General features: G+C 37.1%; 4 protein-coding genes and 1 non-coding gene across 6 annotated transcripts; 1 reads left to right on the forward strand and 4 right to left on the reverse strand.

Annotated features, from left to right (window-relative positions):
• Window positions 1-6,561: 6,561 nt before the first annotated feature.
• On the reverse strand, window positions 6,562-6,668 carry LOC137942261 (small nucleolar RNA R71). Its single transcript, XR_011110506.1, has one exon. It is a non-coding gene; the product is annotated as a small nucleolar RNA R71 (small nucleolar RNA).
• Window positions 6,669-19,120: 12,452 nt separating this feature from the next.
• LOC137941559 (mitogen-activated protein kinase kinase kinase 1-like) lies at window positions 19,121-31,168 on the forward strand. The gene is made up of 8 exons (XM_068787018.1): window positions 19,121-20,488; window positions 22,072-22,156; window positions 22,562-22,624; window positions 22,713-22,870; window positions 26,195-26,270; window positions 26,370-26,429; window positions 26,881-26,988; window positions 30,566-31,168. The coding sequence occupies exons 1-8, from the start codon at window positions 19,566-19,568 to the stop codon at window positions 30,770-30,772; spliced, it is 1,680 nt and encodes a 559-aa protein (XP_068643119.1). The 5' UTR covers window positions 19,121-19,565; the 3' UTR covers window positions 30,773-31,168.
• A 1,591-nt stretch (window positions 31,169-32,759) lies between these two features.
• Window positions 32,760-43,496, reverse strand: LOC137940451 (uncharacterized). Its single transcript, XM_068785526.1, has 18 exons — window positions 43,409-43,496; window positions 43,227-43,301; window positions 42,348-42,471; window positions 42,040-42,225; window positions 41,717-41,893; window positions 41,127-41,523; window positions 40,863-40,981; window positions 40,655-40,732; window positions 40,384-40,524; window positions 40,192-40,236; window positions 35,093-35,259; window positions 34,913-34,991; window positions 34,749-34,828; window positions 34,536-34,665; window positions 34,294-34,426; window positions 33,962-34,128; window positions 33,665-33,851; window positions 32,760-33,368 (listed from the first exon to the last, which is right to left on the reverse strand). The coding sequence occupies exons 3-18, from the start codon at window positions 42,465-42,467 to the stop codon at window positions 33,163-33,165; spliced, it is 2,412 nt and encodes an 803-aa protein (XP_068641627.1). The 5' UTR covers window positions 42,468-42,471; window positions 43,227-43,301; window positions 43,409-43,496; the 3' UTR covers window positions 32,760-33,162.
• Window positions 43,497-52,938: 9,442 nt separating this feature from the next.
• Window positions 52,939-59,095, reverse strand: LOC137941868 (uncharacterized). 2 transcript variants are annotated; one of them, XM_068787475.1, is made up of 4 exons: window positions 58,929-59,095; window positions 58,103-58,355; window positions 56,785-56,837; window positions 52,939-54,343 (listed from the first exon to the last, which is right to left on the reverse strand). In XM_068787475.1, the coding sequence occupies exon 4, from the start codon at window positions 54,327-54,329 to the stop codon at window positions 53,244-53,246; it is 1,086 nt and encodes a 361-aa protein (XP_068643576.1). In that variant the 5' UTR covers window positions 54,330-54,343; window positions 56,785-56,837; window positions 58,103-58,355; window positions 58,929-59,095; the 3' UTR covers window positions 52,939-53,243. The 2 variants fall into 2 exon arrangements, with proteins under 2 accessions (XP_068643576.1, XP_068643575.1); XM_068787474.1 differs by lacking the exon at window positions 58,103-58,355.
• Window positions 59,096-66,178: 7,083 nt separating this feature from the next.
• LOC137941985 (thioredoxin-like protein AAED1, chloroplastic) lies at window positions 66,179-68,968 on the reverse strand. Its single transcript, XM_068787639.1, has 7 exons — window positions 68,624-68,968; window positions 68,370-68,416; window positions 68,125-68,239; window positions 67,000-67,044; window positions 66,805-66,864; window positions 66,602-66,697; window positions 66,179-66,460 (listed from the first exon to the last, which is right to left on the reverse strand). Exons 1-7 carry the CDS (start codon window positions 68,909-68,911, stop codon window positions 66,341-66,343), a joined length of 771 nt encoding a protein of 256 aa, XP_068643740.1. The 5' UTR covers window positions 68,912-68,968; the 3' UTR covers window positions 66,179-66,340.
• Window positions 68,969-71,571: the final 2,603 nt, after the last annotated feature.

Genomic DNA, 71,571 nt, shown 5'->3' on the forward strand with positions numbered 1-71,571 from the left:
GAAATCTTCTGTGAGGACGTGACCATAAGATAAAGATGTCAGCTCGTGGTTATCTTTGTGAGTCCTTCTTGATCTTCCAACCAGCTAGTGGTTATCTTTAGGAGTCATTTTTTATCTTCCAACTTATGTGATAAGGATGCCAGCTCGTGGTAATCATGGTGGGTCCTACTTCTTATGTGCTTGGGCCCATCTTATGGGTCTTCTTTGGTCGTGTGACCCATCTTATAATACTCTTAGATATGTGGGTCTTCCTTGGTTGTGTGGGCTTGGGCTTATCTTCCAACAATAATTGTACATGTAATCTCTTTAGGAGGCCTTCCTCTTGTAAGGGAAGATAAATTGGTTGTACCCCAAATTCTTTTGGTAGGTTGTATAAAAGTAGGTAGAAGATGTTACGCACCTAGCCAATACTACCCAAAAGATCGGTCTGTTAGGAGCGGAAGACATAGGTACATACCCCAGGACCATAACATCACACCCACACTCGCGAGTGCTGACGTCCACGGTGGCCTACTTGCGACGGCCTACTCTAGCGACGACCCATGGTGTGGGAACACACTCAGGTCACCCCTTCCGCATATAGCGGTGGCCCATTGGTGCGGGAAGCACACTCTGGTTGGCCCTTCCGCTAGGTCGCCCCCTCCAGGATTCGTACTCGCGACGTAGCGCTAGCTCTGATACCAAATGTTATGCACCTAGCCAATACTACCCAAAAGACAGGCTTGTTAGGAGTGGAAGACATCAGTACATAACCCAGGACCATAACAGAAGAATCAAGAGACCGAGGTTGATGTAATGGTCATCAACAAATAGGCTCAAAGGAGCGATGATCTTGTGCTGCTTGTATAAAAAAATTACATTGTTACAGTAGATGTCATTTCATAAATATATTGATGTAGGGTGGGATATAACAATGCACAAAGCATGGTTAAGTTCATGGTTGATCACCCCCTAGAACAAATAATTAGTGACCCTGAAGGGAAAATTATAACTAGAAAAGTAACTCATGAAACTATGGAAAAGAGTGTTGCGTTTCTCAAATGGGGCCCAAATGCTATGCCAATGCTGAAAAAGATGACTTTTGGATCATGGCAATGCAAGATGAATTAAACCAATTCAATAAAAACATGTTGACCATTGGTTGATTCCCACATTGATTTCAATAGTAACAAAACTTAATTGAGCTATTAAGTTGAAAATCTAGTATTTCAATTACTTAACCTTCAAGAGTGTCTCAAAGTCTAATGCTTCTAAGCCCAAATGAAGACCTCAAGCAAAATTGAAGAACAACTCTTGAAGAAGCACCCACAAGGAAGAAGACAACGAGAAGACTTGAGTCCAAGAAGCAACACACACATTTAAACTCAATCAATTTATGTAAGAGAGTATTTTTAACTCCTAGTCCTTAAGTACTCGTGATATCAGAGCTTTAGGATTTAATTTGCATATAGACATGTTTAGAATCATCATGCATATCAATTGGAAACATGTTAAAGCACTTTGAGAAAAATTCTCATGCTTTATATAGACATATTTTTATCTGGCATTGGAATGATCGACTAGTCACTGACTATGATCAATCATCCAAAATTGTGCAGGCCAAAAATATAAAGCATGATCGATCATCTAGAACATGGCCATTTCATGCTATAATGCATGATCGATTATCCATCAAAGATTGATCGATCATAGTTGTACAGGCAAGCTGAATTAACAGGAATGATCGATCATCCCTCCAAATTGATCGATCAGTCAAAACCTTGCCAATGAGAGACTTCAAGCATGATCTATCAAATAAAAATACATCGATTGATCATACTTGTTATACACAGCCAGAGAGAATCTCGATTGATCAATCAACTTAACTTTTTTAGACCAATGGTGACATATTGATCAATTAGTCCATCGACCAATAAGTCACTAACGTAAGAAAAGTAGTCGTTATGATCAATCAATCAATGGTTTGATTTTTACCAAGAGGCAAATAATGGCTAGTTTGACTTGGGGAAGCTATAAATACCCCCACCAAACCATTAGTAAAGGAGTGAATGGGTATTGATTAGCATATTGTCGAGCTACAAGTTTTACCTTGCAAATTCCCACCAAAAGTGTTTTAGAGAGAAAGAGAGAGACCAAACCTTAGAAAAATCTTTTATCTCTTTCAATCGTCTTTGCATGCATCATAGTACAAGCTCCTTGTTCATTCCACATCGTGCTACAAAGGAGGAGACAACTTGAATCTCTCAAGGAGAATCATATCTCCAAGTAAGGGTGTAAAATTTTCCATTTCTTTTACTAAAACCTATTAATCTAGATAGAAAGGCCTAGCAAGAGCTAGAATCTAGTAGCAATCTCATGGGGAGATTGGTTGGTGTAAAAATCATGTATTGACCTACATGCGCCCCAAGAGAGTCAAAATCATTGTATTTTTCTAGGTATTAGAGTGTTATAGCGGAAATTTTCCTAAGCAAGGGTTCTTGGGTGGTGACTACCACTAGGGGAACATCGAAAAAAAAAATTTATTTGTCCTTTGGTGTGTGCATGTCTATGATTATATTGAATTGCTTTGTGCATGATATTTTGATTACATGCACAACCCGAGGCTAACAAAATAAAGTTTGGACTCTTGTACATAGACCCAAAAATCACCAAGTCATAGGAATTAAATGGGTCTTTAGAAAAAAGCCAAGGAGGAAAATCAGGTAGTGAGAAATAAAACTTGGTTAGTTTCTAAGGGATACAAAGACCAAAGCACTCATTACAAGACTAGATGCAATTAGAATCGTATTAGCCTATGTTTGTCACATGAAGTTCAAACTATACCAAATGGATATCCAGATCATATTCCTAAATGGGTACATTCAAGAGGAAGTATAATTTAAACAACCCAAAGATTTGGAAGACATGAGAGCGTTTGACCATGTATACAAATTACATAAAGCATTATATGGGTTAAAATAAGGTTCTAGAGCCTGGTATGAAAGATTAACCGAATTATAAGAGAAAACGGTTATAAGAGAAGCAACGTCAATAAGATTCTATTTATTAAGAACCATGATCGAAATTTGATTATCATTCAAATTTATGTGGATGATATCATATTTGGTTCTACAAACACCTCTAAATGTCAAGAATTTGCTTGTGTAATGAAGAATGAGTTTGAGATGAGTTTAATGGGTGAACTCATATTCTTCTTTGGACTTCAAGTAATGCAAATAAAAAATAAAACATTCATAAATCATTCCAAATACACTAAAGGATTGCTTAAGAGATTCAACATTGAAAATCTTAAGTCAATTAGGACGCCCATGAGTTCGTCCTTGAAACTTGACTCGGACTACTCAGGTAGGGCCATAGATAAAAAACTTTGTAAAAGTATGATAGAGTCCCTACTTCAACCATAGGCCAGTAGACTAGACATAATGTTTTTGGTATACCTATGTGATTGATTTCAATCCGACCCTAGAGAATCTCACTTAGTGGCTGTGAAAAAAAAAAATTTATCTACTTGGAACACCCAACTTAGGTCTTTGTTACTCAAACTCATTAGACATTGATCTAGTAGGTTACTCCGGTGTCAATTCTGTTGGATGCAAAGTTGACTGGAAGAGTACAAGTGGAAGCTACCAACTTCTTGGAAATATACTTGTCTCTTGGTTCTCAAAGAAACAACACTCAATTGATTTATCTACCTCTGAGGTTGAATACATAGATTGTAGAAGTTGTTGTGCTAAACTTCTTTCGATGAAAAATTGACTAGATGATTATGGCTTATGAACAAAGTGAAATTCCAATCTATTATCACAATATGTGTGTCATAAGTCTCAGTATGAACCCGGTTCACCACTCTCGATTAACGCATATAGAAATAATGCATCACTTTATCAAAGTGATTAGAATTGAATTCATTCTCACTAAAAATTAACTAGAAGACATTTTCACAAAGCCATTAGGATTTGATCAATTCTCTAAACTTCGAGGAGAACTATGCATGAGCAACCCACCTTCATCCACCTAGGCTAATAAAAGTACTTATCCCACAAATTTAGTGCCATAAGAGTGAAATGAAAACGAAAAGATTACATTTGAATCACTCTGCAAAGGGCATTAATCGATCAATGCATACTAGTTGATTGATCAACTTTGAGTGATTGATAATGTGTTATATTTTACACAGGTTTTCAAATTGAGCAGGGTTTCAAATGATTTTCAGACATTTTACGATACTAAGTGTTAGTCATATGCTAATGAGGAGTAAATTTTCTTCAGTTTTCTTTTTATTTTGTTGATTTAGATGAATTTTGTGGGTAAATTCCATGCAAACCCTCACGAGACACAACTCATCCACTACCATAAAGTAGGGGTTTAATGGCTTGTTCCATACGCTAAATGCAATCGTGTTCCCTACGAAAGTGGCATTTTATTTTCCAAGGCTTAATTTTGGTTCTGTTGTTGTTTTGCTAGGGACTAGCAAAGATTTAGGTTTGGGGTGTGATAGATGCCAGATTCTGACATGAGAACTAGGTTAATTATAATAGAATAGCCCTTATAATTGTGTTATAGGTGGTTATTTATCGATTTTCAAATGAAACGTGCATTTATTGAATTTGGCATTAATCACTGCTTATATTGCATATTTTTCTCTCCTGAATTATATTTCATTGCTTTTAGGGTTTATTTCTTCCTGCAATGATTTTAATGGATTCAATTATGGAATTTCAGAAGAATTTTGTGTAGAGAAGGAGATATTTACAAAAATGTCATTAGTGAAAGGGAGAGGTGTTTTTAGGGAAAAATCCTTTTGAGACAGGGGGGAAGAGAGCTCGGGAGAGTGAGAAAGTAGCCACCGACCGAAAGAAGAGAGACTTGAGAGGGTTCCCTCCAGTCGTCATTCACCGTGCGCCACCGTTGTCCACTGCCGTTCGGCAAACAAGAACATACCCGAGGAGAGCTCGAGAGAGTCTATGTCGTGGCGAGTTTGACACTGCCTTTTTTTGCTCGCCAGGCCGAGAGTGACCCGAGAGGGCTCCTCCAGCGCCGATTCCACATTCCAGTCATCCTCCGGCGTCGATTATGCATTTTCGACCACTTCCCGAGCCTAGTCCGACTCCAATCGAGACTCGAGAGAGCCGGTCAGAGGATTTCGCTTCCATCCCATCTTCCGCCGCACAACCTCCTCCTGCATTGATTTCGATTCCTCTTCGCCGGCGTCGCCTCCACTTCTGGCTGGCCACTCGCTCCTACAACCCGAAGCCCTTAATTTCTGGAAATTGCAACAACCGTGAGAGCGGAATTGCTGCCTAAGCGAGAGGAAGAAGAAGGGGAGTAATCCGTCATTTTGTAATTTAATTATTTTCCTATAGTTTGAACTTAGGTTTGAATGTTTATTAAATTTGGTTTGAATTGATGTTTATCGAATATTTATTTTTCGAATTTTCTGAGTAATTAGCTAGTTAGGGCAGGATTATAATTTAGGTTGGATTCTGGTATTATAATCTGATCTTTGTCCTTAACTCTAGGCACCCGAGAGGGGCTAGATGCAAGGATTGAGAATCCGCATTCGTGGTTATGTGGCACTCGAGTGAGGCACAAATCACGATAAAATCCAGAGTTGACGTTTCCTGTTATGCAAGTAGTTAATTAGATCATTGCTCGATAATTTAGGATATAATCAGTGTTTAGTTCAGATTAATTCATCATATTTGGTTAGGCTAGTTGAATGAAGAATACACAAAATTCAGTCCTCCCTGTGGATATGACCCTCGCTTCCCGCTAGATTACATGAATGATTCGTACGCTTACGAGATATAAAAGTCGATGTAATTAAATTTCACATCGAGTTTTTGGCGTCGTTGCCAGGGAGGCACGTATTAAGTGTATTTCTTTGTTCTCCATGGTCTTAGGTTAGATTTATTTTTCTGCTTTCATAATTTTATGTTTTTGCTTTATCTTGATGATTTTGTATGGAGTTGTTTTTATTTCTTCTAGTTAGTTCATATTTTCAGTAGTTAGTTTGTTAGCATAATTTGATAGTTAGTTTTGTTTCTTTTTGTGTTTTTATGCACGGACGTTGCTGCTTAGGTGAACCATTAGCTCCCTGTTGAAGAGGTAGAACATATTTGTAGGAAAACACCAGAAGTCAAGTTAGGAGCTACCATGGCCAATCAGGGTGAACCATTATAGTTAACTGCCGCAGGTGACCATAGAGCTCTGAGGGATTATTCTATCCCATCCAACTTCACATCACCTTCTTGTTTTATATTGCCACCCACTACTGCTGCCAGTTATGAGTTGAAACCGGGTGTGATCCAACTCCTCCCTACATACTATGGGTTGGAGAAGGAGGACCCTTATTACTACATCAAGGAATTCTTAGATATCTGTGCGACTTTCAAATTCCAGAATTTCTCAGATGACTCTATCCGGTTAAGACTTTTTCCATTTTCACTTAAGGATAAGGCCAAGTCTTGGCTTAATTCCTTAGAGGTGGGCAGAATTACTTCATGGGACGCATTAGTCACGAAATTTTTGTCTAAGTACTTTCCCATTCAGAGAACTATAGCCCTCGTGAGAGAAATCTCCAACTTTATGCAGTAGGAGGGTGAACACTTTAATAAGGCTTGGGAGAAATGGAAGGATTTGATCCGTAGGTGTCTGCATCACGGGTTTGAGAAATGGCATTTAGTGCAATACTTTTATCAAGGTCTTACACCCCAAGTTAGAACCATGGTAGATGCAAGGAGTGGTGGGAGTTTGATGGGTAAGAGTGCTAGTGAGGCATGGGACTTCTTTGAAATGTTGAGTGATCAATCTCAGCAATGGGGTTCGTCATTTAATGTTGATAGGAGATCCCACGAAGCCAAAAGAGGGGGTCTCTATGAGGTTAGTGAAACACCCATGCTCATGGCCAAGATTGAGGGGTTGACTAGAAAAATTGATGCCCTTATGGTCCCCAAGAATTCACCTGCTCCTAACCTATCTACTGTCTGTGCCATATGCTCTAGTTCATCTCATCTCACACAAATGTGTCCATCTAGTTCATCCTACCCAGAGCTCATTGAGGACTTGAATGCAGTCCAGATTTTTCATAGACCAAACCGGAACAATCCTTTTTCAAAACATATAATTCGGGTTGGGCTAGGCACCCAAATTTCTCATGGTCCAAGGGCCCAGAGGTTGGGGGTCCTCCAGGGTTTACTCAACCCCAAGCTCTGTGCCCGCACTTCACTCAACAGCCATTGATTCCACAAAAACCTTCACTTGAAGATACACTTCAATTATTCATGCAGAATACATAGTCCTCCAGTGCTAAATTTGAAATACAAGTGAGTCACTTGGCCAGCCACATGAGTGAACAGGCACAAAGTAGACTCCCAAGTCAAACCATTCCTAACCCCAAAAGCACACATGAGAGTGGGTTGAATTCCAATCCCCACACGAGCAAGCCAAAGCCATAACCACCCTTAGGAGTGGTCGTGAGTTGAACAATGGGGTAGGGACAACTAAGTCTAAGGAGTCAAAGGATGACAATGGGGACACATCATTGAGTGAAGAACCTCCAATTTCTCCACCAACAGCCAGGCAGATCCCTAACCAAGTCCCACCAACTTCTTATCCGCAGAAGTTATCGAGCCCACCTAAGAAAGGAGATAGCGTGCATGAAACGTTGGAACTGTTTAGTAAGGTTCACATTAACATTCAACTTCTTGATGCTATTAGGCAAGTCTCTGCTTATGCCCGATTTTTGAAAGACCTTTGTACATAGAAGAGAAAACAACATGTTAACAAAAAGGTCTTTCTTATTGAGAATGTAAGCTCAATTTTGAAGCACAACACTCCTCATAAAGTTAAAGATCCTGGATGCCCCACAATTTCATGTGTCATTGGTGAACATACCATCCAGAGAGTTCTTCTTGACTTAGAGGCAAGTATGAATTTGCTTCCTTTCTTTGTGTACCAGTAATTAGGTTTGGGGGAATTGAAGCCTACCCCCATCACACTTCAACTACCTGACTGTTATGTCAAGATACCACGAGGAATAGTTGAAGATGTTTTGATAAAAGTGGGCAAATTTATGTTCCTGGTTGATTTCATTGTTCTTGATATAAAACCAGTAGTCAATGTGACCAACCAAATTTTTGTCATCCTAGGACGTCCCTTTCTTAGCCACATCTAATGTTGTCATTCATTGTAAAAGTGGTGAGTTGGAGTTGTCTTTTGGAAATTTTAAGGTCTAGTTGAATGTGTTTAATGTCGGGCACCATCCACTTGAGTCTGATGATCTGAGTCCTGCATTTAAGATAGAGATTGTTATGCTTGATGACGAATCCACTCTTGAATCTTTTGAGTCTTACATAACATCTTTAGACATAGACTATTTTGATGAGGAAACATATTTTCGAGAGGTTGACTCTTTACTCAGTTTTGTACCTTTGTTGGAGGAAGCTTATGAGGTTGTCACAACTGATCATCCACAGGATCTTCATCTTGACTTGGACAAACCTCTTGAAACTTCCAAGCTAGATCTTAAGCCACTTCCTCCCACATTGAAGTATGTGTTCTTGGGGCCCATGAACTCATTGCCAGTCATTATTGCCTCTGATTTGAGTACTGAGCAGGAGGAACAATTGACTGAAGTTTTACAAACACACAGAGATGCATTGGGGTGGACTCTTGATGCCTTAAAAGGGCTTAGCCCTTCTATATGCATGAATCGTATTCATTTGGAGGAGGGGACTAAAGCCTCACGTGAGATACAACGTAGGTTAAATCCCCATATGCAGGAGGTTGTGAGAGACGAAGTCATCAGGTTGCTTGTGTCAGGCATCATTTACCCTATTTCTGATAGCACCTGGGTGAGTCCAATTCAAATTGTCCCTAAGAAAGGGTGGATAACGATAATGAAAAATGAGACTGGTGAATTGATTCCCACAAGAACTACCACCAAGTGGCGTGTCTACATTGACTATAGAAAACTTAATTCCGCTATTAGGAAGGATCACTTCCCACTACCTTTCATTGATAAGATGCTAGAGCGATTGGACGGCCATAATTTTTATTGCTTCTTAGATGGATACTCCGTCAACAATCAAATTCCCATTGCTCCAGAAGACTAGGAAAAGACCATATTCACGTGTATGTTTGGCACCTTTGCTTACAGACGCATGCCTTTTGGTTTATGCAATGCGCCCACCACTTTCCAACGGTGCATGATGAGTATCGTCTCTGACATGATTGGTGACTTTTTAGAGGTCTTTATGGATGACTTTTCTGTGTTTGGCTCTAGCTTTGAGACATGTGTGTACAATCTTTCACTCATATTATCTCGTTGCATTAAGTCCAATTTAGTCTTGAATTGGGAGAAATGTCACTTCATGGTAAAAGAAAGAATTGTTTTAGGACATGTAGGGTCTGAGAGGGTATAAAAGTGGACAAAGCCAAGGTTGACCTAATTGCCAATCTGCCACCACCTACTTCTGTGAAGGGGGTGCGTTCTTTCCTTGGCCATGTTGGGTTCTATAGGCGCTTCATTAAGGACTTAAGCAAAATTTCTCGTACTTTGACGAATTTGCTTGCTCACGATGTTGCTTTTGAGACACTGAAGAAATGTTTGTCCACTGCACCCATTGTCCAACCCCTTACTTGGTCTTTGCCTTTTGAGTTGATGTGTGATGCCTCTGATTATGCATTGGGGGCTATTTTGGGGCAAAAGGCGGATGAAATTCTCTGTGTCATTCAGTATGATAGCCGCACTCTTCATGATGCTCAATTGAATTACACTACAATTGAGAAGGAGTTGCTAGTTGTTGTGTTTGCCTTGAACAAACTCAGATCATATCTGTTAGGGTCAAAGGTTATAGTGTTCATTGATTATTCTACTTTGAAGTACTTATTATCCATCAAGGACACTAAACCTCGCTTGATTAGATGGATCTTGCAATTGCAAGAATTTGACCTTGAGATTCGAGATAAGAAGGGTTGTGAGAATGTTGTTGTTGATCATCTATCTAGGATCTGTGTAGCACCTTAGGAAGGATCCCTTCCTTTAAATGATTCCTTCCCTAATGAACAACTTCTCCAAGTATCCTAGTTGTCTTGGTTTGCTGACATAGTCAACTATCTTGTAACTCGTAAGATTCCTGATTATTGGAGTAAACAAGATCGGTTGAAATTCTTTTCCCAAGTCAAACATTTTTTTTGGGATGACCCTTATTTGTTCAAGGTGTGTCCAGACTAAGTCATTAGGCGTTGTGTACTTGAGCAAGACTTTGCCAACATTCTTGAATTTTGTCATTCCCACACATGTCGTGGACATTTTGGTGCTAAAAAGACTACTACTAAAGTCTTACAATGTGGTTTCTATTGGCCTTCATTATTTAGAGATGCCAATGAGTTTTGTCGTGTGTGTGATAGATGTCAACGGACTAGTTGTTTGTCTAGGAAGAACATGATGCCTCTTAACCCCATTCTTATTGTTGAATTGTTTGATGTGTGGGGTATTGACTTCATGGGTCATTTTCCTGTCTCGTTCGGCTATCAATACATCCTTGTTGCTGTTGAATATGTCTCTAGATGAATTGAAGCTATTGCATGTAAGACAAATGATCACAAAGTGGTGGTAAAGTTTTTAAAAGAAAATATCTTTAATCAGTTTGGTACCCTGAGAGCGATCATCAGTGATGGGGGATCTCATTTTTGTAACAGAGCATTTGAGACCTTGTTGAAGAAATACTCCATCACTCATCGGGTGTCCACATCGTACCACCCGCAAACTTGTGGTCAAGTGAAAATCTCTAATAGGGAGATCAAATAGATTTTGGAGAAGTTGGTTCGCATTGATAGGAAAGATTGGTCCACTCGATTGGACGATGCTGTATGGACCTATCAAACTGCTTAGAAGACTCTTATTGGGATGTCTCCATTTCGCCTTGTGTTTGGCAAAGTATGTCATCTACCTGTTGGGCTTGAGCATAAAGCTTACTGGGCCATTAAGGCTTTGAATTTTGATTTGGCTCAAGCGGGTGAGGAAAGGAAACTGCAATTGAATGAGTTGGAGGAGATACGTCATGATGCTTATGAGAATGCCAAACTATAAAAGGAGCGAACAAAGATTTTACATGATAAATCTATTTTTCGCAAGTCTTTTACTATTGGGCAGAATGTTTTACTTTATAACTCACGATTGCATTTGTTTCCAAGGAAACTGAGATCCAGGTGGTCGGGTCCATTTGAGGTTACACAGGTGTTTCCTCATGGCGCTGTTGATATCCGCAATCACGGAGACGGGTCGGTCTTCAAAGTTAACAGTCAAAGGCTCAAACCGTATCTTGAGAATGTCCCCACATCGGAGGAGGTGATGGTGATTTTCTTGGAGGAACATGTCCATTCATCTTGACTGCGTCAGAGTCTTGCTTACGACTATAAACTTAGCACATTGTGGGCAATCCCCACATTTCTATCCCTTTGTACATTACAAATTTTATTTTTGGTTTATTCATTCTTATTGGGATAACCTTTGGTGTACTCTGGTCTTGATTGATTGGAGGTCCCTCGGCGATGCCGGCCCCGTCATGAACTTGGGGTACTCTCTTGTCGGCTGAGAGCGTAAATGGTTCCGATAGTCGATGACCAGACTTTTGGTCCCTAGTATGAGAGGTCTATACTCAAACAACCGTTCTGGGATTGACCAGTTCAAACATGAAGTATTGAATGAAAACCTTATGGTAAGTAACTCAAGGACTTGTGTTCAACACGTGATTCCTGCTGCCTTCAGTGGCCAGTCACACAGAGATTTCTTTAAAGTGTGATGTGGGATAGCGGTTTCATCTACAGATGATTACCTACGGATACGACTGATACGAGTAAACCTTCTTCGAGGGAGACTATGTATCATTCCTAAGGGTCTTTATTGACTCTTCGGTATTATTGTTGATGACCAAACACATATGGTCCCACCTATGGATTTAGGAGCCTGAGGGAGCTTAACCCTTACTCTACTGGAGTATAACCAGCTAAGTTGTGAGTCAACTCGAGTATAATCAGATATTTTAGTGATTGTTAGTTGGTTTGTTTGGTGTTTTAACTTTTCCCCATTGAGGACAATGTCAGGTTTAGGTTCGGGCAGGGAGGGGGGGTAAGACAATGATTTTCTTTTGATTTTTGTTTGTGGTTTTCAAATTACTCCTCTTAGTATGTGGTTAACTTTAGCAGAGTTAAAATAAGTTGCCCAAATGTGGTTCTTAGTATGTGGAAAACTGAGTAGAATATGCATATTAGAAATCTGATATCATTTGTTGTGATCCATGAGAATTTAGTGGGATAACTTACTATTGCATTAGACTTGGAACTTAGTTGCAAAAGAGAACATGTAAATCTAGTGTTGATGTATGTTAGTCTAAATAGTCTTGTATGCCTATTTGATCTTATTCGTTTTTATATTTCAGTGAAATTCTTTGTTGTAATGTATGAATGCAAACGGAAATGCTCTTTCTTGCAAAAGACAGATAACCTCATAAACAGCCTGGGCAAACCCAGGGACATGCATCGGAACAGTTGATTACTTAAAAAATAAGTGCACGTGCAGTGAGGACGAATACAAAATGGTGGTAATACCAAAAGTATTCAGTAAAAAAAAATTATTATGCTGATAATAGCGAAAAATGGGTTTAAATATGGAAGCAATGAGTTTCCTTAACTTTGATGATGAATTGTAAGTTGAAAGAAGTTGCAGGTCAAGATAAAATATGTATAGTTCTTTTGTGAGATTGTTAGACAACAGGTTTACTCTACTATTTTCTCTTAATTGTGATATGACCAGGATTTTATTGTTATTTGTTGCTTCTTTGTTCTGTTGAAGTAATTGTTTATGGGTCACACTGGTTCAGGTGGAGTACCCGTGAGTGTATTTGGATTGATAATGTGTTATTTTTTACACAGGTTTTCAAATTGAGCAGGGTTTTAAATGATTTTCAGACATTTTACGATACTAAGTGTTAGTCATATGCTAATGAGGAGTAGATTTTCTTCAGTTTTCCTTTTATATTGTTGATTTAGATGAATTTTGTGGGTAAATTCCATGCAAACCCTCACGAGACACAACTCGTCCACTACCATAAAGTAGGGGTTTAACAGCTTTTTGCATAGCTAAATTCAATCGTGTTCCCTACGAAAGTGGCATTTTGTTTTCCTAGGCTTAATTTTGGTTCTATTATTGTTTTGCTAGGGACTAGCAAAGATTTAGGTTTGGGGGTGTGATAGATGCTAGATTCTGACATGAGAACTAGGTTAATTATAATAGAATAGCCCTTATAATTGTGTTATAGGTGGTTATTTATCGGTTTTCAAATGAAACGTGCATTTATTAAATTTGGCATTAATCACTGTTTATATTGCATATTTTTCTCTCCTAAATTATATTTAATTGGTTTTAGGGTTTATTTCTTCCTAAAATGATTTTTATGGATTCAATTATGGAATTTCAGGAGAATTTTGTGTGGAGAAGGAGATATTTGCAGAAATGTCATTAGTGAAAGGGAGAGGTATTTTTAGGGCAAAATCGATTTGAGAAAGGGGGGAAGAGAGCTCGGGAGAGTGAGAAAGTAGTCATCGACCGAAAGAAGAAAAGACCCAAGAGGGCTCCTTCCAGTCGTCGTTCGCCGCATGCCACCATCGTCCACCGCCGTCCGACAACCAAGAACAGACCCGAGGAGAGCTCGAGAGAGTCTTCATCGAGGCGAGTTCGACACTACCATTTTCTGCTCGCCAGGCCGAGAGGTGACCTGAGAGAGCTCCTCCAGCGTCGATTCCGCATTCTGACCATCCTCCGACGTCGATTACGCATTTTCAACCACTTCCCGAGCCTAGTCCGACTCCGACCGAGACTCGAGAGAGTCGGTCAGAGGACTTCGCTTCCATCCTGTCTTCTGCCGCACCACCTCCTCTAGCGCCGATTTCGATTCCTCTTCGTCGGCGTCGCCTCCACTTCCGACCACTCGCTCCTGCAACCCGAAGCTCTTAATTTGTAGAAATTGCAACAACCGTGAGAACGGAATTGCTGCCTGAGCGAGAGGAAGAAAAAGAGGAGTAATCTGTCATTTTTTAATTTAATTAGTTTCTTATAGTTTGAACTTAGGTTTGAATGTTTATTAAATTTGATTCGAATTGATGTTTATCAAATATTTATTTTCTGAATTGTTTTGAGTAATTAGTTAGTTAGGGTAGGATTATAATTTAGGTTGGATTATGGTATTATAATCCGATCTTTGTCCTTAACTCTAGCCGCCCGAGAGGGGTTAGACGCAAGGATTGAGAATCTGGATTCGTGGTTACGTGGCACTCGAGAGAGGCACGAATCACGATAAAATCTAGAGTTGACGTTTCCTGTTGTGCAAGTAGTTAATTAGATCATTGTTTGATAATTTAGGATATAATCAGTATTTAGTTCAGATTAATTCATCATATTTGGTTAAGCTAGTTGACTGAAGAATACAAAAAATTTAGTCCTCCTTGTGGATATGACCCTCGCTTCCTGCTAGATTTCATGAACTATTCGTACGCTTGCTAGGTATAAAAGCCAATGTAATTAAATTTCACATCAACCATCTTTGACTTAGATTATAAATGGCTGAAAGAAGACAACAAATTCCTCGATCATATGACATTTGAACCTTCGATGATGACAACAAAATGCTCGATCTCTTGGTTGAGCAAGTCAATATGGGGAATAGGATGCCCAATAGGGTTTGGAAGCATGAAGTGTATTTTGACTGTATCAATAGGTTCAATGAAGACTCAACTCATAAAAAAATTGTTGAACGGCTCAAGAATCGAATAGAGCTGTACAATTTCGAGATGCCATAGCGACTAGCATGTGGAGTGATTATTAGTGGTTGTATTTTATTGTTTTTGAACATGTATGTTGTTGTTCGTATGTACTAAACTAGTAAGTTGATGATGTTAAATGCACGAACTCGTTGTTAAAAATAATTTACGTTAATTATATTTGTTTTTGTTATATTATACCTTTTTTCACATGCAAATAATTTATTCTAGTCACACGTTATTAATATATTAATTTATAATAAACTGTAATCATTATGTGGTTTAATTATCCAATTCCTATAATTAATTAAACAAATGGTTTTACATTTTGTGTTAATATTTTATTAATTATTAATAAAAAATAATTAATTGGTTTAATTATCCCATTAATTAAACCATTATTTTTTCATTTTGTGTGAATATATTATTAATTAATAATATGTAAAATATATATTATGTTATCGATAAATTAATATATTTATTTATTTATTACGTATTTTTTATTTTGTATTAAAACAGTGAGTTTTAATTTTCAACTATATCTTATGTTATTACAAACAATTTATTTATTTATTATACTCACTTATGTTATTTTTAAATTTTTTATTTATTTTAAATAATTTATTCTTGTCACACGTAATTAGTATATTAATTTATAATAAATTGTAATCATTAATTGGTTTAATTATCCAATTACTATAATTAATTAAACCATTAGGTTTATTTATTATATTCTCTTATGTTATTTTTTAATTTTTTTATTAATTTTGTATAATTTATTCTAGTCACACGTAATTATTGTTTTAATTGATAATAAATTATAATCATTAAGTAATATAATATAGTTTTTCATTAATTAGGATATTAATATATTTTAATACTACACGTTAAATCACTTATAAATGTAGTAACTACGTTTATTTGGGTTAATTATATATTTAGGTATATGTTCTATTTAAGTATATTATAAAAGGTTACTTATTCTCTTCTTTATATCATATTTTTCATTTGGGGTCACTAACACTGGAATCTGTCCCCTAAGTCACATTCTGACAGAAATGTAGTCGTTACAGACGATTCATTGATAAACTACTTTACATTGATTGATCAATGTAAAATCAACTTTGTGCAAATGGGAAAAAATGGCTAGTTTGACTTGGGAAACTTATAAATACCCTGTCAAACCTCCCATTGAAAGGTTAATAAGCTTTTATTGGCATACCTACTTCAATTTATTTTCAATCATTTGAAAATCCTTCCTAAGTTCTATTTTGAGAAAGAGAGATTTGAAGCTCCTATCTACTCCGTTGTGCATCAATGGCTCGAAACTTAAAACTCTCCAGGAAAAGGGTATCTCGCCAAAATTAAAGGGTGTAAGTTTTACCTTTCATTGTAATTTTTATTTTCTAATAGGTTCATCTAAAACCTTGATAAATCTAGTTAGAAAGCTCATGCTAGAGCTAGAATCTATAGGAGATTAATCTCTTGGGGAGATTAAGTTGTAATTATATATTTGAGCATATATGTGGCTTGTTGGAGAGTTGAAATCTCTTGCTTGTAATAGTGATTATTAGTAGAATTTCTCAAAGCATGGGTTATTGGGTGATGAATACCAATAGGGGAACATCAACAACAAAATATTTGTTGTTCAATTATGGTGTGCATTTTTTTGTCTATTTATTTGTATTTTCTTACTTCATCTAATCCTTACACATTTCAAGTCTTACACCACTTCCCCCCTCCCCCCGCAACGTGGTTCACCTGGGCCAACAATCTCATCCACAAACACCTTGACATGCCACCTCTTGTCTTTAGCTATATCATTTGATGTAAACAATTGTTAAAGTCATGATTTGAGGGAAAATAGCGTAAAACCTTATGTAGAAAGAACTTTAGTTTGTTGCTTGATCGTTCATACCTGAGCTCATGACATTGTGGACACTTGTCATCTTTTTCATATTCATTCTAGAATAAGATAAATCATTTTAGCAAACATGTATCTTTTCGTAATGGAATCCTAACTTGCATAATAAAGTTTTAGCCATATAGTAATTTTTGAAGCAATGACTCGCTAAGAGAAAATGCTTCTTTCTATAAAGAAAGTATATTATCCAATGTTAGTACTCATGTTGTAAGTTGTTTTGATATGCAACAAACAAAGAAGAGACTTTAGCTTAGAAAAAGTTTGACAACTAATAAAAAATGACCTATTTGCGTCCATGAGCAAGTGAGTTAATTTGTCAAATCCACTTAGTCCAAGTCCAGAGACTTCAACATGACAACTAAACCTTGGTTGACTATCGTTGAGAAAGATTTGTTCAGGTTGTACATCATGGATGAGGTCATAGATACCACCATGTATAATACCACCTTCACTTCCCGTTTGATGATCCATTCGAGTAGTAGAATTTTGCCTTAGAAAAGTTTCCTCATATGTATCAAGTTGTTCCCTATGAAATGTCCAAGAGATATAACTTGGTTACATCCCCCCCATTAACAGATGAGTGGTCATTTATTTGGCGCACGAAAACGTTATAAGCACATATTTTGCATGGACAACACATCTTATTACAGAGCTTACCATGAATTTGGTGTACACCATATGAATAAAAAGCTCTATCTCTTTGTTGTATTCTTCTATATGGCACCTTAGTTTTATGCTATGATAATTTAAATTCATATTATGCTCATATTTTCACTTTATATATTTTTTTGTCTCTATTATGCTCATCTTTTATTCACGTTTTGCTCATATTAGGTGCCAATAAATTTTGTATTATTTTTACAATTAAGCTCGGTCAAACTTGTGGTCTATTACTTATTTATGTATTTATTTGGGTTTTGTATTTATGTCACTTAGACCATGTCTAAGTCAAAATCCTTTGATGTAAGTCAATCAATCAAGACAATGTTTTGACTAAATAGAGTCAAATTTTGAGGGTCCTACCATAATTGATAATGTCCTTTCCTTGTCCCCTAAAAAATTATAAATACTATCATAAAATTACCATAATGTGAGATCAAAATTAAAAACTATAATAAATATTAAAAAATAATAATATTTATATTAAAAATTAAAAATTAAAAATTTTACAAGCAGTAAACTGATTTATAGTATTATAAGTTAATATAAATAAAAATCAATGTGTGTGAGGTAAAATTATAAAAAAAAAAAAAAACTTACATAAGGTTGATCATTATATTTAAATATAATTAATCACATTATAAAATAAAATATGTGTACAGATATAATTTTTTAAAAATATATGAGATTAACTATGTACTATATAAAAATATAAAAATATATAATATATTATACAATAATTTTTATATCATGCAATTCAAATTTGATGTTGAACTTGAAAATTATGTACTTTCAAAAGGCTAACGATTTTATTTGATTACTCATTCAATCGCTTTAATCGTACCATTATCATAAGGTATCATAGGGTATAAAGTAAAAAATGATTTGAACAAAATAAAACCATATACTATCTGATTACTTGTATACTTTTTATGATTCTATTGCAAATAAGATAGTTTTATTTATTGCTTCATTTGATGATTGTTAATGACTGAATTTCGGAAGAGAACACAAAAAGTGGGGAGAAAAGAAAAGAGTTTTTTTTATAGTTTGGATGCCCACCAAAAATGAGATAAAAAGCTGAACACAAAAAGTTGACAAAACATAGATCAGAGACCAACCTTTATTTATAAGTCAAACTCGCATCAAACTTATCGCCTTGTAGTTAACAAAATATAGTTTCAGGCTTAGAAGATAAGTTCCCATCACTAATAATTTTTGGTAACTATTTTCTTTTTTGTTTAATCTGTTTCCTAACGCCACCTTTAAGTGGTTCTGAGTGTTGTCCCATCAACGCTCTTTTGATAAATCATTTCTTGCTCGCCCGTCTTCCTGTCCTCATTCATACAATTTTGATTTTCTCTTTTTATTAACACCATATTTTTTCTATTTTCTCTTTTTGTTAACTCCAATTTTATAAATTTTTAGTAGATTAAAAGATAGTTTACTCAAATTTTAGTAAGATTCGTATGTTCCTGAACTACTCTTGTTGATGTGAAAAATCTGACTCCGTTGCAGGGAAATCTGTGAGTATAACTGTAGATTCCTTCGAGTAATCTCTTTCCTCCTTGAAGACCAACAGTTTAATCGTCGGAAACTCCCGTGAGGATTTGTCCAACCCACCTTTCTTGACGTTTGACGACATTTCGATGAAAGACGCGGGAGGCAGACTGCCGCCAGAGAGATATGCCTTCTGTGAACCACTGTTCGCAAGCGACTAATGAATCTAGCCATCGTCGCTCTTCTCAGTCGACTCTTGTGAAACGTGTAAACAGTGCCAGACAATGCGCCAAATGTCTAGCTCAGCCGGCGCCTTTCGCTACCCACAACACGACAACACCCAGAAGAGAAAAAAAAAAAAAAAACCTCTGACGTCTTCTCTTCTTCTTCTTCTTCTTCCAAAAAAACCCACACACAAGGACAACGAACCCCTGAAAACAATCTCTCTCTTATTCGCCGACTCGCCTTGGATTTCCAATTATCCCCTCACAAACAAACGGAGCTAGCCAAGCCAAAGCGTCACTGTGGTCCTGGGTCTCTCTCTTTACGCCTTTTTTGGTTATATGTATTATTCCTTAACCATAGATAGGGCTTTCTCGTTAGTTGCGAGATTTGGTCATGCATCTTCCCAGGGTTTTGAAGAGTGATTAGGTCCTGTACGATGGACTCCAAGCACAAGCGCCGGAAGCCGAGACTGGAGAGGCGGAACGCGGTGAAGAATATTGATTATGACGCTAGGTCCTTCTCTCCCTCGCCCGATGATTCTTCCCCTGTCTTAGCGGCGAGGACTCGGTCGCTTGACCTGCCGCCCTACTCCAGTCAGACGAGCTTCCGCGTTGACGGCGTCGAAGGGGAGTTCGAGCGGATTTGCCGGAATTTGGGGCTGTCCGGCCCGGAGGACTTTGCAATTCCGGCGGCGGCTTGGGAAGCGAGGAAAGCGAGGTCGTCGGCAGAGTTGTTGGCCAAGTCGCGTCTGAACCAGCCTGATCGTCCTGTCGCTGCCGGGAAGGATGCGGAAGAGCACGGAAATGAGCAGCCTGATAGTGTAGGAGGAGAAGACCCCGGTGTTTTGGTGGAATTTGCTAGCAGGGTCCGGATTGCGGAGGAGGCTTCTGTTCCGAGCACGGTTGAAAATGGCTTTACAGGAAATCCCTGCTCTTTGGGCACGGGTGGCGGAATTAAGGGTGTTCGCCCGCCCCTTCTTGCTCCTCCGCCCGCAATGTCTCTCCCGGCTCTTGATAGGATGTCTTCGACCTGGGATATAGTGAGGTCTTTTGCTCCAGACGACAATAGAGTAGTGTCCTTGCTGGGTGAAAACGATGTGGAAAGTGAGGAGGATGAAGAAATTGATGGATTGGAAGATGATGGGAGGCAACTTAGACTGGGAGAGACAGCTGAATTGACGGGGTCATGTTCCTTTTCTACTTCTAATGGTGATGATGATGATGATGATTCTAGCACGACTACAGAAGCAATGTTTATTATATCGCCAAATGGGAGATTTAGGCGTTCCATCAGGTCGTGGATTCGTGGGACGTGCCTCGGGAGTGGATCATTTGGGACTGTCTACGAAGGGATCAGTGAGTAAGTCCATGTTAATTCAGAACATTTAATTTATTTATTCACTGCTTGATTGCGTTTTCCATATCCCAGTTCTTATTCAGATTGAACTCACTTTTCCAGCATTTAGTGTTTAAGCTACCTGTTAAGAACAATTCTTCCTAAGGTTTGTGTACCGAAACTGAGTGATGATTGTTACCTGTTTTGCTATGGTCTTTGGCTTGGATCTGATGAAGATTAATCCCATTGACTAAGTAGGAGTCCTTGAGGTTCTTCTACTCTTCTTCATAGTGTGGTTATATTGAGAAGTGTCTTTGGTTCACCGATTCTAATTAGAGAGAGTGAAGGCAAACGTAAAATATCCTTGACATCTTGCAAATGTAAGCTAGTTTAGCAGTCTTATGCTTTGGGACATCAGTATGAAGAAGACTTATAACTGTGAGCATGTTGTACACTCTTGCACGAGTTCAATGGGATTCTGGAGGATGTTTTTTGCAAGTTTTCAAAATGCTGGTTAGCTCTAACTATTTTGACGTCTCTGAGGTCAGGCTGGAATGGTTTCCATGCCCAAGAAACTTAAACATCAGTTACCTCTTACCTCTTTCCTCTTTTAGGAAAAAACTCCTAAAGTCATATTCTCTTTTGAGATTCCTTAAATTTTGTCCTTGGTTTGGATAAAAGCCCCAAAAGTTAAAAGAAAATAATAAAGAGTGCTCTAGAAAGATAGAGGTTAAGGTAGAAACACTGCTTGAAGCGAAGTAAGAATGAGACAGAAATGGCTGGAAGAAGTTGGAAGAGAAACACATTTTCTTGGGTTTTGTAATAGCCATGCTGCTGTATTGCGCTGCAGAGGTACTCTGAAGCACTGTGCTCGGTGAGATAGAGGTTATAGTAGCAAATGACAGAAGTCCTGCAAGTTGAGATTGGAAAAGAAAAATATAAAACTAAAGGAGAACGAATGAAAGATTGAAGGAGAAAACATATGGGTGATGAGAGAAGGAGAAGGGCCCAAGGTATTAAATTAGGACATCAGATCCAAGCTAGCTTCATATGTAAATCTTATATGGAAAATCTCTGTAGATCGTTATTTTTACATGTCTCTGAGTTATCATCCAGTGTAAGATCCAAATCTCTGTAGATCATTATTTGTACATGTCTCTGAGGTATCATCATGTGTGAGATCCAGTGCTAACTTCTTGTCAGCATACTCACCTTTTATTTTTATATTAGGACATCAGATCCAACATAGCTTTATATGGAAGATACCTCGTGCTGGATGTCTTTTTTTCTCCTCTCGTCTATAATTGAATCATATATTTCACAAAAGGTGAGTATGTTGACAAGAATTTAGTACTTTCAAGTCAATATTAGCTTAGCACCTAATAGGCTGCATAATTCTTTTAAAAACATGGAAACATGTTAGGAAAATCTGGGTTTACACTTGGCGAACTCTTCTAATCTCAAACTACCAAATTACCATGGCTGAGATTGACATATTATTTTCTCTCATTTGTTGTCTATAACTATTACACACTTTTTTTTTATGGATCGAAGAAGTTGATACTATACAAGGAATTAACTATGCTCTTGCTAATTTCCTTGTGCAGTGATGGGTTCTTTTTTGCTGTGAAAGAAGTTTCTCTACTCGACCAAGGTAGCAAGGCCCAACAATGCATCTTTCAACTTGAGCAGGTTTGAAATACCAAACTTGCCCTTCTTTATCAAATATATTTTTTTAAATTTCTTTTTCTTCTTTTTCTTCTTATTCTTGATCTGTCTCTCTCTCTGTCCCACTACTTGTGTTTATCTTAGTTTTTTTTGTTGGAAAAAGGCATGCAGATTTATATTTATTTGTTTTTTATTGGTTGAATATTAGTATTTTTTTAAGGACATTGAATATTAGCATATTGATTAATGATGACTAAGTTTGCACTTTTATCTCTTTGACCTTTCGTCTCCCTGTTTATTATTATTACTATTATTATTATTTGATAATTCTTTTGAATTTGTGTTATTAAAAAATAGCTATAACTATTATTTTAGTCTAATACTTAGAGATTTTATTTTATGCTTCCTAATTTTCATGTGTTGTTTCAGGAGATTGCTCTTCTAAGTCAATTCGAACATGAGAATATAGTTCAGTATCTAGGTACAGACAAGGTAATGTTCATAACAAATACTTTCTTGTGTAATTGCATTCTTTTATACCAATTTTAAATTGTCTATGTGCAAATAATAATTGTTTCAGGAAGAAGCAAGACTCTACATCTTCCTTGAGCTAGTCACACAGGGCTCTTTGGCATCCCTTTATCAAAAGTATCATTTGCGTGATTCTCAGGTATCTGCCTACACAAGGCAGATCCTGAATGGTCTGAAATATCTTCATGATCGAGATGTCATACACAGGTAACTTTGCAGCTGTCTATTTCCTCCCCCTTCATTCTTGGCTTGCTTGAACTTCTCATCATTTTTTTGCAATCTTGTGTTTTCATTGGCTAATAGTTTAAAAAACACCTCAACTAGCCCATTTTTTAAGCCAATAACTCGCCATTTGTATGCATGACCAAATAGTTGTTTTTGAGGAAGAGGGAAAGGAGGCTAGACCTGATGGCTGCACCCAACTCCTTTTTACAAGAATGCCATTTACTTCATTGTATGTAAGAAAGTGCCATTATCTTAATTTTTGTCACTAAAAGTTGATAAAAATCTCAAAATGACATCAATGTGAATGTGGAGGATAATAACTAAATACATATATATATATATATATATATTTTATGAAAATGAGAAATTTTTTAAAGAGAGGAGGGAAACAAAGCTAGAGGGGGGTCATTCTCGACAAGGAGAGTTTGGAGGGAGGCACCTCGATTAGCCAAGGAGTCGGCTAGCAAGTTGGTTGAATGATAAACATGAGTCCAAACACAGAAAAGAGGAGATACATTATCCATAATCATGTGATATGTCAATCAATGTCACCATGGTGGCTCCGCGCAGAGGAGCACCATCTGATAAGGGTCTAGGAGTCACCTTCAATGATGAGGGGTCTGTTGAGGTGGGCAATGAAGAGCTTGAGGTCCTGGAGGAGAGTGGAGAAGGGAGTGGCATTCAAGCAATGTTGGGAGGAGTGCAGGTAGGGGCTGAAAGGTTGGCTAGGATGTGCCAATTATGACCGAGGGATGTGCCCATTAAGCAAGCGATTTCCTTCTTGGTGTGAAGCCAGGTGGAAATCTAGCTGGTGAGGGAGATGCAAGTGGATCAGGATTTATGTGCAAAAAGTCTCTGGTTTCGGTCCTTCCGAATGGGCCAAGGAATGTGGGCAAGGCAGGCCAAAAGAAGAAGTTTTCCTAGCTTGGGAAGCAGAATTCCAACGATGAGTTGACCCATGGCAGTGAGGTTACTTGGAAGACAGAATTTGATGTTGACTTTGTTCAAGATGTTGGACCAGACATACTAGGCGTAGTGGCAATGCAGGAGAAGATGAGGTATAGTTTCATTATCAGAGTTGCAGAAGGTGCATAGCTGGTGGCGTGGAGGTTTCCTCTTCTTCTCAGAATGTCAGCCGTAAGACTGCTGTCCCTTATAGTGCACTAGAAGAAAAATTTTATCTTCAGGGGAGTAGAGAGAGACCAAGCCATGGTGGATGTATGGGGAGCTGAGCTTGTGGACCAAACCTCCAAGCATGTGGTAAGCTAGGGAGACCGAAAATGATTCACTGCTTTCAAAGCACCATATGATTCTATTCTGGGGAGTAGTTGGAGAAGGCTGATCATGAGGCAAGATTCACCATCAAAGAGACCCCTTCGGAAAAACATGTTCCCACCAGTCGTACCAAAATTGAAGAGAAGCACCATTACCCACATGAAATCTGACACCCTTCACCCATTGGTGGAGCAGGGGAAAGTAGGAGTGCCAAAGAGGGGAGAGTCGATTTCTTCTTCCGCCAAGAATCCACCACGGGCAGGGCAATCCACAATCAGTTTGCTACCTACCATCGGTCTCTAGATAGTGTTTGGATTGGAGTTAAAGAGTCAGAACCATTTCAGAAGGAGGACCATATTCATGCTTCTGGTTGTGTGTATGCCCAAGAAGGGCTTTGAGTTTATAAACTTCATCCAGTGTGTCAACCCCAAAAAAGATTGTTTCATCCGCAAACTGCAGTAAGGGATATCATATTCCTGATGGGGCGAGGTGGGAAGCAGCTGGCCTTTGTCTTTGGCAGCACGGGTTAGAGAAGTGACGGTTATATTAAATTAATATAGAACAAGAAAAATAAAATTTTAAGTCATTCAGTTCAAATTTGATGGTAGAAATGAAAATTAGGTGTTCTAAGCTTATATGGACTTAAGTCCATACTCCTTTCCTACTTCGAGGAAGAGTGAAAGGAGGCAAGACTTAGTTATAAGGTTTAGAGTGGGTAGTCTATTATTTTCTTGTATTTGGTCTCACATTCCGAGATCTGCAAATTCGGCAGCAGATGTGTTTGCCAAGCAGGGAGCATCCCTCCAACATCTTGTTGTTAGGGATTTGCTCCCTCTTTCTTTGTAAATTTTTGCTTGTTAATACAATACATCTTTATCAAAAAAAAAAAAAAAAAAGAGTGGGTAGTCTAGTCTCAGTGTCTCTCCTAATTGACATGTGTGTTCTTCTTACATGTTTTTGGATACTAATTTGCTTTTGCGGGTAGGGTAAGTTGGGTTTTTTTATTCTTTCATTCTCAGGAAAGAATTTTAAGAGGCTTCCTGCAGGATTTTATCATCTTTCTTATCCATTTTGTAGTGACACACCTATTATCTGGAATGCATAAGCTACTAGCAGCATGTTCAGCAGAGGGCATGACAAGATCCTCTTGGGTTTTCTTTTCCCTTTTGTTTTTTTTTTTTGTGTGTGTTTGCTTATATCTTAATGGAATCCCGAAGTGGGAAACCTCTGTGCAAACTACTGTTAAGCTTGATTCCATCCCACAATGACTTGCCACCATAGGAGGTTTATTACTCAGCAGGATCTTATACCATAAAAAATCTGGGACTCTTACTTGCACTAACACCACCTGTAATGTCCAAGGCCAACATAATACAGACAGACAAGTGACGCTGAGATATGTGTTACACAGTTGAAGCACAAAACAGACTGACAGAATTGGCCTTGATAAGATGAAGAAATGTATCCAAATTAAAAGATTAAGTATGGATAGAGAGGCCTGACCTGAGTTATTATACTAGGTTTTGGAGCAGTTTATAAATAATGATGGCCTTCTTCATGGCTCCGAATATGTGGATTTGGGTGGAAGCTTAGCTCTGATGGAGGCCTATTGAACCTGTTCTGATACTATGTTAAGTGGGCATATTCCTTCCCAAAGTGACCAACCAAGTCACCTTATGAAGCTTGACCCTTGCACATCTAATAATTACATTTTATGGGAATTGATTTCTTGGATGTTCAAAGTGCTTGACCAAAATCAATAATTGCATCTTGGGCGTGTATAATTGCTGGGAAACATTAATTGAACGTTTTTATGATGCTTTGACTGCTTTCTCAATGTTTGAAAATGACTTTTCGTAGATAATCTAAGATGTCCAAATGAATCAACATATGCTCTGAAGCATTTTACTGGAAGATTTCTCTGTCTATTTGGTTCTGACACTTATTTGACTTCAATTATTTTTCTGTTATTATATCCTGTCGTATTGATTGTATATTGAGTTAAAAATAATATGCTTTCTGGTCTTATAGAGATATCAAATGTGCAAATATATTGGTGGATGCTTCTGGATCTGTAAAGCTTGCAGATTTTGGGTTGGCAAAGCAGGTAAAGTTCAGTTCAATTCCATGTTGTCTTCAGTGACTGTTAAGTATGTTTATATCAGTCGATGCCTTTTTAAATGTTTATTATTTCTTACCATTCCAGACAAGCAAATTAAGTGCACACAAATCTAGCAAAGGCAGTGCATTTTGGATGGCTCCTGAGGTTACCTCTCTCACTCTCTTTCTCGCTCTCTCCCCTTCTTGTTATCTTCAGATGGGATAAGCATGTGGTACTTCTTTAAAAAAATATGGACATTTTTTCTGTGAAACATATTTTGTTAGCCACTGTGTCTTCAACCCCCAGTTGGAGCTGTTATATTATTTGAAAGAGTAATTTTTCCCTCTGAAGTCAAAATTGCATCTAATAATGCTATTAATTTGAAAACTCCTTGCTGTGAATGCTGATTGGACCTATTCTGGCTTTGAACTATTAATTGGACGGTTCTGCCTCCCAGTTAACATTATTTGCTCCAGTACCCTTCTCTTTTAGCATGACAAATGTATTCTCATTCTTTATTTTTTATCTCCTGAGGGAGTTCTCTTGATGAAATCTATTTCTCATTGTTATAGAAAATGTTTTTTATTTGATAAAAAATATTATTTTTGATTTGAAGGTTGTTAATCCTCGGAAGGGCTATGGACTTTCGGCTGATATTTGGAGCCTTGGTTGCACTGTTTTGGAGATGCTAACTCGTCAGCTTCCTTACTCCAATTTGGAATGGGTGAGTATAAATGGAGATTATGCTATGCTCTCTTATGTTCTTGTTGATTGCTACTTGCAGTTTTTCTTATTGGGTATTATTTCTCTTTCAGTTTCTTTCCCTTTTCATTTCTTCTTTTTGTCTTCTTTCCTCTTCTCTCTTGTCTTTTATATGCCTCCTCTTGCAATGTGGTATGTATCATCGGTAAAAGTTCCATGAACTCAGCAACTTACTCTGGAGTTTGGATTGTATTATCTGCAATGTACTTGCATCTCATTTTTGGCAAACAAATAAAATCTTTTGATTTGGGTTATGGGTTCTCTCTGCTTTCTTAGCATTTCTATCAATCTGTTCTTCAATGATTTTGTACCTCGGTCGTGGTCAATGTTTAAAATGTTGGGCTATGAAATTTTAACCGGCTGCTATGTAGCTAAACATGACAATAGCAGATAGATGTACTGATTAATGTAAATATATTTCTGCTGCATTTTGTTACATACATTTCTACCTTATCTTATGTTTTTGTTATGACATTTTGGAAAATTTTCAATGTCTTTTGTATTTTTAATGTTGTTAACTGAAATATTTTGTATCTCTATCAACCATTCTTCCTATGAACCATTTTAAGGAGTTTATCATGGAACTCATCAAATTTTTTATTCTTCCTCTCTTGTAATTTAATTTTTCTTGCGTGTCAAGGAGTGATTGCAATGCAGGATATGCTGATCTACTTCTTAGTGGGAATTATTCCACATGGTTAAAGTTTAGAAAATTTGTATGGGTATAAGTTGAAACAGACACTAATATTTTGGGATGGATATGGACCGACTTAACATAGTATTAGAGCATGGTTGTTTTGTACCCCATTTAGATTGTCCATGTTTCAAACCTATTTTCCATTTGTTTAGATCTAAGCATGAGGGAGTGTTAGTAGGCATAATCCCACTTAAGTTGAGGTTTATGAAATTCTTGTGGTTACTAGTTGGGAAAAAGCCTTAACTTTTCATTTCGTTATGGAATTGGACGTGGACCCAACTCTAACACTACCAAACTTGAGGGCTATATTTAGTCAATCTTTTTAATCCCATGTTTTACTAAAGTAACAGCTGCTGATTTTCTTGTGTAAGTAATCCTTTTATGCATAAAAGTATTGTTATTTGTTGCTATGTAAATATTCTAAAATACAGTATTTTCTTTTTTCTTGATGTTACTCTTGAAAACAAAAATTAGACTTTTTTTTCTGTGGTGTGTGGCTGACTAAAGAGCGAAAAAGGAACAAGATATGGTAAATGGGGGAACAAATTCAGGTGGAGAGGACGTTGGATTGAAGTCCCTGTACGACTTTAAGGTTTTAGGGATTAGAAAAGAAAGTGAGAGGAAAGAACAAGGACTACTGTTACAGAAACAGTATGACTACTATTTACGGTCTTGTGTTCAACTATTAAGTTTCTTTCATAAGCACCTGAAGATGTCTATGGGCTGATTGATGTTTTATGCATGACGATTATGGTGATTTTAATTATCGTGTCTAATTGTCGTTTAGCTGGCTTTATTGCTGGAATTAGAAAGAGAAAGGGAGAGAAGAAAGAAGAAGACTTGAGAAGGAGGAGGACAAGAAGGAAGGGAGGGGAAACAAAGAGATATGGGGAAACCACAATTTGGTGGGTCCCCTTGGCTTAATGGGTATACTGGGGAACCACTAATTCTCCCGGGGTGGGATAATTAGACCGTGGGTTGAGTTTATTTCCTTATGACGCGGATAATGACAAATCGGGGTTCCAAGGTATTATTTGAGGCCAGATTGTAGGGCCATAGAGTCCTCTAGGGAGGTTCTATTTTCTTCAACCAATGATGCAAAATTGAATGTGAATCTAGTGATGTAGAGAGGGAAAGAAGAATCGAGAAGGGTAGAGATGGAGGAAGATTGAGAAGGATTAATAAGGTTGGGAAGGAAGTAAGCCATTTCAGGGTAGAATAAGAGAAGAGACAAGGGGAAAGATTTTAGGTTTAGGGGACGAATGGGGAGAGAGAATACAGAAGACCATAGAAGAGAGATAGAGACTGGAGAGGGAGAGGGGTTGATTTTTTCTAATTATTATTATTTTTCTCACGTGTGAGGTTCACACGTGTGCGGGCGATTAAGAGGCATCGTGAGGGGGGGTTTATTTTTCCCTTGGAATTGGGTCTTGCCAACCGTGCTTTGTGAAACAAAGGAATAGTTCGGCTTTAGTGCCAGCGAGGGGTGACGGCGGGGCACAGGTGACCGGCAGGGATGGACTGCAGTGATGATGGGTCTGCTGGATGACGGCAATGTTTGGCATGTTCTGAGGCAACAGGGAGGCTTTGATGACGGCTAAGCTAAGATTTGTGGTTCAACGAAGGCTGGAGGACGTCAAACTGGGCTTTAGTATCACCAACGATCGGTTGGACTGGCGGAGGATGGATTGTCAACGGGTGTTCTGAAGGCCAGTGTTGGAAGGAGGAGAAATGGGAGGAAAAGAGAGATTACGAGCTGATGGTGGACGTTGGCTTTGTGTAGACGGCTGAGAGAAGGTGGTAGATGGCCGGCCGGCCACTGCCGGTGTTAGAAACGATAGCGGGGAAGGTGGACTGAGGGCAGCAACGAAGGGGACTCAGGAATGTCTCGATTGAAGAAGAGAAAAGGTTCGGTGATGGAAGTTTTGGGCTCTGTAGTCTCGGTGAAGTTGTTTGGGACGTCTGAACTGAAGCAACATAATTGGAGCGGAGACATTGAAAGGCGGAATCGAAGTTGCTGGTTGCTGAAGCAGAAGGCTGTGCACCAATGGAGTCTTTGGCTTTGATACCAAGTTTATGTGGAACGGGTAATTGATTTTAATCAAAAATACCTTATGGAAGATGATGAAATCCATTACTGGAAAGTGGCAGAGAAGAGAAAAATTTGGAAGAAGAGGAAGAGAAAAACTGAGAAGAAAACGAGCGGGAAGGAAGCAAGGAACAAGAAATTTCATTCATTATAAAAACTACACCCACCGTCCTATTACAGTCTATTAATAACTAAAAGTGAAGTTTAAAATTCAAAACAGATAAGATCAATAACTAATAAAATCTCAGAAAATAAGGGAAAAAAAATTAAAATAAAATAAAATAAATTATAAAATTGGATAATCCCAACCACAATGTGGTGGGTCCCCTTGGCTCAATGGGTATACTGGTGTCCTCACCAATTTTGCTTCATGTTCTCCGTCTCTTATACTAAACCATGGCATTCTTACTTTTACATATGTAGTTGGTTTTCAGCTGCCGTGGTAACTGACAATCAGTTGGGTGGTAAGGTCTTTATGGTCTCTATGAGCTGTAGGGTTTTGATTTTTGTATAAACTATGCTTTGAAGGACATAACCTTTGATTTCCTTCCACTCTACTGTTTTGGGAATTGTTGGCATATGATTTTGATGAAATCAAGGCTTTAGGGTTTGTTCTTTTTTATTTTTCAGAAATGGACTATGTTCTTGCTTTTTATTTTAAACCACGTTTGAAGTTGTTGTATGCCTTTCTTCCGTTGCTAATAATAATGCTTTACACTATGATAAACTTGGTAAGTATCTGTGGTATGACAGACGCAAGCATTATTTAAGATTGGTCGGGGCGAACCGCCTACAATTCCTAATTCCCTTTCAAAGGATGCTCGAGACTTTATTCAGCAATGCTTAAGAGTTAAGCTGGATGAAAGGCCTACTGCTTCCCAGCTGTTAGACCATCCTTTTGTCAAGAGATTGCTGCCGGGTTCTGGTTCTGCTTCCCCTTACAACAACAGACGGTCCTAGCCTGAAATGATGGGCTCTGGTATTGAACTACTTGTAATTTCTTCAATGGATTGCAGCCATGAAATTTTTATGAGCAATGAGTTAATCATTGAAGGGTGTCCTGCTGCTCTACTTGTTCTCTAAAATCCTGTTCAACTTTGGGTTGGTGGTCACAGTGCGGTTTTGGTGTCAGGTGGCTTGTATTATTGATCATCCTGCCTCCACAGTCAAGACCTTGTGAAACTTAATTCCTTGTTTGGATTTGTTGTCAATCGCAATCGCAAGTGCATTGGTCGTGTGATTTTCGAAATTTTTATGGATATTACCCGTAGCCCAAATTGTATAAAAATTGGATGCAGGATACCTCTGATCTGATTATATTTCCATCTCAGTTTACAAATTTCCTTCTATCGGTGAGTAGCTATTTGATGACTATTGAGCAAAATGTGGTTGTAATAGTTGATGAAGAGTCTTGTTCTACGCCACCCGAACTGTTCTTGAGCAAAGTATGGTCCTAGATAGGGGACATGGACTATGTTATGTCGTTCATTAACAGATAATTGGACTGGTTTGTTACTAAAACACACATGATGTGAAAATAAAGGCTCCAATAAATACAGTTCAATGTGACGGTGAATTTGAAAATATAAGATTGGTATTGATTAATGATATGAAAGTCAAGTAATTAAGCACAATGAGAGATTTGAAAATAAGAGTTTTATTATTTTCAAATCTATTACCTCATTGGAGTTGTTTTCAACTGCGTTTACAAATTGAATTTAAACTTTAAAATTAATTGAAATTACTTACCTTGAAATCAAAGGGGCACATAGGAGGGTTTATGTTCATGTGCTTGCATTGTAAATTTAGCCTATTTAGAAGGTTCTATATGTGCTGAATATTGGTTAAAAAGGGTGTTCATTAAAGCCTTTGTGTAGGCTAGATCAAATTCTTAGATCACTTCCATTTGGGAAACCATTGTGGCTGTAGTTGAATGCAAAAATCCCATAGCCTTGGCTATTACCAAATCCCTTTGTGGGTCTATGCTTAGCTTTTTATATGGGGGATTGAACTCCAAGGTGTGGAGACACCTTGGGAGTGGATTAGCTGTTGGTTTTAAGATCCCCCTTCATTTGTAAACTCTTGAAGAAAAATGAAAGGTGCAATTATTAAAGTTTGTCTAGGCCACTGTAAGTCTCCAAAGTTTACAAATGATCTACTACTATGATCAACAGCTCAAAACATAAGATTTAAGTATTCTTTTTAGATTTTTGAGCTTCAATTTGCTTGATTTTTTCTAGTGGGCAAAGGGTTATTTCTAAGAAAAACGGCTAGAAACAACTAGTTCTTTGACCATTTAATCCTTTATCTCTTTAAATGATTTTGTGTTCCAAACTATTCACCAAGCTTTTCTATAATAAATTAAAGCATTCCATATCTGAAGCAATAGAATTATCATCTTGTTCTTCGGTAGCTCCCTTCTTGTCTTTCTCGGTAAGGTTACTCTGGTATTACTTATCTTCATGTCTCTTTGCATCTGAAATCGGCATCTAGAGGTGCTTCTTCGTTTCTGGAAAACAGAAAACAGCCGTAAAGTGACAGATGATTTGAGAACATTTGTTGATGACTCGGTGAAGTCTAGTACGAATCTTGAGAAAATTTCTGCATATTAACTAAAGCCTCTTGTAGTGTTGAAAGAAGCCTTCCCTGTTCACGTTGCTCTTCTCTCTCCTTCCTTCAAAGTTGAAGACCTTAAAAGACTATAAAATCCTGAAAATCAACAATTATGCTCATTGCCACTTAGAAAATTTAGAGGAGATATGCCCTTCCGTGGAAAATGGAAGACACTCTTGCTCTCCAAAAATTAATTTCTGTATAAAAATACTTTTCTAGTATTTCCTGTCAAGAGCACAAAAGGGCCTCAATACTTCATTATCCATACCCACTTACCTTACTTCTACTAAAATCAACAAGAAACGTTTATGTCCAGACTGCAACAGAACAAATCTGAATTAAGTTATTAGCACTTTTTATCTCCATTATAGAGTGAATATCAAATGAATGAAAATGTCTGATTACAATAATATCAGAATATCCCTCACATCGGCACCGCTTATACAAACATTACAAAAACAATTCAGGCTATAGCTCTCTCATAAACGATATGAACGTAAATTGAGAGACTGAGAGGTTGAGAACTGACCATCCAAATTTGTCATCAAAATGGCACTTGAACCAACTTGGTTACAGCTGAACACGACTACTACACACACTGACCATCCAGCATATGTCACACCATCGCTGTTCTCATAGTGGTTCCAGTGTTCCAAAAACGGGGTTCACACTGGAAGATCCATGACGAACTCACACGCACCACACCATTTTTTGCAAGTGTCAAGGGGTCCAAATCCTCACTCTTCTGTATTTGGTCTCTTCTCTAGCAAAGATTCCAACAATGCAAAACATAGTTTGCTTAGAGGTGGAAGAACATGAGAAGAACCACTAAATATAGTTTCCCATGGTTTATCCCTGGGCACAAAAATGGGTGATGAAGTCAGGTCTGCTTTTGTGCTAAACTTGGGAAGCTCACCGTATATAGATCCGTATCCAAATTGTCCTGTAACCATGAAATACGTTAATAAAAAAATTGCCTCAAAGCAAGTTTGGGAAGGAAGAAGCTATTTTTTCGTAGAACAATTATGTAAAGCACAAAAAGAACCTAAAATTTATACTCCACAAAGATGCAGCTGATCACAAGGTCATAACATAGTTCAAGATAACTAAAAACGAAATAGTACTCAAAAGCTAAGGAAGCATTAATGGACATTCATACATAAAGATTCGTACTTTTGAATTCAATAATAAAAGTATTTTTTATCAGAAAAAAATCAATTTAAAAATGAAAAACTATACCTGCTTCTTCTTCAAGGAGGCGACTGTCTCGATGTTTTCTGCTAGTTTTGTTTGCTTCGGTGTTGAATGGATCAAAGATAATGTACTCGTGGTCACCATTTATGTACACGAGCATATCTGAATGTGCCTCTCTCTCGTCAGGTGAAGATAAACTTGGGTGCAGAAAAGCAAGTCCACCTCCTTTTGCCTGAAGGTTTGTCAGAATAATAAATAAAAGAACAATAAGAATGAAAAAACTGAGGAAACTTTATAAAGTAGAACATAGCAAACAATGAAAATAGCACGGACTCACACTACCTTCTTCACAGACCAGGATGAGATGGGCACTGGATTGTCTGGACTGAACAATAGAATTACCCCATCTCTACCATGAAATGCAAGATCATCTGGTACTGATTGTTTTGAGGATCTGGGTACAACAGCCAGTACAGCAAAATGTACACTATCAATAGAACAGGCAACAGCTGCACAACATACCAGAGAATAAGAGTTGATTTCATTATAGAAGAATGCAAATAACGATTAAATAAATAAATAAATAAAGATAGACAAGTGAAGACAAGCCATTTGACAAGTTATGAGTAACGAAAATTTTTAATCAACAGGGATTGAAAAAGGTGAAAGTAAACCTTCTGCAAGAAGTCTATAGGACCATAATATAGATAAATTTGACATATCCCAAACTGAGAGTTGTGCATTAGAGCCCCAAGATAAACTGACAAGATATTCTGACCTTCCAACAAAAGAAAGTTTTATGTTTGGCTGGAAGAGAAGAAGAAGAAACCAGGTAGTTCAATAACAGGCCAACATTTAGTTTAAAAAAATTCACAGGAATCAACCATTCAGTAAATGTCAAAGTAGAGATGCAAACCGTGATGGTCTCTCCAACTACAGCAAGGAGAACATTTTTGTCTGGATCCCACAAAGTGACTACCACTTCAGCAGCAACAGCTAGAACAGACCCATCAGTGGAAAACTCAGCTGCTGTCATAGGCCTTTTTCTGATGTGCACAAAACAATTGTTTTTTAAGGAGTTACTGGCCACAAGTATTTGAAGTAAATACAAAAGAGAAGTGGAGCATACTTGTATGAGCCAACAGATTGACATCTCCAACCATCTTTTTTAAGCTTTTGATGCTGAACGTCACTTCTATTTACCCATATCTGGTTGACAGATCTCAAGTTAACCAGACAGAGAGTATAAAACATTCTTCAAGACGGTGAAACAGTGTAATTGCAGCAAATCACCTTGAAGTCACCTCCATAAGAAGAGCTCACAGACATGCTCCTAGTAGGATGAAATGCTAGAGCTGAAATTCCAGCTTCACTAAAATGCAATAAGAAGTCAGATAAGAAAATGCAACAGTTATCCTGTGAAAAGAAAAACTAAATGAGAAGAAAGCAGATCAATGAAACTCATGTAACCACCTGTGAGGCTCATAAATGACAGTGGAAAGGGTGAAGTGCCTATTTTTGGATTGATTGTCCCAAAATTTGAGAGTTACCATTTGCCCTATACCATCTTCAGGAAGCTTGAGTTCAGCAGTAGCCATCTGGGAGCCATCTATAGATAGAGCTGATAAGGTCAAAACCACCTGCAAACAGCCAGCAGCACAAAAGATAACATGAATAAAAGGAACACCCAATTATCCAATTATGTATTACATCAAGCTGTAAGACACTGCATCTTAAATTTCCGTACTACCTACAAGTGGATGTTTAAAATTGAGCCAATGCACTTGACTCAACCCATTAACTTTAAAAACTACATGAAGCTCATGATCACCACTAACTGAACTTAATCAACCTCCAAGGTGCAGACTTTTTTTTTTTTCAGTGTTGTATGCAACCTTGAGAAGAAATGGATTTTTTTTTTCAGTGTTATCATTTGGTAAAGTGGGCCCTTTGACCTACAATATTTTTGAGGGTTCATGTTAGAAATTATAGAAAGGCTCCTACCTTTCCACGACTTAGGAAGGCAAAAGGTTGGACTTTGAGCCACAAGGTCCCCAAGTCAGACAACAGAAGAAATGCTAATTCTGTGTCTCTGACAAAAAAAGCCATGCCATTTACACCATCAGGTTATGCACAGGGTTTTTTCTTTTTTAGAAAGACCAAGGTATAGGCATGTTTCTTTGAAAAATGAATGTGAACAATTGAAAAAATAAGGTAGGTATAGGATGCGATCTGTTAAGGTTGTTGCCCTCAATATTCAGCATGCCCTGAGTTAGTCAAAGGCCACTCATGGTCATGCAGGAGGCAGCAGAGGAGAAGGCTGAAATAGCTCAGGTGTGGTAGAGGCCAAAGGTGAGGGCAAAGGTGATTGATGTGGCGTACATTCTGGGCATACCAAACATTTTTATAATAAATTTAAAGAAAAGTTTGGCAAATCAAGATGAGTCCACTCAACTATTCACAACAGCAATGAGACATCTTCCAATCCAAAAATTGATATTGTCTTTGGTGCGCCTGATGAGCTTCAGCAGTTGGCTAGCAACTAGCTCAGCCTACACCTCCTACTACCACTCTTGCTAATTCAGGTATGTCTGCCCTATATGTGAGTCCTGTTTCTTCCTGGGTTATTGGCCTAGGAGTATCATCACACATGTCAAGTATGTTCGTCTTTTCATGAATTTATTCCATCTTCTTCCTTTTAAACAAGTTACTCTTGCTGAAATGTTTGTTTATCCTATTCATGGAGTAGGCGAGATTCAGCCTACATGCTCCTTGTCATTTTTTGAAAAAGACATACTCCTTGTCATTAAATTAGCATTATTGGTTCTAAAGTTTTCGATTAACATTTCCTCAATCAATCAACTTGCAAAATCAATGAATTGATCCATAGCATTTTATCCTACTCATTGTGTGTTTCAGAATTTCAAGACGAGGAGGATGATTGGTTCAAGGCATGAAAGAGGACTTTATCACTTGGAAGGTTCACCACAATAGACTCATTCCTTTTTCCATGTTGCCCGCTCACCTTTCTAATGGCATTTGCGGTTAGGACATCCTCTCCAACAAAATTGATTTGGTTGTTTCCAAATCTACCATCCAATGTATTGCTTCAATTTAATGCTTCTCCCAACATTTCCGTACTTATAATGGGCTCGTGAATAAAAAAAATCTCTTTCTATCAAGTTCATGGTATAACTCACCAATCATCATGTGTCCACTCCACAACGAAATAAAACGGTAGAGAGGAAACATCGTTATCTTCTAGAAGTTGCTCATACTATACTACTTCATATTTATCTCTTGAAATCTCATTGGGGTGATGCAATATTTACAACATATTTTCTTATTAACATTGTGTCTTCATCTGTTCTTGGAGAAAAAATTCCTTTCCAAAACTGAAACTAAAGGCTGACCTATTTTCTCTAATGTGTGTTTTATACATGTTTTTGGTTCCTTTGTCGATAAATTGTCCCTTTGAGCTATTAAATATGCCGCTTCTCAGTCATTCTCGTACTCAAAAGGGGTATAAATGTTATTATCTTTCTACTAGAAAAATATCTCTATTGATATGACATTTTTTTAGAAGGACCATCCTTCTCAATGTTAAACAAGATATCTACTCTATCTCTTGTTGATACAGGTATTGCTGCTCTTCCTATGAAGGATGTTTCTAGGTACATGCCCAGCATTGCAAAGCCAAAGCCACTATAGGTTTATCAACGACAGAAACCTCTCAAGACCAAGATCTTTCTCCTCCTATACCTTACTCCTCTTCATTTGCAGGTCCTCAGGTAAATGATTTAGATCTTTCTGTTGCTCTTTGAAAAGGTGTTTCTATGTCGATCCAATATCTTCTTTCTCATTTTGTGTCATTAAATTCTCTTTCTAGTGAATTCAAAAAGGTTGCAATGACCTTGTCCCCCTGTACTGTTCCTTCATCAATGTAGGATGTGTTGGTTTCTCCTTAGTGGAAACAAGCTATGGATGTTGAAATGGAGCTTTACATGACCGAGGTACATAGGTACTATGTGATCCACCTCTTGATGTTGTAGTTGTGGGTTGTCATAGGGTATATACTATGAAATACAAAGCCTATGGTCCTATTGACAAGTATAAAGCCAGGCTAGTAGTAAAGGGGCATACTCAGACTTATGGAGTAGATGTATTTGTGACTTTCTCTCTTGTAGCCAGATTGACCTCAGTCAAAATCTATGTATTTGTAGTAGTGAATCAAGGATAACCTTTGTTTTAGCTAAATATCAAGAATGTTTTTTTGTATGGTGATCTTGAGGAAGTGCATATGGAGCAAATAAAAAAAAAATTTATAGACTCAAGCAGAATCCTAGGGTATGGTTTGACAAGTTCAGCCAGGTAGAAATGTCCTTTGAGTTATCTAGAAGCCATCGTGATCATTCATTGTTTGTTATGAAAAGATCATCTAGAGTTGTTGTATTAATTGTGTATGTGGATGATATTATTTTGCTGGTAAGTGACAAAAAGAGAATTGAAGAAGTGAAGGAGCATCTGGCTATGCACTTTCAAACCAAAGATCCAATTCACTCAAGTACTTCCTTGGAATAGAAGTTGCTCCGAATAAGGCAGGAGTTGTTTTAACCCAAATGAAGTACATTACTAATAGATGTCAATGATGAACTTAAAAATAAAACCATAGAGACACTAATAGAGGTTAGTAATGATCTGGCTACAAGAGTAATGTTTACTAAAAGCTAAGACACTAATAGATGTTGGTAATGATCTTCATGCTGAGAGCAATGATGAACTTAAAAATAAAACCATCTATCAAAGGTTGTTCGGGAAGTTAATTTATGCTATAGTCACATGTTCCCGATATATCAATTGTTGCAAGCATGGCAAGTCAGTTCATGGAGTGCCCACGTAGAATTCATTTGGATGTCGCTTTGAGAATCTTGAAGTACTTAAAATGATTGCCTAAGGTAGGATTGTTTTTTGAGCCTCACAGTCATCTATAGATAGATGCTTTTTTAAATGCAAATTACGCAGGATCCAAGGAGGATACAAAAACTACTAGTGGATATTGTGTATTTGTGGATGAAAATTTAATTAGCTGGAAGAGTAAGAAGCAGTGTGTAGTGGTCTGCTCAGTTGCAAAAGCAGAATAGAGAACAACGATTCACTCCATAAGTCAGCTAATGTGGGTCAAGTCTAATCTCCAGGAGTTGAATCTATAGGTCACAAAACCCATGACTATGTATTGTCATAACCAAGTGTCTATTTTCATTGCAAGCAAACTGGTGTTTCATCAATAAACTAAATATATAGAGGTTGACTACCACTTCATTCAAGATGATGTGATGAGGAAGTTGTTACTCCCTATGTTTGATCAGATGATCGACTTGCCAACATGTTCAGTAAAACATTGGGTAAAAGTGAATTTGGGACATTTTGTACAAAACTGAGGTTGTTGGACATATATGCTCCAACTTGAGGGGGAGTATTAAATATTAAGTAGGGGTGTTTTGGTCATTAAATATCTGTACGAGTCCCTAGAACTGTTAGCAAGATTGTGTGATTGTTAGATATTTATGGTCTAGATTACATGTCATTTTGATATTTAATAGTGAGATATGGTGTTTTTATTCAAAAAGGCAGATCTTTTCCCCGTCTAGTGCTGAACAACCACTCTTCTCCTCTCTTTCTTTCTCCATTTTTCTTCTGTTTCTCTCTTCTTCTATAAGCTTATATTTTTACAAGATCCATTTTACAAAAAGAGGTATAGGAATGTGATCAATAGCTATAAATGGTTTTAGCTTCCCACTCACACCAAAGCAAAAAGCTGACTACTTTCTGACAAGGTATTAATACTTTCAACTATCACACGAGTAGTACTTGGCTTTGGTCTGCACACCTAAGAAGAAAAGACACTACAAAACAAAAAGACCTAACTGATGCATTTCCATACCCCCATGTCAACACAAGAGGTCATCAATAGATTCAGCACAGGAGTAGAAGGCTAAAAAGACTGGCAAGAGTCAAAACAAGAAGACTCTGCAATATTAAAGTTCCACCAAGAACCATTATGTTGGGGACTTCTTGCTGCCAGTGCTCAAGCATGGGGAATGACTAGATCATCTAAAAACTGGTGCTTATTTGACAAAAGAGTTATCACCGTCAATACCCAACCTTCAACTTTGGCATGAATACTGATTTCCCTAGATAGAAACTTCTCCAGGGCTTAATTTTGGCTATTACAAAAATTGCGCTCAGTGTCAGCTAATGCCAGATAATACAGCACAATCAAAAATAACAAAATCAACAGAAAAAAGCTTGGGCACTTTTCACCAACTTTAATTTTGCAGAGCCAGTGAGTACAGGTTGAAAAGAAAAGTTTGGTTGTGCTAAATTGGGTCAAATTGACAAGCTTAATGAAATGAGAGCAGATCAGACACATAGATGATTCAGGCCTTGATGCAGTCCATATGGAGAGCGAAAAAATGATCTTAACAATTACGGAGCAAGAACTTTAATTAGTTAACCATCAATAAACAGATAAACACCATTACAAAAAAAAAAAAAAAGGATAATCAACATACTGTTACATCATCAACAGGCTGGTAATTTCTTTCACAGATCTGAACCTGTATGAGAAGATAATCACACAAGGTTTGTCATTGAAAAAAAATGCTAATTTTGCCCGCATGACAACAAATAAAAAGACTGGAAGAGAATAAAGTATAAAACAAAATAGATGAGATTATTGTAATGCAACTATGTGAGAGACTAACCTGAGTAACCTCCCGGTCATCAATTAAGCTATAGAATTGAATGCAGTAGGTTTCCGTATGAAGAGCAACTAGGCCAGCGGAGTGGTTAAAGACAAACCCCCGATATACACATTCATAAATCTCTGGAAACGTACAAGGAGGCTGAATATAGAATCCATAAGAACCTATTAAGCAGCTAATCACAGTTTTATCACTAATTATTGAAAAACAAAGAAGTGCATTCACGCTGCCTTGACTAGCCAGATCTCAAAACAGCTCAAGCCTCAAATACCTTGATTCCACCAATGGACTTCATAAGTTCCATTCTAGGCATTTTTAGTAGGTGGATCTGATTATCTGCACAAGATACCTGATCATACAATAAAGATATGATTATCTAGTAAAAGTCTTACATGATTACATTAAAATATGGGACATGGAATGTCAAGGCATAATGATCAGATTACGCAAAAGCTTTGCATAAATAATATTTTTCTTACAGAGGAAAGAGTAGGATCAGGAGAATTGACAAAATACAGAAGGGGTGATCCTAAACGTGGTAGAAATTTCTTCGATCCAGTATCTAGCTGCCAAACCACAAGAACACCTTCCTTCCCACCTAAATTATGTTAAATAAATAAAGAGTTCAACCCAGCAAGGAAAATATGAATAACAGAATCTAAAGCATGCTTTCGAAAATGTACATTATCAAGAAAAGAACCACGAAAGCTTTAGAAAAATCATCATTGCAAAGTTTCCTGAACCTGAGTACAAATAAGCACCATCGGTTGAGAAATGGAGAAATTTCACTTCAGACGGGTGCCAGTGCCACGTAGAGCAGGAGTCAGCATCATCATCACCCCTAACCCCTGGTCTGTCTTCCTCATTTTCCAACTTCAAAGTTTCTTTATCTGAAAATTTTTTCTTTCCAACACCCCTCCATAATAAAATCCTTCCAGTTAAATCACCTCCTGCTACCATCATCTCGGTTGGATGGAATGCAAGGGTAGTGAAGCCCTTTGTATGATGCAGTTTTATTTTCTTGACTTCATCGTATTTATAACTTTTTTGTGGCACCTTCCATATGTGAAGCTTCCGCTTGTTTTGAATGCCAAAGAACTCCCCAGAGTTACTAACTGTCAAGATCTCTGGCTTCAGAGTCTACAACACATGACAGTGAAAAGATATGACAATGTGAACCTCAAGCAAAATATTGAGAAGAAGAATGTGAGAGAGAGGACAAAGCAAGAATGTTGGTTCAATTGGAAATACCATATTCTGTAAGGAAGCACAATCAAAACAAATTCTTCCAAAATGAAAAAAAATGAAAGGAAATCAATGTATCTGGTCACACCTCTGCAAGTAGACCTCCAACAAGACGAGACTTGTTTAAGTCAACCATTCGGATTTGTCCACGCAAAACTTTATCCTTGTTATTCGGTTTGTTCACATCTTCAATGGAAATAAATGCATAATGACTGGGCAGTGTCCCATCACTCATAACTGAGAGACTTGACAAACAAGGAATCACCTATAAGAACAAAAGAGCGTTACTAAGCAACTTTATATTCAGCCTTTTCAAAAGCTCAAAGAAAAGAAAAAAGCAAACAATTGTTTGTAATTTAAACATGTACACATGCCGTTAAAACCACCTAGACATAAGTTATTGGCTCTTACCATGGAGAATACTGGAAGCTTGACCTCAACCTTCTTTATCAATTCAGGCAATGAAAAATCCCAATAACAAATTGTTCCATCCAAGGATGAAGTCCAACAGTTACATATAATATTACTTGCAGGAGCAGCAGATGGAACAACAACCACAGATGTGACAAGGCCTGTATGACCTTCCAGCTCAAGTATCTGCACCCAGAGGAGAGAAAACTATTACTCTAAACCTAAGATGAGATGATTGAAGTCTGAATTTTCCAAAACCAATAATTGAGGTCATTTTATGAAAACAGAAAACAAGAGATTTAAAATACCAGCATCCCAGTTGATATGCTGAAGACAGAAACTGTGTTCCCCGTGCAAACAAGCAATTTCTTGGCATCATTGGAGAATGCAGGAGGGGATGAAACAAAGCTTTTTCCACCTGTAATCATTGCCCTGGATTTCGAGGAACACGAGAAGTTCAGAAGTTTTAAAACATATCCATTGCAGTCCCAGGTGCCTCCAAATTAAATTTTTCATAAGCAAAAGTCACTTGGTTACTCATCAAATAGGTAGCAGAAGTCACTTGTTACTCTTTATATAGGTGTATGAGCTCCTATGTAAAAAAGGATCCACTGACATCTTCTAGAACAAAAATACCCATCAATGCTATAATCAAATTCTATACAGTTCTCAACGTAACCAGCTGAAGATGAAATAGTAACAGAAATCAAGCAAGACTAATGAATAAAATTAAACAAACATTTGAATCAGTTTCACTTCTAACAAGTTCGTAGGAAAATTATTCAGTAATTTCGTAACATAAGATGAAATCAAACCTAGCTTGATATGTTAACATGACAGAGAGACCTGAATTATCAATAGTCAATCTGCCGGAAGTTCTCAGGCAACATAAACTCGACATATCCTCATCAGACAAACCACAGTCAAACCCATATTAAACCTAAGCTCTGTCATTCATTCCAAATGCTATTTATTGAACACAGCTTCATATAAGACTAGTAAAGAAGTCCATCTATGGACGGGCGACAAAAATAATACTAATGATAATTTTAAATTATGTTATAAAAAAATTAAGAGCAAAAACCAAAGACAAATACTTTACATGTTTCTAAAAAGGTTTTAAAGTTTCAATATGCGAAGTAGAGAAAGTTAACTGAAAAAAAAAAAAAAAACTAAAGATGACTAGCCTTATATATTGCTCTCCGACCACAGAAGATGTCTTAGAAGCACTCGCCGAGCTTCAGAAAGATTGCCTGGAGAAACTGTAAGAAAATAGACTGGATTAGAGAGGAGAAGGACTTTCATACTACAGAGGGTTTTGAGAGCAAATGCCAAAACCACCAAAAGAAAGAAAGCGGAAGTGTCTTACCAATAAGAAAACCGGTTGCAATAGGGGAGGAAGGGATTTCCAGGAAAAGGCTTCAGAGGGATCGCCGGAAGAGAGTAGCGAGCGGGAAGAGAAGATTGAAACGGTAGGGTTTAAGGAAAATAGACATTGAACCCGAATCCCAGATTTTTCTGGAAGATAGTACACCGTAAGAAGCATCTTAGAGTACTAAAGAGTAAGGATTTATTAAGTTTGCTATATCTGGCTTTAAGAAATTTTCACCCATAATGTTGCTTTAACAATTGCTTAATCTATCATCTGAGGAGCCAAGCACAGTTTGCCTCCTCTTTCTATTGGAGCCACTAGGAAAGTGGGTAACTCAAGGCTAAGAAGAGGGAATGCTGAATAGATTTCTCAATTACTTCCTTGATGGAGCTAGAGGTCCTAAATGTATTCTGTCCCTCTCCTTCCAAATGGTCTAGTGAAAGTGAAATGGTTGCATCACTAACTACTCTATTTCAATAGAGGATCATGTACTAAGATTCTAAAGATGATCATTTTGTATGAGTAGGTGTCGTTGTACAAAGAAAATCGGTCTGTGAAGCTGACATGACCTTAAGTACAACAACAAAGAAAAGTCACAAAATTTCAAGTGATAAGAAGTCCTATATCCGATTTGGTCATCTCATTCAATCTCAATTCATGGACTTAATTAGAACCTTACTATGATGGATGTATTGGAACTCATTTGGTTGACTAGTTTCAATTCTACAACTAGCCTCCACTTAGTGTTTGATGAGAAGTTTTAATCCCGTATTGCAGCAGTAGATCTAAAGTTGGTGGCAAAGCAGCAACAAAGATGATTATTTGTTATTATTTTTACTATAAAAATCCGATATAGCTTTAGGCTAACTTGAAGTTTGAGGTGTTAGGAGGATGTTAGAATTATAGGAGAATATCTGCTTATTGCGAGCCTCATGATAGCTTCAAGAAAATTTTGACGAGTTGTCACAAAATTTTGCTTATTATATGCTTTGTGATGATTTTGGCAGAGTTTTTGATATTTTTGGGAGGTGAAGCTCTACTAGATTTCTCTAACACTTTCTCCACTCCAAAAAGTCCTCTTTAAGCCGATAGGAGATCTCTATTTAAGGGGGGTTAGTCAACAAAATGGATTTTTGAAGTTCATGTTCATCTCCAACATGAAGATCATGTCAGTCATGTATATGAACTTCAACTTCGCACTTGGTGTTAGTGTTGACGACTTCATGTATACTGGAAAATAGTTTCCAGTGTTAGTGCCCCAACATGAGAAAAACGTAAAAAATAAGAGAATCCCTAAACCCTTACAGTACACTTAATTATAACATAATTTTTCCCCTCCAAATTAGGTAAAGCAACCATTATTACTACACGAATAAGTTATTTAATGTATAATTAAATATATTAATATATTTATTAATTGAATTAGATATTTTATTGTGCATTCATATGGTAATTACATGAGCCATTGAAATACGAACATGATTAATTACAAATAATAAATAAATAACGTTATAAATAACAAAAACGAAAGTAATACGTTGAGTTAATAATTTATTAATAACATATGATATACTTTAACCTAAAAATGAATGATTTAAGAGAAAAAATGGATCTAATCATAACTTTAACACACTATATATTTGTACATAATATATTTTATGTATTATTAATTAATAATATATTGTCACAAAATTTAAAACCATTGGTTTAATTAATTATAGCAATCAAATAATTAAACCAAAATAATTTATCAAATATTTATTTTAAAAATATTTTAATTATGACTATTAAATCACTATTTTAATATAGTAATTATAAAATAAATATATTAAATAATTAATTATTTATTTATTTTATGAATAAAAATAATTATTTTATAAATAAATATTATAAATTAATGATTTTTATGACGATAGTTTAATTTTTCTTAACTTAGGAAAAATTAAACCATCGTTGTCTTCCTCAACGGCGAGCCAGCGGGCAACGCCGACAGAGGCAGTGCTCTAACGGTACGCCGAAAGGGAGGAGAAAGGGACGTTGAGAGAGAAGAGAAGCCGTCGCTGAGGGAGGAAGGCCTCCCTCCCTCTCCTCTCCCTCTCGACCTCCGTCGCAGAGCCTCTTGGTCTCCCGTACTCTACAACGGAGGTCGAGAGGGAGAGGCCGTAGAGAGGGAGACCGGAGAGGGACAGTGGAAAAGAGAGAGGGAGCAGAGAGCTCGGGGAGAGAAGGGGTGCGGGAAACGGAAATGAGCAGACTCACGGAGAGGGTGGGTGGGGCAGGGGATGAGGAGAAAGGGACGCTGAGAGAGAAGAAAAGTCGTCGCCGAGGGAGGAAGGCCTCCCTCCCTCTCCTCTCCCTCTCGATATCCGTCGCAAAGCCTCTTGGTCTCCTGTACTCTACCAAGGAGGTCGAGAGGGAGACCGGAGAGGGACGGTGGAAACGAGAGAGGGAGCAGAGAGCTCGGGGAAAGAAGGGGTGCGGGAAACGGAAATGAGCAGACTCACGGAGAGGGTGGGCGACAAAGAGATGGGCGTGCTCGTTTCATGTACATGATTCTCAAAATTGGGCGAAAAACGCTTTCCCTTGTTTATGCTTTGGACATGATCTCGTGAGTCATGTTAGTTAAGGGTGGCTTCGAACCGAGCCGGCTCGCGAGCCGCTCAAGTTCGGCTCGGTTCGAAACGTTATATTTCGAACTCGAGCCGAGCTCGAACTCAAAAATGGGCTCGTTTACATTAACGAGTCGAGCTCGAGCAGAGCCCGGTTCGGCTCGTCGGCTAGCGAGCTGACTCGTTAATATAACGATCGATTCGGGGATCGGGAGACCTCTCTTCATTTCAGGAAACCTCTCTTCGTTTCGCCTACGAAACCCATACCTCACTTTGCCGTTTCAGCATGATTTCTTGCGAAAATTGCTGTCCATCGGCAGGTATTCAGGGGAAATGGGGGATTTGGTCTTCAAATCCCTCGTTTTCCCTCTCCCTCTTCGATTCCTCGATTTCTTCCTCTGCAATTTCTGTCTCTTCTTCCTTTGCGATTTCTTTCTGCGATTTCTTTCTCTTCTTCTTCTTCGACTTCTTCATCCAAAATTTTTCCTCACCGACGAGACGAAATCGACGGTCCGACGGAAGGAGGTAAGATTTTTATTTAATCTTTCTATTTTTTTTTCGTCACCGAGCTAACCTAAAAAATCTCTAACTCTCGCTTCGTTTCTCAGCAGTGCTCCTTCATTCTTGGAAAGTCTTTTTGGATATCCGAACGGCAAACACTCTGTTTTTGTAAGCAAATGTTCTTTTTCTCAGCTTTGTTTTTTTTTTTTTTTTTGCAGATATTTGTAGCTGACAGTTTAAAGTACACTCGGGAAGAAATCATTGGAAGAAAACTGGTATGAATTTTATTTCATGATTTTGAGTGTTGATACTGTTTGATTTTTTGAAACGGTGAGTTCTTGATTTAAGGGTAGAAGGTAATGCACTGTCACAACGTACTGGGAAGATCATTTTATACAGATTGTATAAGGTTGACCTATTTTATTCTCTTAACTTTTTTTTTCATTTTATTTTATTTTTTGCTTGAGTGTGCCATCAATTGCATTCTAGCTGGCTGAGAGCCAGGAAACTTCATACTGAGTTATGACATTCAAGAAGGAAAGGAAGGGTGGGGGAGAAAAATCCCCCACCTTGTCATTTGTTATGTTTTTGTATATCTCAAAATGACTTACTAAGCTCAAGTACTATAATGTTTGGAAAATAGTTGGTTATCAATGATTTTTTTGCTCAAATTCCATTGTTCTTCATAAATGAAGTTATTATTCTAGACTTTCAAATATTTTTATGTTGTGGGATCTTGTTTCTTTTTTGCCTTCTTATTTTTAGGTGTCTGACCTCTTATAAAATTTTGTACGTTTATCATACATTTCAGCAATAAACAGCAATGGTATTCAAATTGTTATTTGATATATTTTAGCAATGGAATTTTATTTCATGATTTTGAGTGTTGATAACATATTCTGTTCACATAATACTCTATTATAGTTAATGGAATCAGGAGCTTTCTTAATTGCATCCAACTTCTCTTTATTATAAAAAAGAATAAAATAAGTTAGTTTTTGTCCTTCTTAATTCTCATCGAACTTATATATGCTGCTGTTCTAAACTCTTATATGGCTTGATGTATTAGCAAAAGTGATTTGATAGTTCATTTTCTATCTTTTGGAAATTGAGATCTTGTGTGTGAATCTTTGATGTCTTAAATTTACTCATTGGATGATATATGATGCCTAAACCTTGTCAAATGTTCATATTTCGTTGAATTGATACGTTAGATATAGACGAATGTAAATTATCTCTCTTTTTTACAATCGATTTTTATCCTTCCTCTTCGATTTCTTCATCCAAAGTTCTTCCTCGCTGACGAGACGAAAGCGACGGTCCGACGGGAGGTAAGATTTTTATTTAATGTTTTTTTTTTTTTTGTCACCAACCTTACCCTACAAAATTTCTAACTCTCGCTTCGTTTCAGCAGTGCTCCTTCATTCTTGGAAAGGCTTTTGGAGATATCCCTGAACGGCGAACACACTTTCGGGTTTTGTAAGTGTTAATTTTTTTTTCATTTTTATCATTAATTTCTTGGTATTGAGGTTGAATTTCATCAGAATATTAGAAGAGAATGTTGGTGTGCTTATTTCCTTCTCTTAGAAGTTTTTAAATTTATATATAAAAAAAGGATCGGTATATTAGACTGGAAACTATTGGGTGCAGGGCTACTAGCTCAAAGAGACCCCGCTGCATTGAAAGACAAGGGTCGTTCCTGATTGTCACAATGTCACGTACCTTCCTCTAAGAATAATCAAGTATCTTAAATTTATGTGTAGGATCTTTGTTGTTCGGATAACTTTCTTTTCTTTATGTTTTTAATTTGTAATTTTGTTTTTTTGTAGAAGTAAGAATGTCAACACCTCCTCAATTGACATCAATAATTAACACTAGTTCTAGTGTGGCTATAAATAGTGACTCAACTCCACCAGAGTCACTACCCTCTGTCATAGAAGTAGGCCCAGATGAAATTACCATAAATGAGGATGAAGGTGATTCTACTCATACTTCAAAAAGACAAAAAAAGTCTCATGTGTGGTTAGAATTCAAAGAAGTATTACTTAATGGTACAAAAAAGGCTCAATGTGTTTATTGTAAAATCAATTTGAGTGTTATTAGTAGTGGAGTGACCACACATATGAGTCGTCATTTGAAACATTGCATTAGTAGAAAAGTGGCAATGAGAAAACAAAAAACCTTAAACTTTCAACCAGTGGGAGCGGGGTCTAATGTTGATCAGAATCCATTTGGACTTCCCTTTATGGATTTTGGAGGAAAATATGATCAAGCTAAAATGAGAGTACTCATTGCTCATTGGATTCTTATGCATAAGCATCCATTCATGATAGTAGAAGAGGAGGGATTTAATTTTGTAATGAAGATGGCAAATATGAATTATGAGAAAATATCCCGTAAGACTATTAAGGAGTGTATGGAGGTATATGAGGCAGAGAAAAAGAAATTGAAAATTTTGTTAAAAGAGATTAACAAGATTAGTCTTACCACGGATCTTTGGAAATCTCAAAATAAAAAAATTGAATACATGGTTATTACTGGGCATTTTATTGACAGTAATTGGAAGCTACAAAAACGAGTCTTGAGTTTTGTGCATGTTCCTCCTCGTCGTGGCGTTGATATAGCAGATGCTATTTACAAGTGTTTGAAAGAGTGGGAGATCAAAAATAAAGTTTTTAGTATTTCAGTTGATAATGTTGCATATAATGATGTTTGTATAAGAGTTTTGAAACAAGATTTTTTAAGGAAAAAAATTTGGTGTGCGGTGGAAAGTTGTTTCATGTGTGTTGTTGTGCTCATATTTTGAACTTATTAGTCCAAGATAGTCTTATTCAGATTAAGGATATTATTGATAATGTGCGTGAAAGTGTTAAATTCATAAATCTGTCTGAGGCTAGACTTCACACTTTTTTTGAAATTGTACAACAATTAGAACTTGGTGAAAAGAGGTTAGTTATTGATTGTCCAACTCGTTGGAACTCCACTTATGACATGTTGTCTTCTGCATTAAAATTCAAAGATGCATTCTCTAGATTTAAAGTTAGAGAACCAACATATGATTGTTTGCCAAGTTTTGATGAATGGGAAAAGGTTGACATGGTGTGTGAGATTTTAGAAGTTTTTAATGCAGTTACTAATATAATTTCTGGGAGTGACTACCCTACTTCTAATTTGGACCTTAGTGAGGTAGGGTAAAAGAAGTTCTGGATTTTCATTCTACAAATAAAAAAATTTTCATTAGGACAATGGTTAGTAGAATGAAAGAGAAATTTGAGAAGTATTGGGGTGAATGCAATTTATTGATGGCTGTTGCTTCAGTTTTGGATCCAAGGGTCAAATTAAAGTTGATCGAAATGTGTTTTCCAGTGATATATTCTAAGGAGGAAGCTACAATGAATATATAAATTTAGTTCAACACACCTTATATGAGATCTACGATGAATATGTATCCTTATATAATGTGGATATTAGAAATAAAGAGATTGTTTCAAGTACTAGTAGCTCTATGGGTGCTACCACAAGTCGTAGGCCTTCATCAAGTTCAGGTTGGTCAAAGTTAATGAGTTATATGAAACAAAAGGATGTAGTTAATTCACCAAGGTAAGAATTGGAAATTTATCTTGAAGAAGGTGTATATAGTTGTGAGGAAACTTCACAATATGATTTTGATGTTTTAGAATGGTGAAAAGTGAATCATATGAAATTTCGGGTATTATCTAAGATGGCAGCAGACATCCTTGTAATTCTCATATCCACAGTAGCTTCAGAGTCTATATTTAGTGCTGGTGGTAGAGTAATAGACTCATATCGATCTTCCTTGGCACCAAGTACAGTTCAAGCTTTGATTTGTGGCAGTGATTGGATTTGGGTTATTCACGGTGTAAATAAAAATCAAAAGGTGAATTTCTTTGATCAATTCTTTATTATGATATTTTTTAGTATATTTTTTAGTTTTATTTATTAAAATTTTGTTTTATGATTACAGCCTGAGAAGAAGAGTGTAGAGATAATGCTACCAGCTACATGATTTTTCATGTTTCTCTCATCTTGGTAATTTTAATATTTTTAACGACATTAAGTAACTAGTAGTGGAAGAGTATTTTTTTATCTGATAATAACTAATTTTATTTTTTTGTTTTTGTCATAGGTGGAGATTTTGCTCATGCAGAGACGTATATTATTTTCTAGCATTAAGAGAAACAACTATAGTTTGTAATTTTATAATGGATTTATAGTTTTTATTTGGGTGATTGTAAATTGATAATGATATTTCATTTAATTTTGTTGTGTTTGATTATTGTATGAAGTTTATTTATAATATTACGCAGTGTATGAAGTGTTTAGACTATTTTATGGAGTATTTATGGAATGTATAGAAAATTTTATGGAGTGTTTATGGAGTGTTTATGGAGTATTTATGGAGTGTTTATGGAGTGTTTATGCAGGTATTATGTATATTGATTATGCCCAATTTTAAGTAGAGGTCATGCCGAATTTTATACAGGTATTATATAAATAGATTATACTCAATTTTAAGAAGAGGTTATGCCTAATTTTATGTAGAGGTCATGCCCAATTTTATGTAAAATATATGTATAATTTTATATATAATTTATTTGATATATATTTTTTGAAAATTTTTAAATGTATGTTGAGGCTCAAGTTCGGCTCGAAGCTCAGTTAAAATTTTTTGGCTCGAGCTCGATAACAATTTTAGGCTCGAGACGAGGCTCGGCTCGATGCCACCCCTAATGTTAGTCATGTACATGACTTGAACTCCGATGCTCCACTAACGACATCAGGACATGAACTAAGTAATGCGGCTGAAGTTTAAGACGACTAACACCCCCCCCGATTGTGCAGTAGAAGTTGTTCAACCTCCCTACCTTTTTATCTCCCTTATTTTTTTCTCTCTCCTTCACTAGCTACACACGTAAGGTTAGAAGAACACTGGCAAAACTTCTTTTGAGAGTATGACACCTCATCTCACCCCTTTTGAAATAGTGTCACTTCTTTTATTAGGTGGAACTTTTGTATGATGCCACATTTCACTCATGTGCCACATCCTTTGCTTCGATGGTGCTTAGGTGACACTTTCCTCTAATGTGATTTTGATAGTAGCCCTGTACAATCTATTTCCTCTTAAACATTGATTGATCCATCGTACCAATAATCGATCTAGATTTTGACCAAATTTTTTATTTTAAAAATTGTATAATTGTTTAACAAAATTTCTATATTTTGGCTGTCGAGAGTTTTAACTTTGACTAATGCTCAACTGGTGGTCAAAATCCTTCAATTTGGTTGTTGAGCATTGCCCATATCTAGCCCACAGGTAAGAGTTCCAATTTTGATGATTAAATTCTTATGCCTAAGATAGGTTTGGTAACTTTAATATAATTTTTTTATGTTAAAAATTATGATGTAATACATTCTAACTAGTTCCTCATCTTGTTATTTTCTCCTAATGTGCCTAAGGGCAAATTTATAACTTTATAAGATATCCTCCACGAGTTCTCTCTCTCTCTCTCTCTCTCTCTTATTCTTCTTCTCTTTGAGTTTCTCTTGTTCTTTCCTCACCACTAAATACGTCTTAATGTGTTAAACCCTCAAATCAAATGGTATAAGAACAAGGGTTCTAGCATTTAAAACCAAGTTGCTTCAAATTCTCATGCAAACATAAAGGAGTTCAATGTTCATGTCATACAAAGTCATATGAACAGAATTAATTAATTTAGCCCAAACACGTTGTTTTTGAGAAATCCTTCTTCCCTCAACCAGATGATAAGTCTTAGTAAATTCACCTTTTGTTTGTTCTACTTGATTCAAATCAAAAGGAGATCATTCTGGACTAACGGCTTAATCGTATGAACTGAGTAATACGGGAGTAATTCATATCTAATTCATTTTTGGACTAACCCCCCTAAAGATCATCTCTAACTTGTGCAATTCTCCTTGTTGAGAAAACTTATTGCTTTATAACCTTTTATCAATTTTTTAGGATAGCTAGACCAATCGATGATTGGTGAAGTCATTAAAAGTGCAGATCTTTACTTTATAGATGGTGCCATAATTTTTGTAGCCACAGTAGGCTCTACAATGCCGCAATCGGTTGGGAGATCACTCATTCGTTCAGAAACCATTTGTTGCTCCAATCTCTGGCAAAATTGCCTTCACTGGCAACATATCATGGTTGATGCTCTCAGTCTTGCCATTACATCACTTGCTACCACCTAAGAAAGGGTAACCACAAATAGAGAGATATGGCAGAAAAGAAACTAGTTCAAGAAGAAAAGAAAATGAAAAAGCTCAACGGGAATTTAGCAATGGCAGATTTTTTTTTTTCTTCTCTTTTTTCTTTTTTGCTCTTCAATAGCCGATTCCAATGAAACCCACCAGGTGGATGGCAAATGGAAAGCCATCCCCACAACATGACTTGATACTTCATATAGAAATTACAAGGCCATGTATGATACATAAATTAAAACATTCCAATTACAATATCCTTCAGCTCTCAAGGCATTTCCGAATGGAAACAAAAGAACAGAAAGTGTGAAAAAAGGTAAGCAATTAACCGACTATTCATCACATTAAATTCTTGGCAAATAAAATGGGACAGAATGCATACTAGGGAATAACCACCCCACTAGACAAATGCTTCTGTTTTTTCTTTCTTTTACTGGTGCTAATCCTCTAACCTACATGTGAAGTTTGTGCCCCTCTCAGCTCACATCTATCACTGATCTTCTCCGACTTCTCCGCCGTCTCCTCCGTTCAGGCCTTCCCAATCCGATCATCCTTCCTCTGCTACTGCCAGACCTCTCCTCCAAATCAGATGCAGCAGAAACAGTAGTTCCACTGGAATCAATGGGTGCAGGTGATCTACTTCCATCTCCTTCCAATGCACGGTAACCACGCTCAAGCCTCCTCAGGCGTGAACTCAGACTAGCACTCCCTGATGGCCCAAATGCTTGCAGAAGTAGAAGGACATTAAGCCAGTTACTATCATCTATGCTCACATCGAAATCCCCATCCTCATCAGCTTCCCCATCATCATCATCATCGGTGTCAAACCCATGGTGAGGCCCACCTTCAATAACATAGTCCCCTAAAACCATTGCTCCAGGCATAGATGACCTGATTGTGCTGATAACATCTTCCCGCTCCCTCTCACGCTCCAGCCTTCTCCATTTCTGCTCAAGATTGGGATCCACCCTGCGGGGCCGAGCAGATGGGTGTACAGCTCTGACATGCTTCCGCAATTCCTTGTAAGTTCCAAGAAACAAGCAGTCATCCTGCATGCAGCTTCTCTTCTTGGCATTGAGATACTCACGAGCCGCTTCAACAACTGTCCACCCCTTCACTTGCCCTCTGCACAAGGGGCAAGCAAGCTCTGTTACTTCATCCTTCCCGCTTGGCCAACCCACACCTGCAGCAAAAGCAGGGCTGTCTGCTGATTCATGAAAAAGGCCATCTTGAACTTGGCCTTGTTCATGAAGTGGCGACATTACCTTTGTATAAGCCTTTTTAAACTGATCAAGACAATTGGAATAGCGATAACTGGTCCCACACATGTAGGGTCGGCAACCCTTGTCATGCGAAGAGCAGAGGAGAAGGACAGCATTATGAGGGCACTCCATGCAAACAGAACATACTGCGTCCTCCCAGTCCTTTTTATCTATCAGTTTGGACTTCATCTGGTCCACTTCCATGTCTAAACACTTAGGGCTGCAGGATGGTAAGGGGTAGGGTGCTGGCCTGAACTGGCGAGAAGAAATTCGGCGACGGCTCCTGGTACCTCTTGCCATTTTCAAGAAAAAAACTGCACATAGGCAGAATAATTAGTTTATTGAGACTTAAAAGATGACTACAGGAAGACACAGTATGATTGTTTGGACTAGACAGTAATCCAAAGTACGTGGTCTCAGCAAATAGGTGAAGTCTTTCTCATAATTTTTTTCCTCTAAATATACACAATGCATGTAACTACAGAACAAAAGAAAAAAATAAATTAAAATAAAATAAAAATAAAAGAATGAACATAATATATTATAGAGATAGCCCAAATTTGAGATCAATGCACTCATCAACACATTATCATCATTCAACCATGTCATGGACAACAACTTTTAGTACACTACAATAAATTGGTATTGATGTAACTCCTCTGTTAAATAGACACCAACAAAAAACATTCAACTCTGAAACAAGTTACGTGGACTCTCTGCACAGCATATTTTCAGTCCCACTTGCACCTTTTTTGAGGTTCTCATTCTCCTCACGTCATCTCTCTATTGTTTGGAGGGCTCCTTGTTTCCAAAAGGACATCCCTGTACCTAAGGTATCCAATCAGAGAGAGCATCCTGACAGTTGACCAGCTTTGTAGGAGGGCTTCTGTTGGTAAGTAGTAAATCATACAAGCGTCCTAAAATTAGATAAAAAAAAAATTGATTTTTTGGATAAAAGCCGGAAAGATTATCTGGTATAAGGCATCTTATCAAATGCTAACTCAATGAACAAAAACACTTTTTTTTTAAATGTATGATAAAGAACTTTGAAGATTTACAACTAAGAAAAGGACAAAGAGATACTATCTTCGAGACATCAGGAAAGTACATAATTGGCAAAGCGGTTATGTAGAAAATAAAAATAATACTTTCATTAAAGACTGAAGACTTAAAGAAAATAGAAACAGAAGCGGAGTAAAGTCACAGAGAGGAAGAAGAAGGTAACAACTCAGGCTTCTCAACAATCTCCACTGAACATGCCATGGACCTATAAGCGGAGTCAAGTTACCACAGGCTTATAAGTTTCTGCCTGTTAAAGCCCTAAATGTGCTAGTAAAAAGTACACCCACAAGTGAAACAAATCGTCTTGCAGTGAACAAAAAAAGAAAAGATATTTCATTAAATAAATTTTAAGAAATGTTTCCAAAATTAATTAGAAAATAATTTAAAAGACAAAAGAATTTTTTTGTCAGGTACAGAGCCACGTTTCATTACTTGGGAACCTATAGTTTCCAAAACAAGAATGTTCACTGAATAAACTCAAAATATACTTAAAAAGAAAAGAGGAAGTTTGGCAGGTATAGATTGCTTCATTACTTGGGCATCTATTGTTTCCAAAGTGAAAGATTCTTTGAACACAATGAAGAAAAACTTATATTAGATACGAAGGGTAGAAGAAGATCCTAATGGAGTGAAAAGTACATATGACACCAAAACAGAACTGCCAAAAGGAAAAGAAGCACATAGAGCAATAAAGAACCTAATTGATCATTATGGTACTCCCTGCAAAAAGATGTCGTCAAGAAGCACCACTCCTAACCAAAGTTCTGAGCTAGGCTGTGTTGCACCAAATGATGGTGAAGGGTTCAGAGGTGTGCTCAATCTCATATAAAATTCGGCTATCTATTGCACTGTCGAGACTGTGCTCTCTATTCCATCAAAACAATCAGACAATCCCATCAGTATCACTCCCCCAAAGAAAAAGAACGACAAATACAAGCTTTCCGCAGCCAGGTTACATAAATCAATAATACTTTCTGTGCTCAAATTCCAAATATCAATCAAAGGACCTCAAGATTTCAAAAGGAGTATAATCCAGCATACAACTTTGAACTCCCAGAGACAAACTGTGGACGTCAGCACATCAACAACGGAATTCCATCATCATGCACTCTCACTGAGAATATTACAGCCACACATGTAGAAAGACTTAAATCCCTATATTGATGCTTCTCCATGTATAATTATGAAAAGACTATCTTAACTCCAAAAACATGACAAAAGCAGGTTAAAACCAAAACAAAGACAAACACGTACACTGCCATACAAAATGCACTTTGTCATGGTAACTATCAGAAAAAGGCATGCATGCCTTCTTATACGTACTGTATTTCGTCCAGTCAGAAAAATAAGGTCCAAAAACTGGAACACATCTTTCTTGTGAAAACCAGTTCAAAGTACATAATCCTCTTTGTAAGTAAAAAAATTAAGAAAGACCAAAAATCTTAAAAAAAAGAAAAACAACAAAACAAAACTTGATACTCTGATGAAGAACAAGCATAAGAAGCTGATCAACCATTTCATACACCAATTATATCTCTATTCCTACAGTCGCCAATACCACTGAACCAAACTACCTAGACACCATGAGTTGAGTAATGGACAGAAAACAAACAGAAAAAAATATTGAGATATAACTCTACCGAATAAACTATGGGAACAAGATGCTACTTAAAATTATCCATTGGTATTTTACCTGAAACCAAATAATCTGATCTTTGGAAGATTTTTCTACACTCGCTAGAGAAACTGCAAAGAATAGAATACACATAACAGCAAGTGAGATCAACAATATAATAATCAGACAGGAAAGAATTATAAAAATTTCACTTCCAAGTGTCTAACAAATGCTCATAATTTTATATAACTACCTTCTCAACTCAAAAAAAAAAAAGGGGAGCTCAAAAAACCAAAAACACTATATAGCCAAAACCATTGCCAAGTGACTGGAAAAAGACATTATGTGAGCAGATAGCCCTACAACTGAAAGATCGTAAGCAACGGAGCCAGATGCCAGTGCAATATATGAAAAAGAGATACTCTCTGGCAGCAGAGATGCACATTTACCCTGAAATAAATCTGAACATTTTTTTTGTGAAATTGAACAATTTTGAACCTGTCAACAACTATTTGACCTTGTCTCCCAGTCACACCTCCATAGTGGATAATAACATTATTATAGTCAACAACACTAGTGAGTCAGATAATTAATTTTTCCACACTTGTCTATCAGCCATAATTCTAAGTGTGGGAAGCACTTCATTGACTGAAATGTGTATCCTTCAAATGCGGAATTCAATGTCGTCATGAAACATGCAGACATGAAGGGACTGATGATACCATGACAGAAATTTCCAACGTAAGAAACTACTAGAGGAATAATTGCTCACATATTGCCTGTCAAACTATGTAAAGGCCATAGGCCATCTTCCAAATATCTCATACAGCAGGACAACTCTTGTCTAGTGATTGGCATCATAAAGAAAATCACTTTTAAGTAAAATTGCAGAACAATCAGATGGCTGGGACTGCATGATTGTAATAACATGACAATGGCCAATACAAGATACAACTTTCTGAGCAGCCCCATGACATCTTATGTGCAAATTGGATATTTGAATGGCTGATGACTTGATCAATTTGCAATGTGCCTTCAGATGCAACTGGCCTGTTAATTTTAGACAAAATTGAAGAAAAAAATAATACCTTATTTTTCCTGGCACAGAATCCATGGTCGTTTAAAATTTCAATCAACATGATCAAGACTAACATGGTCTTAAAAAAAAAAATCAAGACTAACTAACATCGTCTTAGAAAAAGATCAGTACTAACATAAAAACCTTTGGCCTTAAGGAAATGCAAATTTCCACAGTATCCACTGGTGTACATAAAATATGCATACATATCCATTTCAAATGCTCAGACGTCCTTTTTCAGGAAAAAGAAAATAGTTTATAGTCATGATGAAATCAACTTTGAGACAATTACTATGGTGCCATCGGATGGATACATACAGGGATGTTCATTCAAATGTCTGGCATCGCATGCGCATTAGCAACCAAATCGTATCAGATAACCTAGGTTCTGAGATCCAATTTCGCTCTGAATGTCAACAAACCTCTGATCTCTCCAACTTTTTTACATAGCTCATCTCAACCTAGAATAAGCATTACGACACGTTGCAAACATCCAAACAAACCTACAAGACAAACTGCTCGCTTTCTGCATTTCCATTGGACCTGCTAACTAATTTCCATTTTCCACCAACTGGAAGAGCAAATGACACACAAATCATTACTGTTTCATTGAAATATGTAACCTTTAAATGCAAAAATTCCACCCACAGAGTAACTCATCACCAAAACAAATCAGGCAGCACAACAATTCTCCACGAAAATACATCTAAGGTCACCTACCTCGCCACCAAGCGTCACAATACAACAACAAACTAACCACGACCGAAACGCAGGATCATTTCCAGGACCAAAAAGCTTCAATTTGTTACAACCTCCAAGGCTCAAGCGAAATCAACTCCTTCACCCCAGATATAAACATCGAGGAGCGTACAAAGAAAATCTCCGATGGATTCAACCAACGTGATGATGAGAGAATCACTCAAAGACAGTAGGGACCCCGAATTTTAAAATCGATGCATAAAATAAAACCTAACCCACATGGAGCAGCTTCGAAGATTATATAGTTTTTTTTTTTTTTTTGAAATAAATCACATGAAACCAAATTTTGAACAAATTTCAAATTTCAAAATTCAGAAAGTATTTGAACCCAGTAATGGAGAAAAAAGGGGAAAAGGGGAAAATACACGAAGGCAGGCGTACGTACCTGACCAAACATGAGATATGTGCGGTAGAGAAACAAATGACGGAAAAAATGAGAGAGAGGAGGGTCAGTGGCAGGGATAAGGCGGTTAGATCGGGGCGGAGAAGCCGAGCGTCGATCAATTTCTATTCTCCTCCGCTCTCTCTCTCTCCCTATCTCTCTTCAATTTCGGGAAAATCGTAGAAGCAAAAAAAGCCAGCGCCTCTGTTTTTATACTTTTTATCGGATTAGTCGAGTCCGAGTAAATGTCACGCCATTGTGACGCCACTCGCTTTGTACCGGCAAACAGAAATGCTTTCTTCCAACCAAACAATTGACCATAGCCGCTGGCGTCTAACGGTGGCAGTCCAGTAAATATATGGAAAGCCACTGAGTATGGTCAATTTCATCGGTCAATGTTCATAGTCCGAATGAGAAAAACTCGAAAAATCTCTCCTTGCGTCAGCTCCCCCACGTGGGGACCTCCACGGACGTGAGTCCAAGTAGGAGAAATTCCTGAATTCTCACCGTCGATCTTAAGGTGGACTTAGATCCTCCACGTTCATTTTCTCACCCGTCATTTCCAAAGTGATCACGGAAATAAAAAAAATATTTCCCTTTTAATATTAAAATAATAAAATTAAAGTTTATGGTAGGGTAATTTGGTAATTTAGGTGTGGAATCTGGATCGGAAGAGTGCACATGGACGGTTGCTTTAGAGAGAGAGAGAAGAAATGAGGGAAGTGGGATACGGCATATTCGTTGCTTGTACACACGCATTCACTCCCCACGTTTTTTTCTTTTCCCTTTCCACCCTTTCCTTTCCTTTCCTTTCCTTTCCTCTCCTTTGAATTCACGTGCAAGGAGGAAGCAGTTACTTGCCAAGGCTGCTTTTATATTGTTTTTTTTTTTTTTCACTATTTTCCCCTTGCCAGATCCATAGACTGCTTACTCATTTCTTAGACATGAAGAAAGCTTAGGTTGAATTTGTTCTAGAGGAAGAGATGGGGAATGGAGGTAGGGCTCCCCACCTCTTCTCTTTGTTACCAAGTCTTTTAGAAGAGTACTGGAATGTACCCGACATCTAGCGCAAATCAAATCTTTTTATTTATCTAAGTGGTGTTTTTTTTAAATGCCCTTTAAAAGTTACTAAAATTAGGCCTTTTTTACCTTTTATTAATAAATTAAGATAGAATGCAATTTAGTCTAAATTAATACAATAATTATGAGTTAAAATTAACTTTCCATTCATTATTAATATAATTCTGAAAAATTAAAAATCATTAGCTTATCAATTATAAAAATAAAATAATTAAACAAAAATACTTGATCAAATGCTTACTATAAGAATATTTTAATTATCACTCTTAAATCACTGATTTAATATAGTAATAATAGTAATGAATATAGTAAATAAGTATAATATTTTATTAATAACATAGGATAGATTTTAATATAGTATAAATTAATAATATAATTACAAACAAAATAAAATTATTTTTTAATTAACTATAAAAAAATTAAAAAGAGTGAGAGGCGAGAGGCAAGAGTGGGGAAGCAGAGAGGTTCCGATCAAGAGGGGAGGCAGAGAGGACCAAGACAAGGTTTTGATAGCCGACAGAGAGTGAGAAGCTAGAGAGGGGAAGCAGAGAAGGCCGAGAGAGAAGGTCAGACGGACTAGGGAAACAGAGAGGCAAGAAATGAGGTTCCAACAAAGAGCGAGAGGCTAGAGAGGGGAAGCATAGAGGGCTGAGACAAGGTTCTGGTAGCCGACAGAGAGTGAGAGACAAGAGAGGGGAAGCAGAGAGGGCCGAGAGAGAGGGTCAAGTGAGGAAAGGTAGGTTGAGGATGGAGAGGGAAGGTCAAGAAGCGAGACGCAGAGAGCGTTGAGGTAATGAGTGAAAGTGAACGAACCCATTCATTCATTTTCCCTTTCCTTCGAGTGCACACACTAACTGTTTTGGGTTTGGGGGGGTTGGAATGAATTCCCCCCACGTTACCTAGTTCATCAAAAGAATTGAATTGAAGTGAGATTATACCGTTTCATTCGCTCAGGAAAAAATGGGGGAAAGTTGATTCCTACCTATTTTGCGAAACATCAACTTTCCTCGCGCGTAGCTTCCCCCCCTGTAACAAAAAATTTCTCCTCATTCATTTTTCTCCTCTCCCTCTCCCTCGGCCTTCGTCTCTCGACGATTTTTCTCCCCATCTTCTTCCTCTCGTCTTCGCTCTCTCTGCTCCCTCTCGACCTCCGTCGCAGAGCCTCTCGCCCTTCTGACCTCTCTTCTCTCTCAGCCTTCCTCTCTCCTCTCAGCCTCCCTCTCCTCCTCTCGACCTTCGTCGCAGAGCACGGGAGGCTGACCCTCTATCGCAAAGCTTCTTGGCCTTCCAACTTCTCTTCTCTCTCAACCTTCCTCTTTTCTCCCTCTCGGAGTACCATCAGATCGTCGCCTCCAACGCCGTTGCCTGCCGTCATCGTCGTCGTCGTTGCCTGCTGGCCCGCCGTTGAGGAAGACGACGTGCGGAAGACAATGTTTAATTTTTCCTAAGTTAGGAAAAATTAAACCATCGTCATAATTGGTTTAATTATGCAATTAATTAAACCATTAGTTTTTCATTTTTGTTAATATATTATTAATTAATAATATGTAAAATATATATTATGTTATTGATAAATTTATTTATTTATTATGTATTTTTTATTTTTATTAAAATAGTGAGTTTTAATGTTAAACTATATCTTATGTTATTAAAAATAATTTATTTAATAATAATATTCACTTATGTTATTTTTAATTTTTTTTATTTTAAATAATTTATTCTAGTCACATGTAATTATTATTTTAATTTATAATAAACTATAATCATTAAGTAATATAATATAGTTTTTCATTAATTAGGATATTAATATATTCTAATACTACATGTTAAATCACTTATATGTGTAGTAACCATATTTATTTTGGTTAATTATATGTTTAGGTATATGTTCTATTTAAGTATATTATAAAAAAGTTACTCATTCTCTTCTTTATATCATACTTTTCATTTGGGGGCACTAACCCTGGAATCTGTTTTCCCCCCACTTGAATTCGTCTACACTAACACCCAAACATGAGTTGAAGTGGAATCAATTCATTTTAGTTCAATTCAATTCAAGTTCATTGTGGACTAACACCCCCCCCCCCCCCCCCCCGTACCAAGGTCTAGGAGTACTATTTTGGGTGTAATAGGGAATTAAGTAGTTTAATTTCAATATGATTTTATGTATTTTTTTCTATTATAAATGAAGGCCCAATGTACTCAAATTATAACAAGGCAATTGATTTCTTTTCTTTTCCAAAAATTCAACAAGAACTCTTCAATGTTCTCACAGTAAAAAATAGAAAGTTACTTGAGAAAAAAAGAAATTTGGTATTCAACTATGTGAAAGACGCTCTTGAGCATAAAAAGAGACAGATCTTGGCCAAGTTTCTTGATGTTGTATGCACAAAAGAGAAAGTGGCCTAAAAAAGAAGGAAATTGTTGCTCAAGAACGTGGAAGTATTTTGGACATTCCTAAATAATAGGTATTATTGCTTATAAACATGGGGATGAAATTAAGGCAGTGGAGAAAGGAGAGAACTTGAACTTGAAAATAAAAAAGGAGAGATTAAGCCCGACTCAAAAAAGAAAGACAAAACTGGAAGAAAATTCGAATAAAAAAATACTTTTAACTTTTTTTCTCCTCCTCTTCATCATCTCCTTTTTCTTTCTTTGCTCTTCTTCGTCATATTGTTCTTCTTCCCCTTCTTCTCCATCTTCATCTTCTCCTTCTCCATTGCACGAAATGTCCTACTCTTACACCATGCGATAAATTTCAAGAGAGGAAAGGGGAAAAAACGTCGGATAGAAAGAGAACCAAAAAGAATGGGAGAGAAAAAGCATAGATCCCCTCTCCTCTCGTGTAACTCTTTGTTTATAATAAATCAAGTATAAAAACAAAGCAAATAGTTTCATTAATACATATGAAAACTAAAACATGTTTAATTCTCTATTCTTGACCACGTAGGAAAGCTACTAAAGAAGAAACCTAAGCTAAGAAATAAAATAGACAATCCCCTTGTTTAACTTCCCTTGCACGTCCTCTTTTCACACACACTCACTCTAGAATTCCAAATCTAAGACATACTAGCATCCCTTAAGGGTATGTTTGGAATCCCATGGAAAAGAAAAGAAAAGAAAAGAAAATGAGAATTTGACCATTATTATTCCCAAAAATAGTTAGTAAAAAGGATAATTTGATCATTATCTCATTTTCTCTTCACTTTTTGTGTTCCAAATAATCACTGCAAGTAAACTCATGTTTTATACTAATAAAACCAAATTATCTCTAGCAAGAGAAAGCTCCTCTTGCTTGCAAACATGGAAGGGCAACTCTACCCTCCTGCATAGATAAGCAAAAGGGGAGCTCCCCCTCATGCGTTTTATAGGCAGGAGATCCTCTGCCACCCGCACCTAAGCAAAGGGTGCGGCCCCCTCCTACCCATGTAGGTAGAGAGAGCTGAAGTTGATCCCTACCGCACTATAGCCAGGAAAGGGTCGCCCCCTTTGCCTTTGATCAGACGAAGAGAGGTATTTTCCCTCTTGTTGTTTGATGTTAAATTGAACCACACCTTTACAATTGAGTAATGGTGATATTTATACAATTTAAAATATAGAATATAAGCTTTACATGATAAAGATAAATACAACATGAGATACATCCAATGAGATCTTATCTGATAACTGAAGGGATTATGCTTATCCCTTATCGTGCCCTCTCAAGATAGGCTACTAGTTAGAGAGGTCAATTTTGTCTTGTAGTAACTGAAACTATGAACTTGGCACTAACTATGTAAGGAGATTTGTTTCGAGGGTTCTTGGAAGCAAAAAGACGAGAAGAGTAGCGACACAGGTGGCGACTGAGGTAGATGGAATTGCATCGTTCGGTGAAGAGATGTAAAAGAACAGTGGCACTGGTAACGTTTGGGGCAGATGGAATCAAAGAGAACGCAGTCCGGTGAAGAGATGTGAAAGAGCAGCGACACTGGTAGCGGTTAGGGCAAAAGAAATCACATCATCCAGTGAAGAGATGTGGAAGAACATTGACACTGGTAGTGGCTAGTGCAGATTGAATTGCATCGTCCGATGAAGAGATGTGGAAGAGTAGCGACACAGGTAACAATTGGTGAGGATAAAATTGCATCATTCGGTGAAGAGATGTGGAAGAGCAGCGACACTGGTAACAGCTGAGGCGGACGAAGTCGCATCGTCTGGTGAAGAGATGTGGTAAAACAACAACATTGGTAGCGGTTGGGGCGAATAGAATCGAAGAGAATGCAATCCGTGAAGGTAACAATGAAGGGGGACGAAGGGCGAGAGGGCGAGGTGGACATAATCGAAAGTGAACTGTCCAGGTGGTTAAAGTTAGGAGGGTGTGGCATAGCATGAGTTACGGGTTGAGGGGAAGAGGAAGCGGAAAAAAAAATTTGGGAGGACAACAAATGCAGAGAGATTGATTTGCACTGATACCATGTTAGATATTGTACTTAACCACTTAGAGGATGAACTGAACTGCACCTTTACAATTGAGTAAATGTGGTATTTATGTAATTTAGAATAGAGAAGATAAGCTTCGCATGATAAGATAAATACAACATGGGATAAATCTAATGAGACCGTATCCGATAACTGAAGGAATTATGTTTATCCCTTATGACTTGTATGTCTAGAACGGGAGGCAGCTTCCTCTTGCCTAACCTTAAGGGGCGGTTAGTGCACTTCGGGTTCAAGTGAAAGTGAATGAACTAGTGTAAGTTAAATGAAAAGTGAATTACTTTTTTGAGTGAGTGTGTTTAATGTAAAATGCACTGGAGAACACTTTCCAGTACTAGTGCCCAAAAAGAAAAAATGAAGTGTATACAAAAGAATGAGTTACTTTTTATAATATACCTAAATAAATCATATGCCTAAACAAATCATAAACATAAACAACACATGGTTACTTTTATAATAAGTAATTTAATGTAATATTAGAATATTTTAATATAACATAATAATTAATTGAATAAGATACTTCATTAATAAATTAAGTAAATGTAGTTTAGTCTAAATTAATACAATAATTATGTGATAAAATTAACTTGTACACTTTAATTATAAAAAACAAATAACTTAAACAAAAATGCATACTTTTATAATGTCCTGAGTACTCGATCAAATGCTTACTTTAACAATATTTTAATTATCACTCTTAAATCACTAATTTAATATAGTAATAACATAAATAGATATAATAAATATATAAATAAATAGTTTTTTAATAACATGAAGATAGGTTTTAATATAGTATAAATTAATAATATAATTACGTAAAATTAAAATTTATCAATTTAGTTAATTATAAAAGTAGAAATTACACCCTAAACCCTAAACCCTAACCCAAAACCCAAAATTATACCTTAAACCTTAAATCCCCTAAACCTTAACCATAAATCCCAAAATTATACCCTAAACCCTAATCCTCTAAACACTTCTAAATTTTGAGGAAAATCGAAGCTAAAAAATGGGGGAAATAGGTAGAAGTTAGAGTTCAGGGAAATCGACACCAAAATGGGAAAATTGGAGGCGAGAGAAGCGAGAGAGAGGGAAACAGAGGGCGAGAGGGAACCTTGAGACACAAAGACGGGAGAGAGAGCCAAGAGATGCAGAAAGGAAGGCGGGAGAGCGCAGATTCACTCGAGCACGCGTGAGTGAAATGAGATGAACCAGGATTTCGATGAAAATCTTGATTCACCCATTTTACTCAAGAACAGGTTCAAGTGAATGAACAGTATAATCAATTACACTATCACTTCAGTCAGAAGTGCACTAACACCTAAGTTTAATTCAGATTGAATCGGACAGAACAGTTCCATCTATTTTCCATGACTTTCCTGTTATAACATTTCGATCCGTCTAATCCTCTTAATCCATGGCTTCTTGTTTGAAAGGAACGGGTCTTCACTTCAGTTTATCACCAGGTCATCAGTTCCTAGGACTTGTCATTAATTTTGTTTCCACTCTCATACAATTTCTTCTTTCATCTTTGTTAATGAATTCACATAACTTTTATTCGATGGAGAAGGCAGCCAACGTGAGAAATTGTATTTGTACCCCCTATCTGTTCACACTACCACAAGGGAACTAATTTTTTTTTACATGAGAACATACCCTTATTCTTTAAAAATCTGTCCATAACTATCTAGCCAAACTGATCAGAATTGTCCCTCTAAGCTGAACCCTGTCCAACAGTACTACATAGTGAACCTCAAATATACTGTAGGATACATAGAAAACCAGATAAAAAAACAGATGAGTTACCTATTTAGGAGATGGATCATAGTGATATTTAACACATATAACTCTTTCATACTTCAAGAAACTGGAGCTGTACAACAAATGTTAAGGATATCATCCAAAGGAGCATGATCACCTGTGCCTTCATCTTTCCTAGCATAGAGCAAACTTTTCCCTTTGAAGACAAACATGCCACCCTGACAACAGATTGCAAGACAATGTAATTAAGTTGGCAATTTAGGGAGCAGAGTTAAATGGTTCAAGAGTCTTACAATTTTTTTTTTTAATGATTCTTATGAAAGTTTTTGGATTTGAAAATGGCAAAAATTAGTACAGACCTGCTGCAAGACACCACTCCTATCATCTGGAGTGGCTGATATTGTGTAGTTCTTCACAGCTTTTTGGAGAGACTCAAATCTTGAAAAAACTTTTGCCTGTCACATCAAAGGAGAATGTAGACTCAGAGACAATTAGAATCCGAGATAATTAAAAATTTAAAACTGAATGAAAATATCATAGAAAGAACAAAATATGATCTTACACTAGCTGGATTGAAAAATGTGCGGCCAACACCATAATACAATCCTAAGACATTGTATACCTGCAAGAGAATAAGCAAAAGATATTATTAACAACCCAAGCAACACTCAGAACAATGATTGCAAGCTAATTTAACAAAAACCAGCTTCAGCAACACAGGAAAGTTTCCAATCCGTATCCTTGAACAGATAATCACCTTCCTGTCTGGATCTGCATAAAGGCACTCAGATGGAAATGGCAGCTGCAATGATGAGATAAAAGGTAAATATTTTAGACTTGAAAAAGAGGAGATACTGGTGGAGCATAAAAAAAAAAATCCTGTCTCAATGGAAAGAAAATGGGAACAATAAGAATAGCAGAAGGGAAACGACGATAAGCAGCAAAATATAAATGGCAGGAGACCACAGAGAGGGACATGAAATGTCTGACACTGTCTACCTTTCTTCATTTAAGGAAATTTACAGGAAGGATTTCACCAGTTAAGCATGAGGCCAGTTAAACTGAATCCTGATATCTATTTGGCAGTTCTCTGAAATCTGAATCATGATTAAAAATCTAGTCCTAGCAATATAAGGGATGATACAGAGGGTTTGGAGGTTAAAGATCAAGAGCTGTTTTGTCTACACAGAAACAATTTGGCTGGCATATATCTCTATGCAAAAATACAGTGGTGAGCAGAATTCCCTACTATACCAGGCCAAAAAGTACTACAACAGAAAAACTGTACGCCTTTATGATTTGGCATCCTTTTAGAAGTATGACATATGTCAGTTACTTGAATAAAAATGCAGCATTTATTTTCAATTACTTTTAATTAGGATAAGCATTTCTTAACAAATTTCACTTTGACTGAAAATGCATATTTTCCAGCTTATAAAATCAAATCACTGGCAGAAATTTCCTCACAAATAGACCGAGAAGCAACATTTGCAAAACCTAAAACTGACAGGCCCAACATTGCAAGTGAGCCTAGTATGCATATACCTGGTATGGCTGCTATTGAACAACCCAATCCACAAACTTACAAATCTAAATCCTAGCAAGGTCCCCAGTTAAGTCACCAAGGTTTTGAGAGAAGATACGAGAACATGAACTAACTCTTCTTGGTTCAGTACCACTCGTGCAGAAGAATGAAAGCAGAGTAACAACACTAGCAGAGTTTCATTTAAGGCAGCCAAAATAGATTAATTCAGTACTAAATGACATTGAGAAGTAAAGGAAGTCAGCCCACCATGTCGCAGAACATGCATCGGTCAAGCATCACAGAAGAAAAAGAAAACAGAAAAAAACCTAGAGAAGTACAGTAATAGCAATGCAATACCCTCTCTGCAAGAATTCGAGCTTTATCAGCAGCACCGACCCCAACAGCAATTAGTTTCACACCAGCAGAATCAAATCTTGGCTTCAATTCTTTCAGTGTAGTAGCCAGTTCCCAGCTGTACAAAGCTTAGAAAAATAGTAATAACAATCATAAAGAGTAAAACTCATAACGTGACTGAAGATATGCAACAATGACACTTTCTTTTGCTACAATTTGTTGGGTGTACCACATGTAGGTTTCCTTACCAGCACGGGCAACCAAAATGCCTCAACAACGCAACCACAGCCATACCCTATGGGTAAAAATAATAATTTCATAAGAGAATCGTAATAATATAGAGAGTAATACAAAAGCAACAAAAAAATGTCCACAGAACTAGCAGAGAAAATTTTAAAAGTGAAAAATCGAGCGACGAAAGTAACTCAGCATACAATTAAAGACATAACGAGTAAGAGAGGGAGGAGAATGGCGACGTAGGTAGATGACAGACTGATTATACCTCTGTTTGATCCCAGAGATCCTTAAACATTACTGCTTCTCCGGCTGCAGTGAAAATTTGAACATCGGAAAGAGCTTCACCGATGCTTTCACCATACCCAGTTAAAGAAGCCCTTGCAACAACTGCTAACCTCTCCTTCCTTGTGGTGGACGTCAAGGAATTACGACAACCGCGCGAAAGAGCTGAAGGAAAAGAAAGTGAAGAAGAGGAAACAGAGGGTAGAGAAGTGTGCAACGAAGAAGATGAACGAGGTTGAGAGAAGAGGAGCTGAACGGAAAGAGCTGCCATTGTTGGCGGTTCTCAAAAGTGTTCTTTCTCCTGTCTGAAGTTGACTCGAAGCGTGAAAAAATGGTGGAAGAGAGAGGCCGCCAGGTGGGAGGGAGATTGTGGTCTTCATAGTCGCTGCTTGGACCTTCTGTTGCCGTAGAAAGCGCCACACCAAATGGTTAGTCTTGTGCACCCACTCGTGTACGTCTAGCAATTCCCTCTCAATTTGCTTTGGGAGGTCTTTCAATTCGATTTTTAGAATAAAAGGAAGATTGATGAAATTTTGTATTTTGTTAAGAAGGACCTGTAATAGGAAACCAACTAGTCATTAATTGGAAAAAACTTTATAGAGTTGGTTATTGATCTCTTATCTAAAGAGTTAGGCGTTAAACGTATTTATCGATCATTTAATTGATACAAAACATTGTGATTTCTTCTCCTATTTTTTATTAGGGTGTCATATCGACATTGTGTCATGGAACTTAGTGCTCACAAAATTGTCTAAGTTGATAATAGTAAAATTTAAGAGAATTCACTTAGACCTTAGTATATTAGACGATCGCAATATGGGGTGTGGGACATTAGACTGTGTTGACTATAAAAATGTCGTGTGAGTACATCACATAGGATGATAACCACTGGATTGCGTATTTAAACTTTTAAGCCCTTGATCTTGATCACTTTTTTTTTTTTTACTTCATTTCCTTTAATCTTATGAAGTGGCTTGATTTTTGTATGAGATGTGTGATACCTTGAAGTAGAAAAAAATCACATAACTAGATTATTTAATGCATCTACCCATAGTCCTTTGAGGGGTGGGGGTGGAGGGAATTGGGTTGTCTGCACTAATATAACTTTTTAATCTTTTTTTTCGTACTTTTTGGAAAACCTTGTTTATTTGGATAATCTATTTGCAAGTTGATGTAGAATTAAAATAGTAATGAAAATAAGCAAACTACACGAAAAGTAGTTACTCTACTCTCAAAGTAACTTCACTCACATGAAAAGCACAATATACTTATACTTGCATGACCATGGCCAAATTACATCAATTGCTTCCTAAAATAGTTATATTGAGTTTTAGGCAATGTATGATGATTTGTTGGTCACCCATTTTGAGAGGTGACTGTGTCTAATTGAACCTGGGTTAACCATTTTAACTGTTGATTATCATTATAGTATAATTTTATATTTTTTAAAATAGTAAAAATAGGTCTTAGAAGGGAGATGGATGGTGTTATTCCCCCTTTAGTTAATGGATGTCAACTCGTGATGGAACAAATGCTTCTCATTTAACTCCAACTTCTTTCCAAAAAGCCATTAGTTTTGCCTTCACTTCAACTCAACCAATAGTTTTCTAACCAAAGATGTATATAGCCTCGAATTACTTAAGTTTGCATACAATTGAGTTACTATTACAATTGGAAGAGAACATAGGGTTGGGGTCTATTTTTAGTAGCAATAGTGAGCGTTATTATAAAAACAAGTATGTCTTACTATTTGCGTTGGGTGAGCTTTTTGTATGAATATCCATAACCTATACTAATATTTGTAAAGGCTTTTGTAGCCAAGAAAGTGAGTCGATGTTGTAACTAAGTTTTGTACCTAATTAGTGTTACACTTTTATAGCTTTAGTCGTTGTTGATTTTATAGTCGGGCCGATGTGCCTATGGAATGTTTCATGGACACTTAGTTTTTAGGCTTGTGAGCCTAGTTGTATTATTGTCGGTCCCATTTTTTGCAATTGATGTAATTGACCTTTTTGACCTTATTAATGTAAGTGTAACTTGACAATTTTACATGTGGATTTAACTCTAAGGTGTGAAAACACTTTGGAAGTGGATTAGAAACCTGAATTTGGGTTGTGAACCACTATGAAAACTATTATGTTAAATATTCATTTTGAAACCACGAAAAGACTTTCCTTTCCTTTCCTTTCTTCTTTACTCTGCTTTGACTAAGCCCTTAAAACCATGAAGTAGATTTCCCTGAATTATCCTCAAGGCAAGTAAGCTAAGTTGATGGGCACGTGAATTCACGTTGAAGAGAAGATATGAAAGCCTCTTACATGATTCTCATAGTAAATAGTCTCATAGAGCTAGAATTAATATAGTGATGTCTTATAAGAGTCTCACAAAAGGTGGTCTCACAAAAGAGTCTCAGTTTAAATGTGTTTTATTTATATTAGTATTCTATTTATGTTGAGTTATTTAATTATGTTAGGACTTATCTTTAAGTATTAGAGTTTGGGTGTAATTGGGACAATGGTAGTTTAATTGTAATTGGACTATACTACTTTCCTCTATTATAAATAGGGGTTCATGTATTCTGATTAAATCAAGTCAATGAAGTTTTTCTCTTTTTACATAATTCAACATGGTATCAGAGCAAGTTTTGTGAGTTGACTCGGTCAACCCATAGAGATAATGTGATCCTTTTCTGATCTATTATCTCTAGTAGTTAGTTGTTGATTTATTTCTAGATCGCATATTGAGATGGTTCTTCGTTGGCCTTTTCATTACATCCCGAGCTTACTGCTGTCAATATTTCTATTCTGAGTTGATTTTCCAGACAGCTTTGTCTGGTTTGGCATCTTATTATTCCACCAAGAACTGTGTTTTCGCCGAGTTATTTGCTTTTATCGGCTTTCACATCTTCTAAAGTCTCTCTCTGGTTCTACA

This window comes from Aristolochia californica, unplaced genomic scaffold (genome assembly GCF_029961685.1).
Source record: "Aristolochia californica isolate CCGP_79_NKW_82.1479 unplaced genomic scaffold, dmAriCali1.0.hap1 SCAF_9, whole genome shotgun sequence".
Classification (NCBI taxonomy): domain Eukaryota; kingdom Viridiplantae; phylum Streptophyta; class Magnoliopsida; order Piperales; family Aristolochiaceae; genus Aristolochia; species Aristolochia californica.

Bases quoted from the DNA above. Each gene is read 5' to 3' on its own strand.
- LOC137941559 (XM_068787018.1), top strand. From the start codon at position 19,566: ATGGACTCCAAGCACAAGCGCCGGAAGCCGAGACTGGAGAGGCGGAAC. The intron at 22,157-22,561 runs GTTTGAAATACC...GTGTTGTTTCAG, and splicing joins GCATCTTTCAACTTGAGCAG to GAGATTGCTCTTCTAAGTCA. The intron at 26,430-26,880 runs GTTACCTCTCTC...TTTGATTTGAAG, and splicing joins CATTTTGGATGGCTCCTGAG to GTTGTTAATCCTCGGAAGGG.
- LOC137940451 (XM_068785526.1), bottom strand. From the start codon at position 42,467: ATGATTACAGGTGGAAAAAGCTTTGTTTCATCCCCTCCTGCATTCTCC. The intron at 35,260-40,191 runs GTATGTTGATTA...GGCTGTTTGCAG, and splicing joins AGCCTGTTGATGATGTAACA to GTGGTTTTGACCTTATCAGC. The intron at 34,427-34,535 runs GTTTGCATCTCT...CTTCTCTTCCAG, and splicing joins TAGTTGGAGAGACCATCACG to CCAAACATAAAACTTTCTTT.
- LOC137941868 (XM_068787474.1), bottom strand. From the start codon at position 54,329: ATGGCAAGAGGTACCAGGAGCCGTCGCCGAATTTCTTCTCGCCAGTTC.
- LOC137941985 (XM_068787639.1), bottom strand. From the start codon at position 68,911: ATGGCAGCTCTTTCCGTTCAGCTCCTCTTCTCTCAACCTCGTTCATCT. The intron at 68,417-68,623 runs GTATAATCAGTC...TTTTACCCATAG, and splicing joins ATCTCTGGGATCAAACAGAG to GGTATGGCTGTGGTTGCGTT. The intron at 66,865-66,999 runs GTGATTATCTGT...ATTCTCTTGCAG, and splicing joins ATGCAGATCCAGACAGGAAG to GTATACAATGTCTTAGGATT.